The sequence below is a fragment of the Phyllobates terribilis genome, unplaced genomic scaffold (assembly GCF_046119375.1).
Source record: "Phyllobates terribilis strain yellow unplaced genomic scaffold, ASM4611937v1 Scaffold_11__3_contigs__length_659146591, whole genome shotgun sequence".
NCBI lineage: Eukaryota > Metazoa > Chordata > Amphibia > Anura > Dendrobatidae > Phyllobates > Phyllobates terribilis.
In genome coordinates this window covers 34,707,654-34,779,742 of record NW_027362771.1, presented here as the reverse complement: position 1 = coordinate 34,779,742, position 72,089 = coordinate 34,707,654, and the positions used below count along the sequence as shown (strand labels likewise).

At 44.4% G+C, this 72,089-nt stretch overlaps 1 protein-coding gene across 2 annotated transcripts; it reads left to right on the top strand.

Moving 5' to 3' along the window:
* The first annotated feature begins 40,687 nt into the window (after nucleotides 1-40,687).
* On the top strand, nucleotides 40,688-68,772 carry ITFG2 (integrin alpha FG-GAP repeat containing 2). Of its 2 annotated transcripts, XM_073651182.1 has the most exons (12): nucleotides 40,688-40,864; nucleotides 40,941-41,036; nucleotides 42,739-42,780; nucleotides 44,417-44,576; nucleotides 47,128-47,264; nucleotides 52,810-52,955; nucleotides 53,387-53,481; nucleotides 56,703-56,756; nucleotides 57,700-57,791; nucleotides 64,727-64,844; nucleotides 64,932-65,105; nucleotides 68,561-68,772. In XM_073651182.1, the coding sequence occupies exons 1-12, from the start codon at nucleotides 40,769-40,771 to the stop codon at nucleotides 68,671-68,673; spliced, it is 1,323 nt and encodes a 440-aa protein (XP_073507283.1). In that variant the 5' UTR covers nucleotides 40,688-40,768; the 3' UTR covers nucleotides 68,674-68,772. The 2 variants fall into 2 exon arrangements, with proteins under 2 accessions (XP_073507283.1, XP_073507284.1); XM_073651183.1 differs by lacking the exons at nucleotides 64,727-64,844; nucleotides 64,932-65,105; nucleotides 68,561-68,772 and adding an exon at nucleotides 58,046-58,398.
* Nucleotides 68,773-72,089: the final 3,317 nt, after the last annotated feature.

Genomic DNA, 72,089 nt, shown 5'->3' with positions numbered 1-72,089 from the left:
AGAGATGGGCGGGGCTGCCCATATACCCCACCACTGGGCGTGGTTCAGAGGGTAAAATGGAGCCTGTTTGTTTGACACATGGTCTGTGTGTGGAGCTAAGAAGGCCTCTTGTGTGTTATCTCCAGACTCAACCGGTATACTGGATGGTATCCAGCATGTGTCCTGGACTGTCTCTAAAGTGACATTGTTGGAACTGTTTACTTTGTTTTGCAGAAAGGTTGTTTATTTTCCTTTGCTTGTGGCTTGGTTTATGAAGCACCAATAAATAAGCATGGACATTTAACTGGAAACAGTTCCTGTGTTACCTCACCATGTACTCAAGTGAGTAGCATTCCCACAATTGGTGTTAGAAGTGCAGGCAGCATTCCCAGGGAACACGTGTGGCTGCTAAAGAAGTATTGCATGTCCTGTGTGAAGACGGCCATAAGCCAGCAAGCAACGTCAGACAGCATGGAGGACCAGGTTAAACACCTGGTGCAAGCCCAGCTTCAGCAGCAGCACCAACAACAGCTGGTGCAAGAGGAGACGAATAGGCAAGAGATCCAGCAGCAACACCGTCAACAGCAGCAGCAAATGCTCGCAGAGGCATTTTGTGGGACGGCGGCAGCTCCGACTCCAAGGTCAGCTGATTTTTCCATCTGGAAGATGGTAAGGAGAACCCTGCAGAAAATGACCGAGGGTGATGACATAGAAGGCTTTTTGACAGTTTTTGAAAGGGTCACAGAGAAAGAGAAACTTCCGCTAGACCAATAGACCAAAGGCATACTATGACTTAGCCTTTAAAGACGCTAAGGAATATATAAAACTGAAAATTTTGGTGTGCTTGGGGGTGACTATGACTGTCAGGGCACAATGGGTCCTCCGCTGGACGTATCACCGTGACAAACCTCCTCGCTCCCAAATGTTTGATATGCTGCACCTGGTCCAAAAATGGTTGCAGCAAGAGTCCTCTACCCCTGCGCAGATGGTAGAGTGGTAATGGACCGGTTCATGCTCTCCCTTCTGAGGGGTGATCCTCGGAACACTGATGACTTGGTCGGACTGGTCGAAAGGTATCAGGGGGTTGAAGGTTCCTTGGGGAAGCAACCCACTCAACACTAGGTGTACCAACAGGGGGTGGAGGCTCAAAAGTGGGTGGAGGTTATGCTGAAGGTCCCAACTGGCGATATTATATGCTGAAAATGTCATGGCCCAGGCCATATAGCCGCCCGTTGTCCCCTGACCTCTGAGCAGATGGACTGTAGCCTGGTTCACCACTGTTCATACTATGTGTATCCGGCCTGCAGTGTGAACTGTCCACCCAGCGAGGGGCCACACGTTTGTCCCGTAAAGGTGAATGGTCAGCAAGTGACTGGACTGCTAGACTCAGGGAGTTAGGTGACCCTCATGATGGCTACACTTCCTCTACAGCTGATCCCTGAGAAAAAGGTTGGCGTCCACGGGTATGCTATAGACTATTCAGTGGCCAGAGTGGACATTGACATGGCCCAAGGAGTCCCGTGAGGTCGGCGTGGTCCAGGACTTATTGCACCCCATTATCATATGCCGTGAGTTTTGTTTGTTTTGGGACTTATGGGGGAGGGGGACAGTGTTCAGATATGAGACGGGTCGCCCCTAAAGAAGTGTCACCACATTCAGAGTCTGAGGGGTTTCCTCAGTAAATCGTATGCTGAATCTTGCAGTCATTGAGGAATCCAAGAGTGGATGGTCTAGCCCGATTATCCTGGTTCCAAAACTCGATAGTGAATGGACGTTCTGTAATGATTATAGGAAGCTGAATGAAGTCTCCAAGTTTGAAGCATATCTGATGCTGCGTGTCGAAGAGCTGATCGAGAAACTTGGGCCAGCAATGGACATAACCACCTTGGATTTAACAAAGGGATATTGGCAAATCCCCATGTCACAAGAAGCCAAGGAGAAGACGGCTTTCTCTACGCCTGACGGAAGCTTCCAATACATCCGGATGTCGTTTGGTATGTAGGGAGCCCCGGCCACCTTCCAGCAGCCATGAACTGGATCCTTGCACCCCATAAGAATTACGCTGCAGCATACCAAGGCGATATTGTAAACTTCAGCCCAGATTGGGGAATTCATCTGCACAAGGTCCAGGCGGTGTTTGATGCTCTCGGGAAGGCCGAGTTTTCTATAAGTCTGAAAAAATGTGCCATGCAGAAAGAAGAAGCCAAATACCTAGGATATGTAGTACATAGAGGCGAGATCAAACCCCAGATCAGTACAGTGGACGCAATTCAAAACTGGCGAAGACTACTCTAAAAGAAGCAAGTTAGAGGCTTTCTGGGAATCGTGGGATACTACAGGTGTTTCCTCCCAAACTTTGCCATGATGGCAGCACCCCTGACCGACCTTCTTAAGGGGACGAAATCAGCTATGGCCAAATGGACTACAGAGGCGGAGATGGCCTTTCAAGAGCTGAAAGAAGCTCTGTGTAAGCAGCTGGTTCTGGTTGCCCTCAACTTTAAGAAGGAATTTTTACCCCAGACACCTCAGAAGTCTGTTTAGGAGCAGTCCTTTCTCAGGAGATACATGAGGAAGAGCACCCCATTCTCTACCTGAGTAGGAAGCTGTTGGCGTGTGAGAAGAATTATTCCATCGTAGAAAAGGAATGCTTGGCCATAAAGTAGGCGATGGACAAATTACGATACTAACTGTTAGGATAATAATTTAAATTAGAATCAGACCATGCCCCACTCAGATGGATCAGGGCGAAAAAGGGGGAAAATGCTCGAGTAATCCATTGGTTTCTAGCCCTGCTGGATTTCAGCTTCCATGTGGAACATAGAGCCAGGACACTACATGGTAATGCCAATGCAATCTCGAGAATCCCGTGTCTAGTAGTAGAAGGTGCCAAGCCCCACCGCCTTAGGCAGAGGGAGGAGGTATGCAAGGTGGCTCCCGGACACATAGTTTATGGGAGGTATATATATTTCAGGGGTGGTTGTCCTCTGTGATGTAAACACATGTAGCGCTGGCGTCCCTGCCCTCTGCTAGGCAGGGACGCTGCTCCCCTCACCGCTCTGCTCCGTGCCCGGCGTCCTCTCCCCGCTCTGCTGTCAGCGCGCGCTCCTTCCCGGCGTCCTCCTCCCGCTCTGCTCTCAGCGCGCGCTCCTTCCCGGCCCCTGTGCTTAGGGCGCGCGCGCGCTCCCCTCCTCTTAAAGGGGCCGCGCGCGCCGTCCTAAGGAGTCCCCAGCCAATGGCCGGAGGACTTCATCATATATAAGGCACCTCCTCCAAAATGGAGGTGCCCGAGCAATGTTGTTTGCACCTGTGTCTCACCTGTGCTTCAGCCCTCAGGTCCCGTTGCCAGTTTCCTGCCAGTTTCCTGCCAGTTTCCTGCCTGATTCCTGCCTGAATACTTGTTACCTGTCTGCCGGTCTGAGGTCCGACGGTCTGCCTTACTACTCCTGTCAGTCTGTCTAAAGGACCAGCCTGCCCGCTCACCTGGGAGCGCACATCAGCTACCTGCCTACTTTCCTGAGGTCCGACGGTCTGCCTTACAACTCCGGTCAGTCTGTCTATGGACCAGCTTGCTCGCTCACCTGGGAGCGCTTCTCCGTTACCTGCCTGCTTGCCAGCCCGGAGGCTCCGTTGTCACGTGCTGTGACCATCAGCTACTTCAGACTCTAGTCCGCTCACCTGGGAGCGCTTCTCCGTTACCTGCCTGCTTGCCAGCCCGGAGGCTCCGTTGTCACGTGCTGTGACCATCAGCTACTTCAGACTCTTGTCCGCTCACCTGGGAGCGCTTCTCCGTTACCTGCCTGCTTGCCAGCCCGGAGGCTCCGTTGTCACGTGCTGTGACCATCAGCTACTTCAGAGACTCTTGCCCGCTCACCTGGGAGCGCTTCTCCGTTACCTGCCTGCTTGCCAGCCCGGAGGTTCCGCCGTCACGTGCCGTGACCACCTGTTATTCCAGAGACTCTCGCTTGCTCACCTGGGAGCACACATCTACCATCTGCCTGCTAGCCTACCCGGAGGCTCTGCCATCACAGGTCGTACCTACCCTTTACCCAGAGACTGCCCTGATCACTTGCCGTATCTCCCTGTCCGTTCATCCAGAGACTGCCGCCCGCTCCCTTACAAGGGCCGCCCCCTTGTATAGTAGCTCAGAGGTTCCGCCTCCCAGACCCGTTACAGTTTGCTCGGGCCATGGAACCCGGTGGCACCCAAGCTCCCTCGCTCTCGGACCTCTGTCTTGAACTGTCCCGTCGGAGGTCCCAACAGGAGTCCATCCTGGGTCACCTGCGGAATGTTAATACTCGCCTGAACACTCTGTCTGATCCACCAACAACCTCCGCCAGTGCCATATCTTGCAATCCGGCAGCTCCGCTGCCCACTAATACCATGGTATCCTACCCCGGACCCCGGCTTTCTGCACCTCCTCGCTTCGGAGGCGACTCCGTCCAGGCTCGGGGCTTCTTAAATCAGTGCACCCTGCATTTTGAACTTTTGTCCTACCAGTTTAACTCCGACCGGGCCAAAATTGCCTTCATCATGTCCCATCTCACCGGGGAGGCCCTGGCCTGGCTAAATCCTCTATGGGAGAGAGGAGACCCCCTGGTGTCCAACTTGCCTGCTTTTCTCACGGCTTTCCGGAAAGTCTTCGACGAACCCGGACGGAGGACCTCATCTGCATCATCGTTGCTACGCCTCCGTCAGGGGAGTCTCACCGTGGGCCAATATGCCATACGGTTCCGTACCTTTGCCTCGGAGCTGACCTGGGATAACGACGCTCTGGTTTCCGTCTTCTGGGAGGGTCTGTCCGGCCGTATTAAAGATGAACTTGCCGGTCGGGACACTCCTACCACTCTCGATGACTTAATAACTCTTGCCACCCGGATTGACCTACGGTTCCAGGAGCGTGCCAGAGAGGTCACCCGTGAGAGGAGGTTACCACGTCTAGCTCCTACTTTTCAGAAACCCGTCACTCCTTCTGTCTCTAACCAGGTACACCCTCCTGAGCCTATGCAGGTCGACCAGACCAAGATGGTCAAGACCCGTCAGGACTTACGCCGTGCCGAGGGGACCTGCTTCTACTGTGGCAGTAAGGAGCACCAGATCCGTGCCTGCCCGGAAAGGTCGGGAAACGCCTGTGTCTAGGTTCGCTCAGAGAGGTCCACCTAGACAAGAATAAATCCTCTCCATCCCTGCTGTTGTCAGTTTCAATCGTCTACGGGGAGAACCGTTATTTCGAACTAGCCCAACTGGACTCTGGAGCAGCCGGGAATCTTATTTCACAGTCCCTGGTAGAGAAATACTGCATCCCCACCAAACCTCTGGCTGTACCCTTGTCTGTGGCTGCCGTGGATGGGGGGCTCTTACCACGCCCCATCCAACTCATCACCGAATCCATTACTCTGCAGGTGGGAATGCTGCATTCTGAGAGTATCTCCTTTCATGTTCTGCCTGGACTCTCTCACGCCCTCTTGCTAGGTCTGCCTTGGCTCCAGAGACATGCACCCGTGCTTGACTGGCAAACCGGAGAAGTCCTTCGCTGGGGACAAGACTGTCATAAGACCTGCCTGGTTCCCGTCCATCCCGTCCGTCCCTCTCCTACCCCAGCTAATCTACCTGGACTTCCAATTCCTTATTGGTCTTTTGCTGATGTCTTTAATAAAAAGGAGGCAGAGACATTACCCCCTCATAGACCATACGACTGTCCCATCGACCTGTTACCCGGTACTACTCCTCCCCGTGGGCGTATTTATCCTTTATCCGCTGCTGAGACCCGGTCGATGTCCGAATATATTGAGGAGAATCTGGCCAGGGGATTCATCCGGAAATCTACCTCCCCGGCGGGAGCAGGCTTCTTTTTCGTTAAAAAGAAGGACGGCTCTCTCCGTCCCTGTATAGACTATAGAGGCCTAAACCAGATCACGGTGAAGAATAAGTACCCCCTTCCGCTCATTCCAGAATTATTTGATCGTCTGAGGGGGGCTAGAATCTTCACCAAACTAGACCTTCGTGGGGCGTACAACCTGGTTCGTATCCGTCAAGGGGATGAATGGAAGACGGCATTCAACACCCGGGACGGCCACTATGAATACCTGGTAATGCCCTTTGGTCTCTGTAACGCTCCTGCCGTCTTTCAAGAGTTGGTCAATGACATCTTCCGGGACCTTCTCTACTCCTGCGTAGTGGTGTACCTGGACGACATCTTGGTCTTCTCTCCGGATCTCCAGACTCACCGGAGGGACGTTCGTCAGGTCCTGCTCAGGCTCAGGCAGAATCACCTCTTCGCTAAATACGAGAAGTGCCTCTTTGAGCAGACCTCGCTTCCGTTTTTGGGCTACATTATTTCTCAGACCGGCCTACGAATGGATCCAGAGAAACTGTCTGCCATCGAGAAATGGCCTCGACCGGAGGGGCTGAAGGCCATTCAGCGGTTCCTGGGCTTCGCCAACTACTACCGCCTCTTCATACCACACTTCTCTTCCCGGACTGCCCCAATTTCCGCGCTCACCCGTAAGGGTACTAATCCCAAAGAGTGGCCGCCCGAAGCAGAAGAAGCCTTTCTTTCCTTAAAACAGGCCTTCTCTTCCGCCCCGGTGCTGCATCGCCCGGACGGCAACAAGCAGTTCTTCCTGGAAGTGGACGCCTCCTCCTCTGGAGCTGGAGCGGTACTTACTCAAAAATCTTCTTCCGGGAGGATGGTAACTTGCGGCTTCTTCTCTAAACTCTTCTCCTCCTCAGAGCGCAATTATTCCATAGGAGATCGAGAGTTATTGGCCATCAAACTGGCATTGGAGGAGTGGCGTTACCTGCTTGAGGGGGCTCTTCACCCGGTAATAATTTACACTGACCACAAGAACTTGGCTTATCTCCAGCATGCCCAGAGACTTAACCCGCGCCAAGCCCGGTGGTCCTTGTTTTTTGCTCGTTTTGATTTTGTCCTTCATTTTCGCCCGGCTGACAAAAACGTCAAGGCGGACGCCTTGTCTCGATCCTTTCTGGTATCTGATCTCGAGGAAGATCCGAAACACATCATCGATCCCGCCAGAGTAATGCAGGTGGCTCCCGTGAGTCTAAATCGTCTTCCTCCCGGAAAGACGTTCGTATCAGTACCTGATCGGGAGAAGATCCTTCACTGGGGTCACTCGTCTAAACTGGCTGGCCACGCTGGTCAGAAGAAGACCCTCCAGCTTATTTCCCGGCACTACTGGTGGCCTACCCTGCACAAGGATGTAATAGACTTTGTTTCTGCCTGTGTGTCCTGCGCCCGCAACAAGGTTCCGAGACATCTGCCAGCCGGTCGCCTCCTTCCGCTCCCAGTACCTGCTGCCCCCTGGCAGCATATTGCAATGGACTTCATAACTGACCTCCCACTCTCTGCCGGTTGTACGGTCATTTGGGTGGTCGCTGACCGCTTCTCCAAGATGGCTCATTTCGTTCCCCTGCCAGGCCTCCCGTCTGCACCCGAGCTAGCTAGAGACTTTATTCGTCACATCTTCCGTTTTCATGGCCTGCCCCTCCACATCGTGTCGGATCGTGGGGTACAGTTCACCTCACGCTTCTGGAGAGCCACTTGTAAACTACTAGACGTCTCCCTGGACTTCTCTTCCGCTTACCACCCACAGTCCAATGGTCAAGTGGAGCGGATCAATCAGAACCTGACCAGTTACCTCCGGCACTTCGTTAATGCCCACCATTCTGACTGGGTGGATCTCCTACCATGGGCCGAGTTCTCTTACAATAATCACGAGAGCGAATCCTCCTCCAAATCCCCGTTTTTTGTAGTCTTTGGTCAGCATCCTCGGATTCCTTTTCCTGTCTCCACCTCGGTGGACAACCCGGCTGCGGAATCTCTCGTTAGCAAATTTTCCTCCATTTGGGAGAGTACCCGATCCGCACTCCTTCAGTCTTCCGAGCGTATGAAAAGACACGCTGACAAAAAACGTCTGGACCCTCCTCAATTCCGTCCTGGGGATAAAGTCTGGCTCTCGTCCAAATATGTCCGGCTCAAGATCCCTTCCTATAAGTTAGGGCCTCGGTTCATCGGCCCACTGGAGGTCATCAGTCAGATCAACCCGGTGGCCTATAAATTGAAACTCCCGGTCAACTTACGGATCCCTAACTCCTTCCATGTATCTCTCCTCAAACCTGTGGTACTTAACTCTTTTTCCAAGTCTACAGGTACGCCTCCTGCTCCGGTTTCTGCTGAGGACGAGTTTGAGGTAGAGAACATTCTTGCCACCAAAAGGGTAAGAGGAAAGACCTTTTTTCTGGTAGATTGGAAGGGGTTTGGTCCTGAGGAGAGAACGTGGGAGCCCCGGGAGAACATCCATGCCCCTCTCATCCTAGCTAAATTTCTGTCTGGCCTAAAAAAGGGGGGGCCTAAAGGGGGGGGTACTGTAGCGCTGGCGTCCCTGCCCTCTGCTAGGCAGGGACGCTGCTCCCCTCACCGCTCTGCTCCGTGCCCGGCGTCCTCTCCCCGCTCTGCTGTCAGCGCGCGCTCCTTCCCGGCGTCCTCCTCCCGCTCTGCTCTCAGCGCGCGCTCCTTTCCGGCCCCTGTGCTTACGGCGCGCGCGCGCTCCCCTCCTCTTAAAGGGGCCGCGCGCGCCGTCCTAAGGAGTCCCCGGCCAATGGCCGGAGGACTTCATCATATATAAGGCACCTCCTCCAAAATGGAGGTGCCCGAGCAATGTTGTTTGCACCTGTGTCTCACCTGTGCTTCAGCCCTCAGGTCCCGTTGCCAGTTTCCTGCCAGTTTCCTGCCAGTTTCCTGCCTGATTCCTGCCTGAATACTTGTTACCTGTCTGCCGGTCTGAGGTCCGACGGTCTGCCTTACTACTCCTGTCAGTCTGTCTAAAGGACCAGCCTGCCCGCTCACCTGGGAGCGCACATCAGCTACCTGCCTACTTTCCTGAGGTCCGACGGTCTGCCTTACAACTCCGGTCAGTCTGTCTATGGACCAGCTTGCTCGCTCACCTGGGAGCGCTTCTCCGTTACCTGCCTGCTTGCCAGCCCGGAGGCTCCGTTGTCACGTGCTGTGACCATCAGCTACTTCAGACTCTAGTCCGCTCACCTGGGAGCGCTTCTCCGTTACCTGCCTGCTTGCCAGCCCGGAGGCTCCGTTGTCACGTGCTGTGACCATCAGCTACTTCAGACTCTTGTCCGCTCACCTGGGAGCGCTTCTCCGTTACCTGCCTGCTTGCCAGCCCGGAGGCTCCGTTGTCACGTGCTGTGACCATCAGCTACTTCAGAGACTCTTGCCCGCTCACCTGGGAGCGCTTCTCCGTTACCTGCCTGCTTGCCAGCCCGGAGGTTCCGCCGTCACGTGCCGTGACCACCTGTTATTCCAGAGACTCTCGCTTGCTCACCTGGGAGCACACATCTACCATCTGCCTGCTAGCCTACCCGGAGGCTCTGCCATCACAGGTCGTACCTACCCTTTACCCAGAGACTGCCCTGATCACTTGCCGTATCTCCCTGTCCGTTCATCCAGAGACTGCCGCCCGCTCCCTTACAAGGGCCGCCCCCTTGTATAGTAGCTCAGAGGTTCCGCCTCCCAGACCCGTTACAACACATAGTACTGAGAAGCTTGTTTTGTGCATCTGGGTCAGATTTTAGCTTGATAGATGGGCAGGTCTGGCTGCCCACATACCCCACCCCCTAGGTGTGGTTCAGAGCGTAAAATGGAGTCTGGTTGTTTGACACATGTATGTTGTGTGTGGGGGGCTAAGAAGGCCTCGTGTGTGTTATCTCCAGACTGAGCCAGTATACTGGATGCTATCCAGCCTATGTGTCCTGGACTATCTAAAGTGACTTTGTTGGAACTGTTTACTTTGTTTTGATTGCACTGAAAGGCTGTTCATTCTCCTTTGCTTGAACCTTGGTTTATGAAGCACCAATAAACCAGCATGGACATTTAAATGGAAACGGTTCCGGTGTTACCTCACCACACACCCAAGTGAGTAGCATTCTCACACAGCACAGCAGTGAAGAAGATTAATGTATGAGGAAAAGCGATTAATACAGCTTTAAAGACGCCCTCCCTTGAAGAGTTTTTTTTAAATCTGTGTATATGTGCATGTAATTTAGTGTGTATGTGTTTATCTACTCACCTACCATCGGGATCCAGTGGCATGCTGCTCCTCTTCTCATGGACGTCACAGCTCATCAAACTAGCCAGCTAGCTCTATGCATGAGCCGGAAGTCTCTTTACGGCCTCAGGTTGGGTGCCCACGTAGCGTTTTTCAAGCGTTTATGCTGCGGAATTTCCGCAGCGGAAACGCTTGTGAAACGCTAGGTAATCCGCACCCCATGGTCCCCAAGGGGATTCCGCATGTTCTATGCACATGCTGCGGATTTTTCCGCAGCGTTTATGCTGCATAACAAAAATCCGCAGCATGTCATTTAATTTTGCGGAAGCGCAGCGGAACTCCCGCCATTGACTTGCATTGAGACGCATAGAAACCGCGACTGTACATTTGTACAAGCGGCTTCTATGCGTCTCTATGTGCGGATGGTACCCAGTTCTGGAGGAGAGGAGACTCTCATCCAGACCTGGGTACCATTGTACCTGTAAAAAAAGAATAAAATAACAAATAAAGTTTATACTCATCTTTCCGAAGGCTTCTCTCTGAATGCCGGCATCGCTGAAGGACCTGCGGTGACGTCACAGTCATGTGACCGCAGGCCCTTCACCGCTCTGTCTCGCGATATGCCGGCAGCCGGGAACCAGCCAGGAAGCAGCGCTGCAGCCACGCCGGGGCATCGGGGGTGAGTATAGCTTTATTTGTTTTAATTTTTATGGTTCACACTGTATAAATCCATGCCGTTTGCATGGATTTATACAGTGTGACCTAGTTGTCAAGCACTTTCCAAGTGATGCTATCGCCTGGAAAGCGCTTATCAATCTGCATGCGGAAACGCATGTATTCTGCAGGAAAAACGCATGCACAATCTGCATGCGTTTTTTCTGCCAGGGAGATGCAGAAATGCTGCAGAAATTTTCTGCTTCATTTCTGCATCGTGGGCACATAGCCTCATTCACACTTCCGTGTTTAAACACCTACGTGAAAAATTGGTACCAGTGTCATCAGAGTTGTGCATCAGTGTGTCCGTTTTTACCATCAGTGTGCCCATTTTTACCATCAGTGTGTCATCAGTGTTTTTTACGGATGGTAAAGAAATAAATAAATTACATATTTTCTATACTTTGCAACGTTAAACACGGACAGCACACAGATGCCATAGACTTATATTGGCCTTTGTCATCTATGCAGCTGGTAAAAAAACAGACATGTCTTTGTGTGTTTTGTACGGACATGTGAATAGCACCATGAATTATAGTGGGTACATGTTGTATTCGTGAAAAAAACCCAGATACAGTATAAAAGTGCATCATGGACGTGTGAGTGAAGCCTTACAATGTAAGCTTTAGTCAGATGTTTCTTTGGTGACTGAAGTACATTAGAAGCATTTCATACATTTTTAAAACTTTTTCTGACAAATATCAAGTTTAAGCAAAGACTCAAAAATTATACTGTTGACCATTATTTTTCAAGACTTCTGCAATTCGCCCTGTCAGCTGGAGACCAGCTTTTGGGCCAAATTCTGAAGGCAACCCATTCTTGTCTAATCAGTGCTTGCAGTTTATCACAATTCTTGTGTTTTTGTTTGTTCACCCACTTTTTGAGGATTGACCACAGTTTCTCAATGAATTTAAGATTTGGGGAGTTTCATGGCCATTGACCCGAAATTTCAATGTTTTATTCACTGAACCACTTTGTTATCACTAATGCCTTGTGACATGGTGCTCCATCATGCTGGAAAAATCATTGTTCATCAACAAATTGTTCTGGGATGATTGGAAAAAAGTTGCTCTTGGAGGATGTATAGATACCATTCTTTATTCATGACCTTGTCCTTAGACAAAATTGTGAAAGCCCACTCCCCTGAATGAAGAGCAACCCCACACACGAGTGGTGTCAGGATGTTTTACTGTTGGCATGATACAGGGCTCATGGTAGTGATCACCTTTTCTTCTCCAATCATTCTTCCAGATGTCCCAAACAGTCTGAAGGGTATTCATCAGAAAAAATAGCTTTACCCAACTCCTCTGTAGTTCAATCCCTGTACGTGCTGGTTTTCTGCACCATTTAGAGGTATGAAGTGGACTTAAATTCTGTAATATAGTAAATGTGATGTAGATAAAAACTCAATGTTCACACACATTGCAGAGCTGCGTGAATCTTATATGGCAGTGCATTAAGGCTGTATATCCTTTGTGTGCAGGCTCTATCAAATTATTTTCCATTAGAAGCTATGCCATGGAATTGAAGAGAAAAAAATCTATATGCCTCTGCCTGAAATTGGAGGAATATGTAAGTATGGTAGAGGCCTCGACGAATATTCATTAAACAGAACCATTCACTAGATTTTTTAATTGTGTGTTTGCTTTATCTCCTCTGAGGCTGGCCAATCAAAACATGGCAATGCTCACAGAGAAGTTCTGTTGCAGGATTAAAGGAGGTTAAAGGAGAAATTTGCACCTTTATCATAACTCGGAGGGCACAGAAGAAAATAAAAATTGTTCCAGAATCAATGAAGCAGCGGCAATTAGGGCAAGTATTCAGTTTGAATTAAAAAGTCCAGTGAAAGATCAAATTTCAAGACCTCATGAACCTCTCTGCTGGCCCTTTTTTAGTTCTGAACAAAACATAACCATAAAACGACCATGTGAATGAGCCCTTACATTCCTTCACTATGTATGTGTGGTCAGATGAAACAGAAAGTTTTAGCTTTTGAACCCGACCTCAGACTTTGTTTTTAACCTTTTACTATAGTTCTATTTGTTAAGGTGGGGTGTTAAACCCAGATGGACAACTGAACTTTGCATTACAAACACTAAATAATCCTAGATATTTCTATATGCCTTAACAAATAAAATGAATCTGGCACCTTTAATAACTAACCTGAAAACACATACAAGCAAGCCTTTGAATGGCAACATTTTAAAATGCAAACTTGCTTAAGTTCACACAAATATTCCCCAATTCATCTGTGATTTTTTAGTAAATAATAAGGTGGAAATATATACCGTAAGTCGCCATTATAAACATTTGTACTCCAGCAAAAAATCGCAAAGACAACAATAAAACAGGGCGATCGTGTTTGGTTAATTTACCATTGGCACAACATTGTGTGTTCGAAATGTAAAAGTCCCTAATGTGTACCTTAAAGTCTATGTACACCTTTGCACTGAATTTTTTTCATTGTTCATTTTCTTCCTAAAATTAAAATTAAGGAAATTTCCAAATACACTTCTCCACATTGCAATTGCAACACTAAGCAGGAAAAGTCGTGGTGTTTTGGAAATCACAGGATGGATAGACATGTTAATGATATGCAAATGATGAGCAAGAGGAAACAACTTTTTCAAAACATCTTGATTCATTAACCACTTTACAGCCTGTGCCGTACTAATACGGCACAGGCTGTAATCCCCCGGTTCAGTGAGGGCTCCGGCGCTGAACCCGCACTGAACCGGGCACATGTCAGCTGATTATTACAGCTGACATGTGCCCGCAACAGCCACGGGTGGAATCGCGATCCACCCGCGGCTGTTAACATGTTAAATGCCGCTGTCAATCTCTGATAGCGGCATTAAACAGCGCCGCGCGGAAGCGCATCACTTACCCCGCCCATCGGTGACCCCGTCAGGTGATCGCGGGTCACCGATGCGTGGGCATGACAACCCTGGGTCTGCAACAGACTCCGGTGATTGTCATGAGCTGGTCGCTATGAGCGCCACCTAGTGGTCGGCGCTCATAGCACAGGACCATTTCTGCTACATACAGGTGATCTGCTGATCATCTGTATGTAGCAGAGGCGATCAGACAAGTGCTGCTTCTAGTCTCCTATGGAGACTATAGAAGCAAGCAAAAGTATAAAAAAAAATAAAAGTTTAAATCACCCCCCTTTCGCCCCATTCAAAATAAAATAATAATAAAAAAAAAACACATACACATATTTGGTATCGCTGCGTTCAGAATCGCCCTATCTATCAATATAAATAAAATAATTAATCCGATTGGTAAACGGTGTAAGGAGAAAAAAATTCTAAACGCCAGAATTACGTTTTTTGGTCGCTGCAACATTGCAATAAAATGCAATAACGGGCGATCAAAACATCGGATCTACCCCAAAATGGTATCAATAAAAACTTCAGCTCGGTGCGCAAACAATAAGCCCTCACCCGGCCCCAGATCCCGAAAAATGGAGACGCTATGGGTCTTGGAAAATGGCGCCTTTTTTTTTTTTTTTTTAACCAAACTTTGGATTTTTTTTCACCACTTAAATAAAAAAGAACCTATACATGTTTGGTATCTGAGAACTCATAATGACCTGGAGAATAATAATGGCAGGTCAGTTTTAGCATTCAGTGAACGGGGTAAAAAGAATAAAAAAAAACATCTGTGGTATTGCACTTTTTTTGCAATTTCACCGCACTTGGATTTTTTTCCCGTTTTCCCGTACACAATATGGTAAAACTAGTAATGGCGTGGAAAATTACAACTCGCCCCGCAAAAAATAAGCCCTCACACGGCCATATTGACCAAAAAATAAAAACGCTATGGCTCTGGGAACAAGGGGAGCAAAAAACGAAAATGCAAAAACGGAAAATCCCAGGGTTGCGAAGGGGTTAAGTATTGAGTATGATCACCATGCACTGAAAGGCATGTACTTACATGCTTTGGCATGTTATCAATGGTTGTCTGAGGAATGTCTGGCTACGCTGAATGCACTTGGACATGCGAGTTATCAAGATCCACTGCTGGCAGCTCCGTTTGAAATTGCCAACCAATAATGTGACAAATGTGTTCGATGGGAGACGCTGCAGGCCATGGTAGCATGCCTAGTCCTGGCATGTTGTTCACAATAACATTAGCAACATGCGGCCTAGCGGTGTCGTGTTGAAGAACAGTTCCTGGCACCGTTTCACATTTCCTCATGAAGGCCTCTTCACGGCATTACCCATGTGGTCTCTGGATCAATCTCTGGCTATCATTGCGTCCCAGACAAAAAATGGACTCTTCGCTGAAGAGGATAGATTTCCATGCCAGCCTACATTGCAGTCTTGCTCTGTATCATGGTAGCCTTTGAGAATGGTGGCATGATGTCAATGGATGACCTGTAACTGGATGTCTGGCTCGTAGAACAATATAGTGCAAACACATTCTGACGGTCTTTGTAGATACTGTGTGATGCCTTAGGCTTGGTATATGACGTCTAATTTCACTTGCACTACAAACTGGATCATTAAGCGACATTCTTCAAAATTAACAAGACCACGTGGGCAATGCAATTAAGAGGCCTTCAAGAAGGAACTTAACATTGGTCTTAGTCTCAGGATTATGGTGTGGTGTAGCATGTTACGGATCCGGGTGGTGGAACCTCTGTGCTGCTGTTAGAACCCTCCTATTTGTTTTTTCCATCTTGTGTTTTGCGGTCACGTGACCAGCTGCCTTTATATTCCAGCTCCGCTCTTCTGGCTCTGCTGGACTTCAGTATTTGACTGTTTCTCTAGCCTGGTGCTTCGGTGCCTTTCTCTGTCAAGTTTGCTTGGTCCTCTGGGACCTCTAGTACATTTTGTCAGTTTGTCTTTTTATGTTCTGCAAAAACTTCTGTTTAGGAGATGTCCCATTTTTGTCCCAGTCCTTAGTTCTTTTAGGGACCCCTCCCTTAATTCTATAGGTCTTCGTTCAGACTAGCCGAGGACTAAGGCGGGTCTGTTCATTTTGAACAGGCAGCCCGCTACATCGTAGGGATTCAGCTTAGTCTTACTGTAGGGACAGCTTTCCCCTATCTTTCCTTAGGACATGTTGCAGGTTATAACAGTAAGTCCAGCCCAAAAAACTAAAAGGAAAGAAATTCGGGGATCAGTATGGTTTCCGGCCAGGATTTGGCTCAACGCCTGCAGGGATTGTCTCTGGAGGTGGCCGAGCTTCAGCAACACGTGAGTAGCTGTCCTGGAGCGCATTTTGTCGAACCCAAGGTAGGACTGCCTGATGTTTTTTATGGTAAACAACAAGATTTTTTTTCCTTTAAAAATGCTTGTTTGTTATATTTTCGTTTGAGACCAAGATCCTCTGGGAATGAATCCCCACGCATTGGTTTTATTATGTCACTTTTGCGCAATGAACCACAGGGGTGGGCCTTTTCTCTCCAGCCTAATGATTTAAGGTCTGTTGAAAATTTTTTTCTGCTATGGGACTATTATATGACAATCCTGATCGAATCTCATCTGCTGAATCAGAACTTAGACGTTTGAATCAGGGGTGAGATGATGTTGAAAATTATTGCACACACTTCAGGAGATGGGCTTCAGAAGTTAAGTGGAATGATCCTGTGCTGAGATGTTTATTTCTTGCTGGTCTGAGTGAAAGGGTTAAGGATTTGCTAATTGCATTCCCTGCACCTGAGACTCTGCAGGATGCTATGCAGTTAGCTGTTCGTATAGACAGGAGACTGAGGTGCCGGCTCAATGAGGTAAAGACTCCTGTAATGTCAGTTCCTAGTCCCCAGAAAATCTGCTCTGACGGCGGAGAACCGATGGAGGTTGGGGCGATGTCACTCCGCTCTCAGGAAAGAGACCGGAGGTTCGCCGAGGGATTGTGTCTTTATTGTGGTAAAGCTGATCATTTGATTAAGTATTGTGAGCGTCGTTTAAGTAAAGAAAAAAAAAGGTCAGTTACGCCCGTATAGCTTGTTTACGCTCTGCAGGAGTATTTCTTTCTGGGAGTACTACTCTGCAGGGAGATTTGATTGAATTTCAGGTATTTGTGGATTGTGGTTCAACACTTAATGTGATTGATAAAGGGTTTTTGGAAAACCTTAAATTGAAATCCAAACCTTTGTCATCACCTATTTCTGTGGTTGCAATTGATAACACTCCCTTGAAATGTATTACTCACAAGACTGCTGCATTTCCCCTCACTATCAATGGAGTTCACCAAGAAATTTTTGGACTTGGTTGTTTTGGATAATTTGCCCTCTCCAGTTGTTCTAGGATTGCCTTGGTTAAAACTGCACAATCCTTTATTGGAGTGGTCTACTAATGTGATTAAGTCTTGGAGTCCGAAGTGCTATGATAAATGTTGTAATGGTCGCATTGCGGCTGTGGAAAAAGGGGAATTACCGGTACCTATTCAAGATTTTTTTTGGAGGAGGAGTCACAAGTTTTACCTCCTCATAGGGATTATGATTACGCTATTGAGTTTGTTCCGGGTGCTACTCTTCCCAAAAGTCGCTTGTTTAATCTGACTATCCCTGAAAGAAAGGCCTTGGAGGAGTACATAGAGACTAGCCTGCCTGCTGGTCACATTAGACCTTCTAAGTCGCCTGTGGCAGTTGGATTCTTCTCTGTTAAAAAAAAAATGACGGCAGTTTACGTCCATGTCTGGATTTTCGTGAAATTAATAAGATTACCGTACGCAATTCCTACCCATTGCCGTTAATTCCTGACTTGTTTAACCAGTTAGTGGGAGCCAAGTGGTTCTCCAAAATTGATCTCTGGGGGGCATACAATTTGTTAAGAGTGAAGGAGGGTGATGAATGGAAAACTGCTTTTAACACTCCGGTAGGTCATTTTGAGAATCTGGTGATGCCTTTTGGTCTTACCAATGCACCTGCATTTTTTCAGAATCTTATTAATGACATTCTGAGACCTTTGATTGGTAAGAATGTGGTTGTGTATTTGGATGACATTTTGATTTATTCACCAGATCTACAGTCCCATTGGCAGAGTGTACGTGAAGTTTTGCAGTTATTGAGTGATAATTCACTCTTTGCTAAGCTGGAGAAATGTGAGTTCGCTGTGCAGAAAATTAGTTTTTTGGGCTACATTGTCTCCAGCGAGGGCTTTGAGATGGACCCTGTGAAGGTCCAGGCTGTGCAGGAATGGCCTAGGCCTATTGGTTTGAAATCTATACAGAGATTTTTGGGTTTTGCCAATTATTACAGGAAATTCATTAAGAATTTTTTCTGTAACTTTTAAACCTCTAATCGATCTCACCAGGAAAGGTGCGAATACGGCCCAGTGGACTACTGAGGCCATTGAAGCATTTGAGTATCTCAAAGAGAGGTTCAGTTCTGCCCCTATCCTTATGCAGCCTGATGAGACCAAGCCTTTTTTTGGTCGAGGTCGATGCTTCATCGGTGGGGCTCGGAGCAGTTTTGTCTCAGGAGAACAAGGGTGGAGTACATCCTTGTGCCTTCTTTTCGAAAAAGTTTTCGGAAACCGAACTGAATTATGATGTTGGAAATCGGGAGTTGCTGGCTATTAAACTTGCATTTGAACATTGGCGTCATTTTTTGGAAGGCGCTGGATTTCCTATTCAGGTTTCCACAGATCATAAGAATTTGATCTATCTGGATGCTGCCAAGCGCTTGAATGCCTGTCAAGCTAGGTGGGCACTTTTTTTTCTCGATTTCATTTTTCTGTTACCTATATCCCTGGTACTAAGAATGTTAAAGCCGATGCTTTATCTCGCAGCTTCTCTCCTACGGTCGGTGCCGAGGAGGAGGAGAGAATTTTACAGAAAGGAGTTGTGGTGGCGGCTTTGGACTCCGTTTTGGAGAATGGGATTCTGAAAGCTCAAGATGATGCTCCATCTAACACTCCCCATGGGCGGTTGTTCGTGCCTAGAGTCTTTAGGAGAGATTTGCTTGTGGAGTGTCATGAGTCTCGGTTGGCAGGTCATCCAGGAATTTCGGAGACTAAGAGACTTATCAGTCGCAGTTTTTGGTGGCCAGGATGGCAGAAGGAAGTCATCAAGTGGGTGCGTCAGTGTACTGTGTTTTCTAGGTAAAAGGCTTCACATACTTCTGCTGTGGGGTTGCTTTGCCCTCTGGAGGTTCCTAGTGCACCTTGGACGCATCTCACAATGGATTTTATTTCTGATCTTCCTGTGTCCGAGGGTTTTACTGTCATCTGGGTGGTCATGGACCGTTTTAGTAAGATGTGTCATTTGGTTTCATTCATTAAGTTGCCCTGCGCCAAGACACTCGCTATGGCGTTTGTTAAGGAGATTGTCAAGCTCCATGGCGTTCCCACGGATATTGTTTCTGATAGAGGACCTCAGTTTGCGGCTCGCTTTTGTCGTGCTTTTTGTGACAGGTTGGGAGTCCATTTGTAATTTTCGTCTGGTTATCATCTTGAGTCTAATGGACAGACTGAAAGAAAGAACCAGGATGTTGAACAGTTTTTGCGTTGTTTTGTGGCAGACAATCAACAGGTGTGGTCTGAGTTTCTGCCTCTCGCAGAATTTGCTCTTAACAATCATACATCCTCCTCTGCTGGGTGTTCTCCTTTTTTTTGTTGTACTGGGAGACATCCATCTTTTGGTTCGTTCTCCAAATTGGGGTCGGCGGTGCCGGAGGAGGAGAATTTTTCCGGTGATTTGGAGAGAGTTTGGACTAATGTACGTTGCAACCTTCAAGAGGCTAACAAGAAGTCCAAGAAGTATTTTGACAGGAAACGTAAAGAGGTTTTGTTTTCTGTGGGTGACATGGTTTGGTTGTCCTCTAAGAACCTGCGGTTGAGGATTCCCTCTAAAAAACTGGGTCCTAAGTTTGTGGGTCCATTTAAAGTGCTTCAGGTTGTTAACCCGTCTGCTGTTAGGTTGGATGTCCCTACTTCCTGGAAGATTAATCCTGTGTTTCATGTTTCCTTGTTGAAAAAGGCTGACGTATCTGATAGAGACGCCACTGTCACAGTTCCTCCTGTGGTGGAAGACGGCGAATATGAAATTTCTCGTATCTTGAATTCTAGATGGCATAGAGGGAGATTACAGTATCTTGTCTCCTGGAAGGGTTTTGGTCCCGAAGACAACTCCTGGGTAAGGATGGATGATGTTTCTGCTCCCAGGCTTGTTAAAGCTTTCCACCGGAGGTTTCCGGATAGGCCTGGGCCTGGACGATCCGGAGGATCCTTATAAAAGAGGGGGTACTGTTAGAACCCTCCTGTTTGTTTATTCTATCTTGTGTTTTGCGGTCACGTGACCATCTGCCTTTATATTCCAGCTCCGCCCTTCTGGCTGTGCTGGACTTCAGTGTTTGACTGTTTCTCTAGCCTGGTGCTTCAGTGCCTTTCTCTGTCAAGTTTGCTTGGTTCTCTGGGACCTCTAGTACATTTTGTCAGTTTGTCTTTTTGTGTTCTGCAACAACTTCTGTTTAGGAGGTGCCCCATTTTTGTCCCAGTCCTTAGTTCTTTTAGGGACCCCTCCCTTAATTCTATAGGTCTTCGTTCAGAATAGCCGAAGACTAAGGGGGGTCTGTTCACTAGGGACAGCTTTCCCCTATCTTTCCTTAATACATGTTGCAGATCATAACAGCTGCGGTGCAAGGAGTGACCAGAGGGCCGTGACTAATTATCTACTCGGCCTGACCAAGGTCGCACGGCGGCTCAGTCGACTCCGTGAACCAGGGAGGGACCAAGCAGAGGGACCAGGTGCCATTCTGGGACCGACCTTGTATGAGAGCAGGTGACTCCCACGTGTCAGAAGGCTGGAACAGACCGATACAGCGGATGAGCACGGCAGGCAGGCTGACGGGTGGTCCCGGTAGACAGGCAAGCTGATTCGGCTGATAGCCAGACGGGTGCTCTGTGTAGGGAAGCTGGCGGGCACAACAGTTAACAGGCAGGTGCTTCCGGGTAAGCAGGCAAGCGGGCACGGCAGGTAACAGGCAGGTGCTTCCAGGTAAGCAGGCTGGCGGGCACGGCAGGTAACAGGCTGGTGCTTCCAGGTAAGCAGGCAAGCGGGTACGGCAGGTAACAAGCAGGTGCTTCCAGGTAAGCAGGCTGGCGGGCACGGCAGGTAACAAGCAGGAGCTTCCAGGTAAGCAGGCGGGCAGAGCCCACTGACAGACTGGCGGCTGGACTGTAGGACAGAATGTCGGGCTGGAAAGCAGTCAGACTGGCGGACTGGACTGAAGATCAGACTGGCGGACAGGACTGACTTGCATAGGACCTGAGGGCTGAAGCAAAGTAAGTATCACAGAGCAACAACCTTGCATGGGCAACTCCATATTGGAGGAGGTGCCTCTTATAGAGAAAGTCCTCCGGCCATTTGCCGGGGACTTTTTAAGATGGCGCGCGTGGCTCCTTTAAGAGAGAGGGAGTGCGCGCCATAACCACAGAGCCCGGGAAGCTGCGTGTACCAGCAGCCACAGCAGGGAGGCCCGAAGACGCCGGAACAAGACCGTGGCGGTAAGGGGGACGGCATCTCTGCCTGGCAGGGGGCAGAGACGCCGATGCTACATAGCATAATGTCTGGTAGCCAGACCCGGCTAGACCAGTCTCCCATAAAGCAGATGTGGGACATCATCAATCAGCAATTGCATAGGAAGCTGCCAGCAGCGGATATTGATGACTTAAGTCCCCAAGTGCATTGGTTTGCATATCATAAGCATGTCTATTAATCTTGTGTTTCCACCAATCCATGACTTTTCCATCTTGGTGTAGCAATTTAAATGTTGAGGAGTGTAGTTTTCATTAACGTGACGTTGCAAGTATTTTTTTCTTATACATTTTTGTAATTGTTTTCTTATTCTCTCTCTTCTGCAGCATGGCAGTCCACTTCCTGGCCTAATTTTTTAGTCCATCTCTGTGACAGGCCTCCCCTTCTCTGCTTGTGAAGGCGTACAACTCTCAGAATGGTTCACATTAGTGGGGAAACAAATGCAAGTGCGGGGCCACTCACAAATGTCCACCTCCGGAAACCTGCTCTGTTTGCTAAATCTGATGCTAATGCACCAATCTGACAGATAGCCATGTGCGACATATCAGGGGCAGGTGAGCCACATGGGACTCCTGAGTCACAGGTTGGGGACCCCTACTTTGGAGCCTGCAAACATTGCCCTAACGCTGGCCAGATCACTGAACATCAAGCTTCAGTGTCTCTGTACTTCCCTCATGTTGCAGCGGCAGCTGCCTCTGCTTAGCTGCATAAGAGAGTGCTTAATTTGGGCCAATGGTACAACAATGCCACCAGCTCAAACTGTCGATGTTTAGGAACACACTGCCCCCCAGAAGCCAGGAGCTGGGGCGGGGAGCACGGCACTGCACACCTGAAGAAAAGATGATAAAAATCTTTTAGGCTGCGTGCCCACGTTGCGTATTACAAGCGTATATGCTGCGGAATTTCCGCAGCGTAAACGCTTGTAAAACGCATGTATATCCGCACCCCATGGTCCCCAATGGCATTCCGCAATGTCAATGCCCATGCTGCGGATTTTTCCGCAGCGTATCTGCTGCGGTCAAAAATCCGCAGCATGTTCATTAATTTTGCGTTTCCGCATGCGGATGGTACCCAAGTCTGGAGGAGAGGAGACTCTCATCCAGACCTGGGTACCAAAGAACCTGTAAAAAAAAAGAATAAAATAAAGTTTATACTTATCTTCTGATGTCTTCCCGGTGTTTTCCCGCCGTCTCGAGATGTGTGAAGGACCTGCCACGTCATTGAGTCATGTGACCCATCACATGACTTAATGACGTCACCGAAGGTCCTGCACACAACAGCGTGAGCCGCTCAAGACTCCGGACGGGGCACAGAATGCATCGGTAGGTGAGTATAAACTTTATTTTTTTATTTTTTACCATTCTGATTCTTTTTTTTTAACTATTACTTGGTCACACTATATAAATCCATGCCGGTTGCATGGATTTACATAGTGTGAACAAGTTGTCAAGCACTTTTCCAAGTGATGCTTGAATTACTTGGAGAAGTGCTTGATAACCCGCATGCGGAAATGCATACAAAGACGCTGCAAAGACGCCTCACATACGCTTCTACCTGGCAGGAAAACCGCATGTAAAATCCGCATGCGATTTTCCCGCCAGGGAGAAGCGTAAAAAATATGCTTCATTTCCGCAACGTGGGCACATAGCCTTAAAGCATTTAATTTTGCAGTTCAAGCAGACAAAAGGGAATTTTCAAAGTTACAAAAAAGGAAAATATAAACATAACCTACGTAGAAGCAGGAGAAATCAGTGCCATCTTAGGCTGTGTGCCCACTATGCGTTTTTTAAGCATTTCCGCAGCGGCAATTCCGCCGCAGAAATGCTTAAAAACACTTGGTAGAAGGTCTTCCATGTTCCCAAATGATAATCCGCATGTTCTGTGCATATGCTGCGGAAATTTCCACTGCGGATTATCATTGCGGAAAAATCCGCAGCACTACCAATTATTTTGCATAAACGCGGCGTTTTCGCCGCCATTGACTTGCATTGGAACGCATGGAATCGGCATCACTGGATCTGTACATGCGGATTACATGCATTTAAATGTGCGGATGAGACCCGGGTACCATAGAACCTGTAAAAAAAGAATAAAATAAAAAATAAATATTATACTTACCTTCTGATGGTCCCCGGAGTCCTTGTTTCGGCTTGCCAACCAACTGAACACAAACAAATTTGGTTTAAATCAAAAACATCAGGAAAAATATTTCAAATCAGACATCATGTAACCTGCCAAAATAATTATGTTACATATATACTGGAATATCCATTCAAATTACAGTATGTAGCAAGAACAGGTCCACATCTCCACAATCCTACCAATAAACACAGCTGCAACATGTTTCTCAAACAAAAAGGCCCCAATTTATCAAAGCTTTTATCCCAGAAAACTGGCATAAAAAGGCTGCAAAATGTTTGTACAACTGGGAGTTTTGCTGTTTTCGCTAGATTCGCCCACCTAGGGCAAAATATGTGGAGCTAGGGCGTGACATCACAGTTCGTCTAATTCATGACAAACTGTGGTGTCCCTTAAGCCAGAAATCTTACTCCAGTCACTGGCTGGAGTAAGATTTGTGATGAGGAGCACGCCACTCGTCAGACGCTCCTGATTCATTAAGAGGTGTTAATGAATTAGGAGCATCTGACTCCAACACACCCTCTCATCAAGACCAATGTGAAATTCGATGGTCTTGATGAGGTCAAAGTGTTTCTGAACACCTACCTGAAAGGGAACTTTTATATCCATTACAAAAGGAAGTAGCAGGTTGGATGCCCGACCACCACTCCATTCATTCTCTTTGGGGCAGCACTTGGCAGCCCCTTAGGAAATAAATTGAACAAGCATGCACACTGAAGCTCCATTCTAACAGGTGTAAAAGTTCCCTATTCTGCCGATCAGTGCTTGTCCCAGCAGTCAGAGCCCCACCAATCTATAAGTTATCACTGGACAACTCCAAGCCATGGAAATAATTTGATACGATGTATTCACTATATCTGTACCGGGTGTGTCAGGTTTGACAGACAGTCATATGGGGTCAGGCTGTAGAAGGTCGCTGGCCTTGCAAACATCTTCCTGATCCTTTCATATCCTCACCTTGTTTCTCTTTAGAACCCAGTGGTGATCCTCACCTTGTTTGTGGATTATACCTTTAGGAGCCAGATTTGATCCTCACCCTCTGCTGCTAATTAACATACCCTTGCTGTAGCCTTAAATACACTCAGTTTCTCCAGAGAGTTGCTGGTGATAGAGTGAGGGGTACAGGGTGGTAGTAGTGTCGAGGAATTGCTGTATTATTATATTCTCACTTTGACAGCCCACAAATACAAGATAATGTCCGTGTTGTATTGTGCTTTGCATGTTGCTCCTCCATCTTCTTTAGGAATCCGGCCGTTGCAGGCAATCATTGTCACACACGGTCTCTCTTTGATATAACATAACTTTACTAAACTCCTTTTGTTGCTCAGTTCTGGTCACAGATACCGTTCCTTTGCACATCACAATTACATTTGTCATCCTCTCTTCTGTCCCTTTTGGTCCAATTTTCAGAGTTAGTTTTCCCGGTACCACAGCTTCCCAGAACACGGACCTACTCTCGTCAGGTATGTCCCCGTCCGCTCTCACCTCTTTGGGAGTAGTGAAGGATGGCTCCATCAGTCCTTCTTCAGGTCGTAGACTTTGGATGTTTAAGGAATTTTCCTCAGAGTTGTCCGCTTTATCGTTCCCCAAGCTGCCTAACTCTTTCTATCATCCGTCGGTATCCTTATTGACCTTCAGCCCCCAGGGCCCCGAGCTTCTCCTCAGTTTTCCTCCAGCACAGACTTTAACCCTTTCGCAACCTTGTGTTTTGTCGTTTTTGCATTTTCGTTTTTTGCTCCCCTTGTTCCCAGAGCCATAGCGTCTTTATTTTTTGGACAATATGGCTGTGTGAGGTCTTATTTTTTGCGGGACGAGTTGTACTTTTCAACACCATTACTAGTTTTACCATATCATGTACGGGAAAACGGGAAAAAAATTCCAAGTGCGGTAAAATTGCAAAAAAAGTGCAATACCACAGTTGTTTTTTTTTTTTTTTTTTTTACCACGTTCACTGAATGCTAAAACTGACCTGCCATTCTTATTCTGCAGGTCATTACGAGTTCATAGACACCAAACATGTATAGGTTCTTTTATATTTAAGTGGTGAAAAAAAATTCCAAAATTTGGTAAAAAAAAAAAAAATAGCGCCATTTTCCGAGACCTGTAGCGTCTCCATTTTTCGTGATCTGGGGCCGGGTGAGGGCTTATTTTTTGCGCGCCGGGCTGACGTTTTTATTGATAACATTTTGGTGTAGATCCGATGTTTTGATCGCCCGTTATTGCATTTTATTGCAATTTTGCGGCGACCAAAAAACGTAATTCTGGCGTTTAGAATTTTTTCTCGTTACGCCGTTTACCGATCAGATTAATTCTTTTTTTATATTGATAGATCGGGCGATTCTGAACGCGGCGATACCAAATATGTCTATGTAGGGTTTTTTTTTTATTATTTTATTTTGAATGGGGTGAAAGGATGGTGATTTAAACTTTTATATTTTTTTTATTTTTTTAAAAACTTTTTTTTTTCACTTACTGCATGCTTCAATAGTCTCCATAGGAGACTAGAAGCAGCAGTTGTCTGATCGGCTCTGCTACATACAGGGGACGAGCAGATCCCCTGCATGCAGCAGAAATGGTCCTGTGCTATGAGCGCCGACCACTAGGTGGCGCTCATAGCGACCAGATCATGACAACCACAGGCGTCTGCTGCAGACCCTGGGTTGTCATGCACGCCCATCGGCGACCCGCGATCACGTGACGGGGTCGCCGGTGGGCGGGGCTTAGGACGCGCTTCCAGGAAGCGCGCGTTAAATGCCGCTGTCGGAGATTGACAGCGGCATTTAACAGGTTAACAGCCGCGGGTGGATCGCGCAGCAGCCCTCACTGAGCGGGCAGTACGCAAATGTGCGTACTAATACGGCATGGGCTCTAAAGGGGTTAACATTACCAACAGCAGCAACTGCTCTGACTCAACTGATCCCTGACAGGAATAACCCTTGCTCTCTTCTGGCCCAAACTCCTCCCCCTTTTTCAACTGGACCAATCATCAACTGTCTCCGTTGGTTGCTGGGCAAACTTCTCCGTTACTACCCCGACTCCTTCTACACAGAAGCTATTACTAAATATATGAACTATTTCTATCCTAAACTATTGTGCCCACCACTGCACTGTACCCAATGCCTAATCTAATATACCATCCACTCCTAACATATACTGTCCCTGTAACTAACATTAGAGAATAGACATTTACATATTCATATATAAACGCAGAGCAGAACAATACATTCCCAAAAGGGAAAGAGGCGCAGGACCGTCCCAGTCACCCTCTTACAATAGAATGTTCCTCTTCTATTCAGGCCTGAAAGTCTAGTAGTCAGCTAGAATTTCCATGGAGTTCCTTTGTGGATTGTTGTCGTGTTCTCTGCAGTGTCATCTTACAGCTAAGTGTATTCCCTTGTTTGTTTCCCTTGTGTGTACTTTAGTTTGCAGTGGGGCTGACTAGTGCTCACCTCCCCCCCCCCTACCTAGGGCCTAGCTTTAGGGTCAGCTAGGACTAAGGTATCCTGCTCGGAGATAGGTGCGGAACCTATATAGGGTCCATAGGGGAGTCAGGGTGTTGTCATTTGAGCTGTTTAGGGGTCTCCACTCCCCCTGTAGAGTACCCTCCCCTTTCCTGTCGTTATAAGCTGGGTTCTCCCCATACCCAGTGTGACATTATCACTAGCCGTTTAAAAGGAAAAAACAACTGACTTTTGTTTAGGTTTTTTTTTTTTTTTCCCCCGTGTTGTTATGGATCCCATTTAAGTGCTGGCAGTGTTAGAACTCTCCTGTTAGTTTTTTTTCTATTTTGGTCAAGTGACCTGCTGCCTATTTATTCCAGCTCCGCCCTTCTGGCTTTGCTGGACTTCAGTGTTATTTGACTCTCTATCTAGCCAGGTGCTTTTGTACCTATCTCTCTTGTTCGTTTGGTCCTTTGGACCTCTAAGTACTCTTTGTCTGTTTGTCTTTTTGCTCCGCTACAACATCTGCTAGGAGGTGTCCAATTTTGTCCCAGTCCTTAGTTCTTTCAGGGACCCATCCCTTATATCTATAGGTCAACGTTCAGGCTAGCTGAGGACTAAGGCGGGTCTGCTCACAAGGAACAGGTCGCCCGCTGCATCGTAGGGAATCAGCTTAGTCTTATTGTAGGGACAGATTCCCTTTCTTTCCTTAGTTTTTGTAGCAGATCATAACAGGCAGAGCAGCTTCAGAGTTTATCTGACCTTCAATCAGCTGTTCAGCAGCAACTGCAGGGCGGCAGACTCCTAATGTTGGGGATTCTGCGGGTAGGCCAGTCCAGCTTGAGCCCAAATTTGCCCTCCCGGACAGGTTTTCAGGGGGTAGAGAGAAGTTTTCTGTGTTTAAAGAAGTTTGTAAATTGTACTTTAAGCATCGACCCTACTCCTCTGGAGATGAGGAGCAGCGAGTGGGGTTTGTGATCTCACTGTAAGGCCACTGCCCCACTATCAGTATGTGGTCAGTATTCTGTCAGTATTTTTTCTCAGGAGTGGGTGCCAAAACCAGGTGAGGAACAATTAGAGAAAAGGTATAATAGAAACAAGTCACCAATTCTGCATTGATCACCCACTTCTGGTTTTGGCTCCCACTCCTGAGAAAAAATACTGACCAAATACTGATTGTGGGGCCGTGGCCTTACAAGGAGATCCTCAATCCTCGGCTTTCTCTTTGCCACAGGGTTCTGCTTGCCTTCGATTGGTTGAAGGGTTTTTTGGGGCTCTGGCCCTCATCTATGATGATCCTGACTGAATCTCCTTGGCTGAATCCAGGCAGCGTCACCTTCAGCAGGGGGATCGGTCAGTGGAGACTTATAGTTTCGAATTCCGTAGATGGGCAACCGATACGAAGTGGAATGACTCGGCTCTTAGAAGCCAATTTTGTTCGGTCTTTCAGAAAGGTTGAAGGATGCCTTGACAGTTTACGAAACCGCTGGGTCCTTGGAGGCTGCAATATTATTAGCTACATGCATAGAGAGACGCCTTTGGGATAGGTGGGTGAGACCGCCTGAGCCCCCTTTTCGGGGCAACGCCCCATTGCCTGGGGCGCGGTCTGGGGATGAACCCGTATTTATGGATTTAGAGGAACCCATGCAGTTAGTGGGAGCTTCTGTGTCGCATATTTCCCCTGAAATTCGCAAGAGAAAAGGGGTATTTTTTTGTGGCAAAAAGGGACATTTTATTGGGTCTGTCCCTCGGTTCCTAAGCAAAAAGGAACATCTGGAACTCAATTGACCCTTGGCAGTGTGGGGTTCTCAGTTTGTCTTGACAGCAGAGGTGATGCTAGAGAGTAGAATTGAGAAAATTTCTGTGTTTTTGGATAGTGGAGCTGGAGTTAGCATGGTTGATGCGGAGTTTGTGAGAACTCATGGGCTTACTTGCCGTACGTTAACTAAACCCATCCCTATTTATGCCTTCAACTCAGCGCCACTTGCGCAGACATGTCTGACAGAATTCTGACAGATTGTACATGATATAAGACTGAGGGTGGGGCCTTTTCATTAAGAAGTAATTCCTTGTTATGTCCTGGAGGGCCTTCCCACTCCGGTTGTACTGGGTCTACCCTGGTTGGTGAAACATAATCCAATAGTAGATTGGCAATCTAGGGAAATTGTGGAAAGTGGAGATTACTGTCATGAAAACTGCTTAAACATTTCCCTTTCTGCGGTCTCTATGGAGACCATACCTGCATTTTTGTCTGGTTTTGAGGATGTATTTTGTGAGAAGGGGTGTCAGGATTTGCCTCCTCATCATGCATATGACTATCCTATTAACCTGATTCCTGGAGCTAAACTACCCAAGTCCAGACTGTATAATCTTTCTGGCCCTGAGAGTCAAGCCATGAAGGATTTCATTGCTGAGAGTCTAGAGAAGGGACATATCAGACCCTCATCTATGCCCATGGTGGCAGGGTTCTTCTTCGTTAAGGAGAAAGATCGGGGTCTCTATCCCTGTTTAGATTTCCGGGAATGTAATCAAATTACCATCCGAGATCCTTATCCTCTTACTCTGATTCTGGATTTATTCAACCACGTTGTGGGAGCTAAAGTGTTCTCTAAGTTGGATTTAAGGGGAGCCTATAATCTGGTTAGAATCAGAGAGGGGGATGAATGCAAAACGGCTTTCAAGACCCCTGAGGGGCATTTTGAGAGTCTGGTTATGCCTTTTGTTCTCATCAATGTACCTGCGGTTTTCCAGAATTTCATAAACGATATTTTCCACCATTTAGTGGGCAGGTTTGTGGTGGTCTATCTAGATATTTTGGTTTACTCACCTGATTTAGAGACACATCAGGGTCATATTAAACAGGTACTACAGATTTTAAGAGATAAACTATATGCCAAACTAGAGAAATGTGTTTTTGCTGTCCATGAGGTGCAATTTTTGGGATACCTGTTGTCGTCAGGTTTCGGATGGATCCGGAGAAGATTCGTGCTGTACTTGATTGGGACCGTCCCGAGAACCTGAAGGCATTACAGCGCTTTCTGGGCTTTACTAATTTTTATAGGAAATTTATTTAAAATTATTCAGTAATTGTAAAACCCCTCACTGACATGACAAAAAAGGGGTAAGATTTCTCTAAATGGTCGAATGCTGCCTAGCAGGCTTTCTCCTCTTTAGAGAGATGTTTTGCCACAGCACCTATACTCAGTCAACTTGATGTTTCTCAATCTGTCATCATAGAAGATGATGCTTCAGAGGTGTGCGTTGGGGCTTTGTTGTCTCAGGGTCCGTCCCCTGGTAAATGGCTTCCATGCGCTTTCTTTTCCAAAAAGTTGTCTTCGGCCGAAACTATGATGTGGGTAACAGGGAGCTTTTGGCGATTAAATTGGCTTTCGATGAATGGCGACATTGGTAGGAGGGGCAGTCAATCCTATTGCTGTTATCACGGACCATAAGAACCTGTCATATCTTCAGTCTGCTAAACGTCTCGACCCTAGGCAGGCTAGGTGGTCTGTTTTTTTTCTAGGTTCAATTTTGTTGTCACTTTCCATCCAGAGGTTAAAAACATCAAGGCTGATGCTTTATCCCGGAGCTTCCCTGGTGGTAGTGACCATAAGAACCCTGCCCCTATTTTGCAGAAGGGGGTAGTCATTTCGGCCTTGTGCCCTGACCTGGAGGGGGAGGTGTTGGAGACTCAGGGGAACGCCCCTGTCTCTTGCCCTTCGGGGAAGTTATTTGCACCATCTAATTTGCGCCGTAAAGTAATTAGGGAACATCACAACTCTGTGTTTTCTGGTCATCCAAGTAGTAAGGCAACTGCGGACCTCCTTTCTCATCCTTTTTGGTGGCCAGGGTTGCATCAGGATGTAGTTGAACATGTGTCTGCTTGCAGTATTTGCATGCGTTCTAAAGTATTGCATACCCGTCCGTCTGGTTCTCTTCTGCCGTTGCCTAATCCTAGCAGACCATGGACACACTTGTCCATGGATTTTATTATTGACTTACCGGAATCTGCAGGCAAGACTGTGGTTCTTGTGGTTGTAGATAGGTTCAGTAAGATGGTATATTTCATCGCGTTACCGGCACTTCCGAATGCCAAGACTCTTGTTCAGGTATTCATTAATGAGATTGTGAAGCTTCACGGGGTTCCTTCCGATGTGGTGTCAGATTGGGGGACCCAGTTCGTTTCTAAATTCTGGAAAGCTTTCCGTACTTGACTGGGGGTGCAGCTGTCTTTTTCTTCTGCCTTTCATCCACAGTCGAATGGACAGACCGAGCGAATAAATCAGAATTTGGAAACTTACCTCAGGTGTTTTGTCTCCGAGAACCAGGACATCTTACTTACCGTTGGCCGAGTTTGCTATAAACAATCATCGCCTACTGGCAGGTCACCTTTCTTTGGTGCATACAGTTTTCATCCACAGTTTGGTACCTTTAATGGTAGAGGGGCTTCGGGAGTTCCTGAGGAGGTGCCTTTTGCTTCGTCATTCTCTTCTGTGTAGCGGGAGGTTCAGAGTAATATGAAAATCATGGGAGACAGGTACAAACGTATGGCAGACAGGAAACGCTCGCCAGGTCCGGACCTAAGTGTGAATGACTTTGTGTGGTTGTCTACCAGGAATATCAAGTTGAAGGTTCTTTCCTGGAAGCCTAGACCTAGATTTATTGGTCCCTATAAGATAACCGCCATCATTAACCCAGCAGCGTTTCGTCTGGATTTATCTCGGGCTCTTAGGATCCACAATGTGTTTCACAGGTCTATGCTGAAGAAGTATGTAGTACCTCTTGAGACCTCCCCCTTGCTGCACCCCCAATCATGGTTGATGGCAATTTAGAGTTCCAAATTTTGAAGATTGTGGATTCTCGTCTTCAGTGTCATTTCCTTCAGTACTTGACACACTGGAGGGGTTAAGGTCCAGAGGAAAGGATGTGGGTTTCAGCATCGGAGGTGAATGCCCCTAGGTTGGTTCGTTTATTCCATGCCTCTCATCCAGAGAAACCTGGTCCTGAGTCTCGGGAGACCACTCGTACAAGGTATGTATTCACTATATCTGTCATGGGTGTGTCAGGTTTGACAGACAGTCATACGGGGTCTCGCTGTAGAAGGTCGCTGTGTTTGATCTTGCAAACATCTTACTGATCCTTTCATTATCCCTCTCTCTAGCACCCAGCGGTGATCCTCACCTTGCTCGGGGATTATACCTTTAGGACCCAACGGTGATCCTCACCTTCTGCTGTGAATTACCCTTGCTGTATCCTTAAATACTCAGTTTCTCATATATATACACACACAAAGCAGAAAATCTGTGTGTGGTAGCCCGTTGAATACAAAACAACATTTTTCACCTAATTTAAGTGAAATTTTGCACACATTTTTCACCTAATTTGAGTGAAATTTTGCACGGTCTGTCTTTAACACCAGACTAAAAATACTGTGAACATTAAAACTCGAAATCCCCCCCTTCACGAGATTTGGCCCTCAGAATTTAGGCTCTGTAGAAATAAAGGAGAAAAGGGTGTCTGTGTGTTGAATGCAAAACCAAAGTTTTTGCCAAAAGGCCTTAAAGAATTAACGTGATAGAGCCCAATGAGTCATTCTTAAAGGGGCAGCAACCATATAGTCGCTAAGGTGGGGCAACCTGAAACATCGCTCTAATGTCTGTAATTATAGCAGCAGCTGTTGCAGAAGTAACTGGGGCCTCATTTATGAGAATTACCTCACAGTAAGATCGTTTTTGTTGCCTATAGCCACTGCAGAAGTAACTAAGGCCTCATTTAAGAGAATTTTCTCACAGTATCACCGTTCTGGCTGCCTATAGCAACCAGGGTGCAGCTTTCAGCATTGAAGCTGCTGAGGTAATGTGAAAGCTGAGCTCTGATTTGGCTGCTATGGACCTCCAGAACAGTCTGACTGTGAGGCAGTTTTCATAACGGAGATTTGAGATCCTTTAAGACAGAGGTCCCCAACCGCCGGTCCGCGGACCAGGACCGGGCCGTTGGGGTTTTTCAGCCGGTCCGCGGCGCCGCTGACAGCTAGCTCCGCGGCCCTGCGCCTGGTCAGAGCTCGCTCTGTGTGGATTTATAATGTTTTCTGCCATAGCCGTGACAGCTCGCAGCTCCCGGCAGAGAACATTATGCAGGACGGGGTGGGGCGTCGGGCGGGTCTTAGTGACGCAGCCCTCCACAGCACAGCATGGTACCTGTTGTACGTCACGGGGCGGGTCTTAGTGACGCGGCCCTCCTGCACAGCATGGTGTGTTCCTGACGGGGTGGGGCGGCAGGCTCTCCTCACTGACACGCCCCCGGCAGAACATGCTATGTGGGGCGTGCTGGGGCAGCAGACTGGCTTCAGTGACGCGGCTCCCGGTACCGGTGTTCAGTGTGTAGCGCTGCTAAGAAGCAGCGCTGTATACACTGACGCTCAATGTACAATGCTGCTACTTAGCAGCGCTGTACACCAAGGTCCCGCCAGCATCCTCCCCATACAGCTCCACCCCTCCATAACCCCACCCCCATATGACCAAAGACCCTCCCCCACCCCCACCGGGCCATGGAAAACTGGTCTTGCTTAAAGCCGGTCCCTGGTGCAAAAAAGGTTGGGGACCTCTGCTTTAAGACACACATTTTCTGCTTTATAGATATACAGTACAGACCAAAAGTTTGGACACACCTTCTCATTTAAAGATTTTTCTGTATTTTCATGACTATGAAAATTGTACATTCACACTGAAGGCATCAAAAGTATGAATTAACACATGTGGAATTATATACTTAACAAAAAAGTGTGAAACAACTGAAAATATGTCTTGTATTCTAGGTTCTTCAAAGTAGCCACCTTTTGCTTTGATGACTGCTTTGCACACTCTTGGCATTCTCTTGATGAGCTTCAAGAGGTAGTCACCGGAAATGGTTTTCACTTCACAGGTGTACCCAGTCAGGTTTAATAAGTGGGATTTCTTGCCTTATAAATGGGGTTGGGACCATCAGTTGTGTTGTGCAGAAGTCTGGTGGATACACAGCTGATAGTCCTACTGAATAGACTGTTAGAATTTGTATTATGGCAAGAAAAAAGCAGCTAAGTAAAGAAAAACGAGTGGCCATCATTACTTTAAGAAATTAAGAAATGTCAGTGCGAAAAATTGGGAAAACTTTGAAAGTGTCCCCAAGTGCAGTTGCAAAAACCATCAAGCGCTACAAAGAAACTGGCTCACATGAGGACCGCCCCAGGAAGACCAAGAGTCACCTCTACTTCTGAGGATAAGTTTATCCGAGTCACCAGCCTCAGAAATCGCAGGTTAACAGCAGCTCAGATTAGAGACCAGGTCAATGCCACACAGAGTTCTAGCAGCAGACACATCTCTTCAACAACTGTTAAGAGGAGACTTTGTGTAGCAGGCCTTCATGGTAAAATAGCTGCTAGGAAACCACTGCTAAGGACAGGCAACAAGCAGAAGAGACTTGTTGGGGCTAAAGAACACAAGGAATGGACAATAGACCAGTGGAAATCTGTGCTTTGGTCTGATGAGTCCAAATTTGAGATCTTTGGTTCCAACCACCGTGTCTTTGTGTGACGCAGAAGAGGTGAATGGATGGACTCTACATGCCTGGTTCCCACCGTGAAGCATGGAGGAGGAGGTGTGATGGTGTGGGGGTGCTTTGCTGGTGACACTGTTGGGGATTTATTCAAAATTGAAGGCATACTGAACCAGCATGGCTAACACAGCATCCTGTAGGGGCATGCCATTCCATCTGGTTTGCGTTTACTTGGACCATTATTTATTTTTCAACAGGACAATGACCCCAAACACACCTCCAGGCTGTGTAAGGGCTGTTTGACCAAGAAGGAGAGTGATGGGGTGCTACGCCAGATGACCTGGCCTCCACAGTCACCAGATCTGAACCCAATCGAGATGGTTTGGGGTGAGCTGTACCGCAGAGTGAAGGCAAAAGGGCCAAAAAGTGCTAAGCATCTCTGGGAACTCCTTCAAGATTGTTGGAAGACCATTTCCGGTGACTACCTCTTGAAGCTCATCAAGAGAATGCCAAGAGTGTGCAAAGCAGTCATCAAAGCAAAAGGTGGCTACTTTGAAGAACCTAGAATATAAGACATATTTTCAGTTGTTTCACACTTTTTTGTTAAGTATATAATTCCACATGTGTTAATTCATAGTTTTGATGCCTTCAGTGTGAATATACAATTTTCATAGTCATGAAAGTACAGAAAAATCTTTAAATGAGGTGTGTCCAAACTTTTGGTCTGTACTGTAGATTCACCTATTAGATCTCTGATCAGTGTGAGGTGATTACTAAGGGTCATAATACTAAGGAATGTTTTTTTAAAATGCTACCCAAAAAACGATCGTCTATTGGACAAGTTGATCCAAAATCTAAGAAATAAAAACCACTCAAACAGCTGAGACAAGTGAACAATGCGAGTCCCAGCTTGAAAGGAAATGGATGTGACAGGCTGAATCAAAGGCAGCTGAAACATCTAAACACCGGGAATGTCGTCTTGAGGAGAATCGGATAAGACATTCGGAATCAAGGGAAGCTGAAACAGCTGAACAAAAGGATGAACGTCGTGAAAATGACCGCATACAACATATGGCACTTATGAAAAGATGTAGGCAGGCTGACTTGAGTCTGAAAGCGTTTGTCGGCATTAATTTGGAGAGCCCTAGTTTTTGACATGGTCAACTCTACGTTGCTTGCTCTAGTGTGGGTAACCCCAAAAATCTTTTCATATATGCACCTGAAGGTAAAACGAAAAAACGTTCCTTACCAAAAAGCACTCCAATAGACAGCTGTGTATCTGTAAAGCAATCTTACTCCTTTGTCCGTTAACCACTGATAGGTTACACTGGGGGGAGGATTTGCACTATGCTGTCCCCCTCTTATTTTTTTATGTGTTTGTGAAAGAAGAGTAAATTTTAATATTTAATAAAAATTAGTTGAAAAAGTAGTTGTTCGCCTCAGTGTTATGACAAATTTGTAAAAATAAACAACTGTTACAGCCAAGCTAACCAAAAAGAAGAAGAGTTGAAGACACAATTTTAAATGCTAAGGATGTCAACTTCAGGGTGAAACTGAAAATGTAACCTTAGCAAGCGTAACCAACAATTTAACACATCATTTTCCGCAAGAAAATCCGCGGGTATTTTGCTAGTATATATAGCATGACCCCTCTGAGCTTCCATAGCGGTCAAACTCTGCAAACCAAACTTTCATTTTTCTAAGACATTTGTAATGCTATTATATAGCATTTTTTTTCTAATAATGTTATTTTATTCATTTATTTCTGTATTGGGCTTCACTAAATGAAAAAGTACACGGACATCTAAGGAAAATGTTCCCTTTCTGACCATTTCCAGCACAGAACTGTTGTTATGTGCTAAAGCGTGTGTTTTATTTCTTATATCTATTATGTGATTCCAGCATCTGTCATATTGAATTCATATTTAGACTTACATGCTACTTGTAATTTTAGTGCTTGGGGGCATGGGTGGACAAGGATGCATGAGGCCAGTTGTCCTGTAGTGATAATCTTCTGCTGATAAAACATCGATTGTATTAAAATAGCAAAACACAGCCTAAAAAGTGACATCGCTGGAATCAGAATCTCTTCCATTACATTTGCTCTGAGATTACATAGCAAATATCTGGTGACAGATTCCCACTAAAATGAATCGGTCAGAACGTTCCTAACTCCTTCCCACCCCCCTTCCCGAAAAAAACCCCAAAAAAACTGTTTATCTTTTAGAGAGGAACATGACTATATAATATCATTGATATCTTTATTGATGCAATCTATTGCTCCTTGACTGAAAAATTTATGTTTTAATATGCAAAAGAAGCTTAAAGGGAATCTGTCAGCAGGATTTCACCCCGCTTAAACTATTTATAAGCGCATGTAGCTCTTTCAAAGACAAGTACAGCAATAGCTTTACATGGTCAATCTGTTCCTCAGTTACTGGGAAATCAGCGTTTGAATTGATATGCAAATGAGGCTGAAGAGCTATGGTAGATCTGAAGCCTCAGTCACTCCAGCTCTATTCCCCGACCAGCGCCGTCTCCTCCTTGCTTGACTGCCAAACTCTATGCTGTGTGACTTCAGGGAACAAAGCCATCAGTCAAGCAAGATGAGATGACAAAGAGTGGGAAATAGAGCTGGAGTGACAGAAGATTCAGATCTACAAATTGGTTTTCAGCCTCATTTTCACATCAATTTAAATGCTGATTTCTCAGTAACAGACAGGCCATGTAAAGGTATTGCTGCTGGTATTTTCTTTGAAAGAGCTCCATGCACATGTAAATAGCTTGGGGCTGGTCTCTCCCTGCCTCTTCCCCTGCTACTGACAGCTCATTGACCTGACCACACACAGTGAGCTGTTATTCCAGCAGAGGAAGCCACGAGGGAGGGACCTTTCAACAAACTGGTGAGGTGGAAATAGAGGGAAATGGTGGGAGTGCTCTCCTCAGGAATACACCAAATGTGTTTGTTTCCATTAGGCAAATGGCTCAAAAAAATTGTCCCTTTGGGGACACTAGTAGAGATGACCTGTCCCAGTATTATGCTGCCCTTACACTGCACAGCCTCATGACAGATCCACTTAAAGGGAATCCGTCACCAGGTTTTTGCCACCTAATCTGAAAGCAGCATAATGTAGGAAGAGGTGCTGGCAGTGGAGCATCCAATGTCAGCACCGCCTGCCAGTTCATGTAGGAAGAGTTACAGCCTGACACTTGCTCCTCCTCTAGAGATATATAAGGGGCCCGTGTCCGCTGCTAGATGCTGCCCTCTCTATAAGTGCCTGGCACGGGTATGTCTTATTCATCATCATGGAGTCATTTGAAAAACTCACACTTTTCTCTTAGCAGTGTACATGTACCAAAGTGCAGGATCTGCTGTACCTCACGCCCACCACTGATTGGCAACTTTTTACCTATGCAATCAGTGATGGGGTCAGATTTATACACAGCTCATGAATATGGAGGACTACATGGCAGTAGGTCCTAGTCCTCTAGTGATAATCTCCTCCTGATAAAACTTTTATCAAAACTGCAGCAATAAGCCCAGTGAACCACACGAAGACATACCTGTTTTTTTTACCGGCAGCATGGCTCACAGGGACACATACAGATCTTTTGGTCCGTGCAAAACACCTACCGCACATGATGACATCTGTGTGCCGTCTGTGAGACTTTTAACGCAATGTAATGTATTCAAGAAATTACTGATTTTTAAGTGTTAAAGATGTGCAGATATAATAGATAGATTGTAGAGCTTTCTATTAAGCCAAATAAATAATTAAATGCAAAAATACATGTGGAGTCCCCCTATTTCTTGAAACCAGCAAAGGTAAAGCAAACTGCTGAGAGCAGATATTATCAGAGGGCAACATGACCTGGGGACTCTGATGAGCGGTAATGTTACTGACATCAGAATCGCCATGTTTCATGCAGCGTGGCCTGGAAGTGGCTGTTTACAAAGCCTATGGAACATCAGAACAAGGCTTCATAGTCTTTGTATGTTGGATTCGCTTGGTCTATGTCAGACCTGCGTGGGAACTTTTTTTTTAATAAAGTGGTGAAAAAGGGAAAATGTATTTGTTTTATTTATCTGTGTTTTATGTGTATATACTTTTCAGGTTTACATTCGCTGGACTGGACTACGGTGGACCTGCGTGGGATTTTTTCATTTTTACATAAAGTTGTGAACGAGGGAAAGTGTTGCTCAGTGTTTATTTCATTAAAGTATTTGCTTGTGTGGGTTTGTGTTTTTTTATTTTTTATTACTGGGTTAGTCATGTTGGTGTCTGAGAGACAACTCGCCAATACTAACCCCAGGGCTTGATGTCAACTGTGTTTTTAAACACTTCACAGCCGGGGCAGTGGAGTTGGAGCCCATTTTCGTGGAGTTGGAATAAAATGGACCAACTCCTAAAATATATAATAAATTGGGTACAGTAGTTCAGTGCAGTTTGTGGGGAATATTTTTTCATAAGAATTTGGGAAAGTTATGAAATGTCCTATAAATGTCTGTCCTATTCCCGATCTGAGGCTGCGTGCCCACCATGCATTTTTCAAGCATGTTTGCAGTGGAATTTCTGCAGCGAAAACGCTTAAAAAACGCTTGGTAACACTTGCCCCATGGTCCCCAATGATAATCCGCATGAGCTGTGTACATGCTGCGGAAATTTCTGCTGTGGATTATCATTGCGGAAAAATATGCAGCATGTCCATTAATTTTGCGGACACGCAGCGTAATTGCCACCATTGACTTGCATTGAATCGCTTAATATCCGCATGACTACATGTGCACATGCGGATATTAAGCGATTCAATGTGCGGATGGTATCCGGGTGTGGAGAAGAGGAGACTCTCATCCAGACCCAGGTACCATAGTACCTGTTAAAAAAAGAATTAAAAATAAAAAATATACATTATACTCACCTTCCGATATCCCCCGGTCTCCTGTATGATGCGTTCTGGCTCCCCAGCGGCTCGCGATGGTCTAAAAGGACCTTCCATGACGTCATTTAGTCATGTCAGCGGTCGCGTGACTGGTCACATGACTAAATGACGTCATGAAAGGTCCTTTTACACCACCGCCAGCCGTACAAATCACCGGACGCACCGGAGAAAAGACCGGGGACCATCAGAAGGTGAGTATAATATTTTTTTTTATTTTTTACCATTTTTATTCTTTTTTTCAACTATTAACTTGGTCACACTATATAAATCCATGCCGGTTGCATGGATTTATAAAGTGTGACCAAGTTGTCAAGCACTTTCCAAGTGATGCTAAAATCGCTTGGAAAGTGCTTGATAACCCGCATGCAAAAACGCTTCTACCTGGCGGGAAAAACGCATGTAAAATCCGCATGCGTTTTTCCTGGCAGGGAGATGCGGAAAAAACCTGCAGCATTTCTGCATCGTGGGCACTTAGCCTAAGGGTCTAGACTTTTAGCTGAGATGAATCTGTGCTACAGTAAATTTATCACTTAAACATGAGCCATGTATGCGGGAGTCGGAGTCGTGGAAATTGAGGAGTCAGAGGTTTGGCTTACTGACTCCACGGCCCTGTTCACAGCTGACATCAACCCCAAGCACTATTATTCCGATTGCCAAGGCACTAGGGCAATCAGGAAGAGGTGGGCAAAGCGCCAGAATTGGAGCATCTAATGTGAGACACTTTTGAGGTGGCTGCGGTCTGGTATTTTGGGTCCAATAACCAGGGACCTTCCCAACCTGATAATATCAACCCACAGCTGTCTGCTTTATCAGGGCTGGTTACCATAAATGTGGGGGATCCAAGTCCTTTTTTTTATTTATTTGGTTAATAGCTGTACAGTAAGTTACACAAGCCAGGCACAAATTATATATCTCACGGAGATCTATATCTTTGCATATTTAACACAAAAAAATGTGAACTTTGTATTTTGCATTCTATTGTGGTACGTGAAACACGGATGGTGCACATGTACAGCCAACAGAAAACCACATTGATTGTAAAAATGGGCGTCTTTTAAAGCAGACATGTGAAGAGGGCCTTATCCTGGCCATTCACCATGAGTGTAAAGGCATCTTATGTATGAATTAGCTGTGCCCCACCCATTGATACAGCAGATCCTGCACTTAGTTACATGAACACTGCTAAGACAAAGGCGTGAGTATTCTAAATGACTCCATGATGATGAATAAGACAGACCCGTGGCAGGCACTTCTAGAGAGGGCAGCATGCAGCAGCGGACAGGGGCCCTCTATATAGCTGTAGGGAAGGCGGAAGAGTCAGCCGGCAGGTAGTGCTGACACTGGGCGCTCCACTGCGGGCACTGCTGCCTCTCGCACGGAAACAGTTGGTCACGTGCGCCTCCTGGCGTGACGTCATCAGCAGGCGCGGCCCGGCTGTAAACATTGGAGTCGGAGATGCGGTCTCTGAGCTACGTGCAGCGCGCTGTCCTGGAGTTCAGCGGCTCGCTCTTCCCGCACGCCCTGTGTCTCGGGGATGCGGATAACGACTCGGTAATTCGGGGGCTGGACGGCTGACTGTGGGGTGACGGATCCGCGCTCCGGTCACTGTCTGCTTTTCTCTCTGCAGCTGAATGAGTTGGTCCTGGGAGACACCAGCGGGAGGCTGCACGTGTACAAGAATGAGCAGAGCAAGCCCTGGCTGAGCCGCAGCTGCACCGGCATGGTGAGCCCGCTGTCTGCCCCTGTCAGGTGGTTGTCTCTGCTTCAAGTGGCCGAGACAACCACCAAGAACAAATCTTGTAAGCATTGCGTATGCTCCGCTGTTTCGCAGCAGTGGTGGTCGGTCTCCAAGGCAATGAGCTGTGAACAAAAGAAAAGTGACAATATGTCAAGAACAGCTGAGACGTGTTAAGCAGTAAATTGTCAAATTGTTTGTATTTCAAAGCACTGTCTGACAACAATGCCCATCGGACTGGACCGAGAAGATTAGCATAACGCGCTAAAAACATTAAAAAGGTTTTTCTGGGCTATACGGGGGGCATTAGGGGGTTATACAGCGATTTAGGGAATGCAGCGCAGATGCTGAATCAGGTGATATTTTTAGCCGCTATGTCACAAAAGTGGTGACAGGTTCTCTTTAAAGAGAATGAAATGTGTTAGGGTATGTGCCCACAATCTGCAGCCCCGACTCTGCATAACAGCCGCGTGGCTTCCCGCCCTCATATGCAAATGATAGTCTGCGTGTTTTTTTTTTTTTTTTTTTTCACATGTGGGCTTTCCTCATAGAGGTTAAGTCTATGGAGAAGGTCCACATGCGGACCCGCAAGAGAAATTGATAGACACGCTGCATGTGCACATAGATGCATAGTGGACATGGGATTTCTAGAAATCCACCAACTATGCTGTAACATCTGGCCACTGCATAAACACACAGCTTCAAACCCGCAGCGGCTCCTGACCTTGGGCACATACCCTTACACATGCCTGGTATTTCTCCACCTGTTCAGGGCTGATGCACCTGGAGTACTGATGAGGGAGCGTGCTCGTTTAACCCTTTAACTGAGCATGCTCGGGTGCTTACCGAGTTTTTTTTTTTGCTTGCTCGTATATTATGTTCGAGTCCCTGCGTCTGCATGATTATGGCTGTTAGACAGCCTCAACACACGTGAGGGTTCCCTAACAAACAGGCAATCCCTGCATGTGTTGAGGCTGTCTGACAGGGGTACAATATGAATCTTCTGGTCAATATGATTACTAAAATAGAACAAAGTTACAAGGAGTACCAACCGTCTTGAAAATAGCACTGCATGAAATGAAGATAATGCACAGCAGTGTCAAAATGACACTGCTGTATACATGTTCCAACTTGTGTCACTTCTTTTAACTGCTTAAGGGTTCGGAAACAATAAAGCAGTTAAAAGTGACCTGTTCATTCTTCGTGTGGCTAGGAAGCCACCCGCTCTCTATACTTGAAAGTATAGAGTAAAAGATGTTTGTGGCCCCCGGTGTTTTCCTAAAATTGTTTTGTCTTTAAAAACATGGCAGGTGCGCTGGTGTCTAAAAGACAAAATGTCTAAAAGAAAAATAAGGTTTTAAAGACACACACATTTTGATAGGGCATCATGTGGTTTGAATTGACAGCATACTATATGTGAGGTCCTTCTTTCTCCAGAGCTGGTAACGCTTTTTTATAAAGCAAAATGAATGTGGATATTGCCCTCTAGTGGAGGAAGATTTAATTGTAAGTAACTGGCAGAATCTCTGATCTGTATTGAGGAAACAGTATATCTGCCTAATGTAACATATGACATGTTTACTTAGATCCAGAAACGAGCATACATTTATTTTTCTATCAAAAATGGGAGCTACCGTTTAGCTAGTACTTGTACACATTTTAAAACTCTACAATTTCTTTTTTTTTTCAGTTGACCTGTGTAGGTATTGGTGATGTTTGCAATAAAGGAAAGGTAGGTGGAAATATTTTTAAGTTGGTGGTTAATTAGTGGTAAGGGTATTGGAATACTGATGGTCTTTGTCATTTCCAACTGATTATTTCATTATTTTAGACATAAGTCAAGAAAAGCAATTGATATAACAATATAGTGCTCAATACACTTTTTTTTTCTAACATTACCAATGAGATTAAATTATTAGGTTAATAAATAATCAGCTATATAACATCTTAAAATGTTATATAATATATAATTACACTTTATATACCTGGTGACGTCCAGAGAAGAAGGGGAAAGTTCACACCAGTATTTTTTTTTATCTTATTTTCATGTATAGTAAGTGGCCCAAAGTATTAGAACACCCCTCTTTATTGAGTATGGGTGTTTCAGGTAGAAACTCCACAAATAAAATGCATAAAATCAAGCACATAGCCATGTAATCTTAATGACAAGCATTGGTAGAAATATGGATTTTACTGAAAAACTCAGAGACATGGCACTTTTATAGGATGTCATTTTTGCCCGAAATCTGTGTTTGAAATGTGTGATCTGCCCTGACCTTGTAACTCACAGAACATGACTGCCAAGTGGTGCAAACACCTCACCTAGTGAATCCCTCTCTATAATTGCCTCCGAAAGTGACCTCAGCCCAGGAAGTGTGCTTCAGCAGTATGCTGGTCAAGTCTAAATCACTGTATTATACAAACGAGTGCATGGCATGCTGCAGTGGACATGTTTTATAGAGTGATAAATGATGTTGCGCTCTCTGGATAAGGCTATGTGCACACGTTGAGTATCTGGTTAGTATTTTACATCAGTATTTATAAGCCAAAACTAGGAGTGGAACAATCAGGGGAGAAGTATAATAGAAACACGTCACCACTTCTGTATTATCACCCACTCCTGGTTTTGGCTTACAAATACTGATGGGAAATACTCAACGTGTGAACATGGCCTAATTGTGGGATTGGCAGATGCATGGAGAATGCTCTACAGAATTCATGTACTGTAAGATTTAGTGGTGAATAGATAATAAAATGGGGCTGTTTGTCTTGGCCCTTTATTTTCCGTAAAAGGAAATGTTAATAGTGCAGAATAGACTGACAATTGTATGCTTCCAAATGTGGTAACTGTTAGGGAGAGCCCATCCACACAAAAGAATATCTGTAAAGACGCGGTTTAAAGGGGTTGTATTTTACTATAAAACTATTTAAAATGGACCCATGTTGGTTGTAAAATTTAAAAAAAGCATGCTCTCCCAGTATACCCCATCCACTGCTTCGTACCGTGGCAATAGCTTTCTCTTGCATCAGATGACCACTGCTGGCAATCGGCGTTTGCTGACTGAAAACAGTAGCCAGGTACTGTCTGAGCTGGAAGAAACAGTCTTTCGGCTCTCTCTTCTGCCTTAGGCAGGAGTTGACCTCTCATTGGCTAATTTTAAGACAATCATGGGACCATTTAAAAATTAGTTTGTTTTTTCTTTTCTTGGTAGTAGGCAACATTTTTAACTATTTTGGTGTGAAGGATGACCTGCTCATAGATATAGTGTGAATCTCTTTCCTTAAGAATTTGGAAATAGTGTTGCAACGTTTAGCATGTAGTAAATATTTTTCTGACCTCTAAAGTACATTTTTTTTCTCATTTAAAGAACTTTGTGGTGGCAGTTAGTGCAGAGGGCTGGTTCCATCTCTTTGACCTAAGCTCTAAATTGGATGTCTCAAGTGACCTTAAAATGGGAGAAGAACAGAAAGCTACTTACACCCAGCATTTACCTGCAAATACCAAGCTTGCCCTGATAAGTGATATAGGTAAGAGCGAACTGTCTACATCACCTGCCAAGTGTTTAGTTGTATGATTTGAACACTAAGGTTGGGAGCCCACGCTGTGATTGCCACATGTGGAATCCACAGCATGGCACACCGGCCTAAGGCTCTGTTTACACGTGTCCTTGTAAATGTCTGGACAACATGAATGATCCTTATTCATTGAAAAGGGAGGGACAAATTAGCACTTATTTAGGGGTTACAATGTTCTTGTGTCCATGCCTCCCAGTTACCATGCAAGCCAAAAAAATGAGGTACTTAGTGCACACACAAAACTCATGTAAGTATATTCTATATAGCAGTAATGAAGTTTTACATTTCTCTTATTGAATATTTGCATACATCCTGGCTCATACAGTGCGCTCCTATGCTGTCTGACATGGATTTAATACAGTCACAGCAGCTTGCACCTGTTCACATTTGCTTCATATTGTTAGGAAGTGATGGTCCGTTTATTTTTTTTTTTTATTTGTAGCATACATTTAGTGATTACCTAGTTGGCTGAGCACTCCTCACATCAGTCAAAGGCTAAACTTATATGGATATTGAAGTGTTACCAACCAAGAGGAATGGACCTATTCCCTCGACATCTTTCTTTAATCATACTTGATTCTTTTTTTTTTGGGGGGGGGGGGTGAAAAGTTGCTCCTAAGCCAATAAAAAGACCCCTGGAAGTTAATGTTTTTATTCAAGGTCATCACTAAAGAGCAGATTCCCATTGATTTGTATGGCTGAGCCTGATCTGCATACATGGATCAGAGAAGGACCTCCTTTGAGTCTCATGTATTTCACACTCTGATCCATGATTTTTATAGAAGTGTTAATAGATTCATAGAATGGAATGGATCTATGTAGTATCTGAGAAATAAAAACGGACTGCACACGGATGTGTCACAAGTCCAAGGTCCATATTGTCAGATTTGACCAAGCCAAATGGCCATAATAATACAAATTGGACATTTCCATAATGTACATCAGACCTATGGCATACTGACCGTAATGCTGAGCATTTTGCAGCTCACATTCAGTACACCATAGCCCTGGCCTTAACCCTAACGTTGGTGTGAACCCTTTTCCAAACGCTGGTGGTAACTCTTAATGGCAAAGAATGAAAGAAATAAAAACTATAAAATAAACATTTAATCTAACTAAGGGGATGATCAAGCGGGTGATTAGGAGATTGGGCAAGGATTTATTGGAATTGATATAGAAATTTGATTCTTTTTCACCGACAGGACAGCACTAGAGCGTAGTATATCTCTTTTCTCCCCTTGTAGTTGTTCTGGGAGAGGAGAGGCACAGCCCAAGTGCTGTCCTGTTTTGTAAATATTTGGGGATTTTGATCACTGTGATGGGGTCTAGCACAGTAATCAAATGTCAGGAACCAATGACATTGGTTCCTGACATTGCCAAGGTGTAGTCAGGCAGATCTCAGCTGGCGCACAACGCGTGTGCCCACCGTTTTGCTTCATGAAAAGGAGGGCTGGGAGATGGCATCACCGGTATTGTGGGGAGCTTGGGGACACCATTTCTCTCTCATGTGACCTATTAGATCATGTCAAAGGAGAGAGAAATTATTTTTACATCGGATCTAACTTTCTTTTTAATTTTTTTTTACGTAATCACTGTCATTCGTTGAATAATGGCGATCACGTAAAAACCGGCCCTGATTATATTCTCCAGGGTGTTCGCTACCCTGGTAGTTGAAACCCTGGAGATTTTCTGACTCTGGGGTGTGCTATACGCTTATTCCCAACTGGCGTTTTAAAACGGCGATGAGGGGGGATAAGGCTCCTTAGTGGCTGCCGTTTTTATGCTGATCGGCGGTCACTAAGGGGTTAAAACAAACTGCAGCCGAGGAACAGAACTTTTCTGAAACCAGAAAACCCCATTAACGTAAAATGTGAACAGCCAGCGTGGTCCTCTGACTTTAGATCAGTGCAGGAAGAGAGAATTGAGCAGACTTTAAATGATAGCGCTCCCTCTAGGACACTTTTCTGTGTCTTTCTGAATAACATTGGTATGCTTGTGCTCTGATGTTTGCGGCTTTACAGAATGGTGGGCTGCAAGTTGTACTACTGGTGTAACTGAATTAAGTTATATCCATTATGTAGCAGACCCTTTCTTGTTCTCATAGCTGCCCCTGGAAAACTAGAAGAAAACATGATTTTTTTGTATTAATATTCTAAAAATAGTCATACACCTTCAAAACCAGGCAGCAGAATGTTTTGTTCAGCAGCTATTCCTCCTGCCAAATTGTGGCTGAGCACTGAATAAACGTTACATGGCTGACCAATCCTGCCGATATCAGGGGGTTCTCCCAGCACTATTCTTATGTGTATGAGATCCCTGGATAACCTGCCACTGAAGAAAGTCTGATGGCCAAAAGTCTTGCTAATCTTTATATGAGCCGCCAGAAAAAGGTCATTATTAGTAAGTTAACAGGCTGCTTACCAGTGACTCCTACCAAAATATGGTTACATCAGATATTTTTTTCTCATCCATAAAATGGATTATATTATTTCACTTTTCATAGATGGGGATGGCCGCTGCGAATTAGTATTAGGATACACAGACCGTGTTGTGCGTGCCTTTCGCTGGGAGAGTCCTCCAGAAGCTGATCTGGCCTGTGGACAGCTTGTTCCCTTAAAGAAATGGTTGCTGGAAGGACAGGTAAACTGCAATAGATAACAGGCTTCCTGGTAAGCATTTCAGCTGTTATTAGTGTATTCTTTCCTAAGTATGTATACATTCTCAACGTCGTATTGATAATCAGTGCTGTGGACCCTGCATTGCTCTTCTGTGGACAGCGGCACTTGCTGTCACCCGGCTACACAGGGAACTGCCTCCGAGCAGGTAACAGTGTGGAATGGCAGCGGCACCGGATCCTCACCGGAAATGCTAGTACAACCTGCGGCACGTACATGAGGCAGCTTATTTTGAGGACAGATCTGCTGTCACCGATGTGTTGCATGACAGCAGTTCTGACAAAAAACATTTGTGCAACTTATTTGCGATTTGCTGTCTTGTGACTATTTCAGAGCTGAAAATAAAACCGCCACGTTTCATTCGCACATGACTGGAAGTCTATGGAAAGTATGTCTCGCTTAAACAGTGACAGAGAATCGAACACATTTAAATACATTTGCGTCTCAATGCGACACCATAGGAATTCATTACATCAAATGTTGCATGGTCACGGATTTCAGTGTCTCATGTCACCATGTATCCCCAGCCTTACTTTTACCTCCTGACCCTAGTGCTGTAAGAGATCATTAACCCTTTCGCGCCAGAGCCTGTTTTCGCCTTCGTGACCAGGCCAATTTTTTCAATTCTGACCACTGTCACTTTGAGGTAATTACTCTGGAACGCTTCAATGGATCCCCCTGATTCTGAGATTTTTTTTTTTTTTTTCGTGACATATTGTACTTCATGATAGTGGTAAAATTTCTTCGATATCACTTGTGTTTATTTGTGAAAAAATCGGAAATTTGGCGAAAATTTTGACAATTTTGCAATTTTCAAACTTTGAATTTTATGCCCTTAAATCAGAGAGATATGTCACACAAAATAGTTAATAAATAACATTTCCCACATGTCTACTTTACATCAGCACAATTTTGGAACCCAAATTTTTTTTTTTTTTGTTAGGATGTTCTAAGAGTTAAGTTGACCAGCGATTTCTAATTTTTCCAACAAAATTTACAAAACCATTTTTTTAGGGACCACATCATATTTGAAGTCACTTTGAGGGGCCTTTATGACAGAAAATACCAAAAGTGACACCATTCTAAAAACTGCACCCCTCAAGGTGCTCAAAACCACATTCAAGAAGTTTATTAACCCTTCAGGTGTTTCACGGGAATTTTTGGAATGTGGAAGAAAACAATGAACATTTAACTTTTTTTCACAAAAATGTCACTTTAGACCCAATTTTTTTATTTTCACAAGGGTAACAGGAAAAAATGGACTACACAATTTGTAGTGCAATTTCTCCTGAGCACGCCGATACCCCATATGTGGGGGAAAACCACTGTTTGGGCGCACTGCAGGGTTCGGAAGGGAAGGAGCGCCATTTGACTTTTTGAATGTAAAATTTGTTCGAATAATTAGCGGGCACTATGTCGCATTTGGGGAGCCCCTGATGTGCCTAAACAGTGGAAACCCCCACAAGTGAAGCCATTTTGGAAACTAAACCCCTTAGGCAACTTATCTAGATGTGTGGTGAACACCTTGAACCCCCAGGTGCTTCACAGAAGTTTATAATATTGAGCCATAAAAATACAATTTTCACATTTTTCCCACAAAAATGTTTTTCATCCCCTAATTTTGCATTATCATAAGGGTAACAGGAGAAATTGCACCATGAAATTTTGACTTGCAATTTCTCCTAAATACGCCGATACCCCATATGTGGGGGAAAACCACTGCTTTGGTGTACGGCAGGGTTCGGAAGAGAAAGGAGCGCTATGTTGGCTGGGATAGGCAGCAGACACCATGTCACATTTGAAGAGTCACTGACATGCAGAAACCCCCACAAGTGCCCCCATTTTGTAAACTACACCTCAAGGAATTCATCTAGAGAAGTAGTGAGTATTTTTTTAATTTTTCAATTTATACCATTGGGCAGTGAAGAAAACATAATTATATTTTTACCACAAAAAATGTTTTGGCCTCAGATTTTACATTTTCACACAGGGCAATGGGTAAAAATGGTGCCGAATTGTGTCACACAATTTCTTCTAAACGTGGCAATACCCCATATGTGGCTGTACAGTACCACGTAGCCATATGGCAAGATCCGGGTGGGACGGAGCGCTATTTGACTCTTGGAGAACAAATTATTGTAGAATAGTTTGCGGGCTCCATATACACAGCCCCTAAGTGCTAGAAGAGCAGAATCCCCCCCTCAAGTGACCCCATTTACCCCTTTGGGAATTTACCTACAGGTGTAGTGACAATTTTGACTCCATGGGTCTTTTCCAGAAACAAGCAGCAGTGGATGTTGCTGAGTGAAAATTGCAAACTACCGTTGAAGTGACCAGTGCGCTGTAGTGACCAAGTACGTTGTGCCCAGCTCATGCTTCTGGAGACATGCACCTGTAAATTAGGCAAGCTCTCATCGCTACAGGAATGCCAAACATGTGAACCCTAAATGAAGTTTAGGCACATTGTGGTGCTCAGAGGGGAGGGGGGCATTTTGATTTTGGGAGCAGAAAATTTTCTAAATTTTTCTTTTGGGGGCAAGGGCCACTTTGCTTTTCCAAAGCCTTTCTGCTACCAGTAACTTGGAATTCCCTTATATTTTTAACAGATAACGGACCTGAGTGGGGACTAGCTTTTTTTGAGGACTGAGTTGAAGCTTTTATTGGGAACATTTTACATAACGTTTATCCGGCGCTCTAGGCTGAGCACTTACATCGGGGTTTCCATCTAAATTTGCAAGTGATGTAATTCAGATGAAACCCCTGCGGGATCCATTCACTACGAGGCAGCAGAGTTACTCTGGACCCGTCTGGCCTCTGTTTAGCTGTGTCCTTTTTTTCAGAAGTGCACAAAACTGTGGCCAACCGCACTTTTATGCACGCCTAAAAAAAACTGACAACGTGGGATCACAGGCCAGACTGCATCCACAGTGCCTATATCTGCCTCATTACAAGGAATCTTCCGTCAGGGGTTCTGTCTGAATCAAGTATTTCAGAGATTTACACGGAAACCCCGGTGTAGGCGCTCAGCGCAGAGCACAGGATAAATGTGAGCAGAGCCATACTGCAATCTTTGGGAGACATAATAAACAAATCAGTAGCAGGTGAAGAATTTGTTTTATTTATTTTTTACGTCGTTCCTCGTGCGGTATAAGTGATTAGACTACTTTATTCTTCGGGTCGGTGCGATTACAGCGATACCAGATTTATATCTGGTTTTTATGACTGACAGCTGTCACTCACTAAAAAAACCCGCTTTTTTTGGCAAAATCTAGTTTTTGCATCGCCATATCTTGAGAGCTATAATTTTTCCATATTTGGGCCGACAGAGTCATGTGATGGCTCGTTTTTTGCGGGACGAGTTGACGTTTTTATTGGTACCATTTTTGGGTACGTGACCTTTTTTGATCGCCTTCTATTCCGTTTTTTTGGGAGGTAAAATTAACAAAAACCAACAATTCAGGATTTTTTTTTTTTTTATGCCGTTCTGCGTGTGGTAAAATTGATAAGGCAGTGTTATTCTTCGGGTTAGTATGTTTACAGCAATACTACACTTTTTTTTTTTTATGTTTTGGCGCTTTTACGCAATAAAACCATTTTATAGAAAAAAAATATTTTTGAATCTCTTTATTCTGAGAGCTATAACTTTTTTTTATTTTTCGGCTGATGGAGCTGTATGGCGGCTTTTTTTTTTTTTTTTTTTTTTTTTTTTTTTTTAGCGGTACCATTTTTATTCCCATTTGGCTTTTAGATCGCATTTTATTCTACTTTTTGTTTGGCGATATGATGAAAAAGCATAGTTTTTTTGCACCGTTATTTATTTATTGGGTTAATATTTTATATATTTAGTGTTTTTTTTTTTTGTTTTTTTTTTACATATTTACTTAGTCCCTGTATGGGACATCAATTTTTATTTTTCTAATCACTGTTCTCATGCAATACAATAGACATGTTTTGCATTGCATGAGAGCTATGCTGACAGTGTAAAACTGTCATTATTTCCTGCTAGACTCCTGCAGGCTGAGCCTAGCAGGACACCGTACATGGCAGACCCGGAGGCGGTCATGTGACCTCTGGATGCCATGACAACGCCAGGTCCTCTCAGACATCAGGGGGACCGTTGGAGAGGTAAGTGGACGACACCCTCTCACTATCTTCGAAATGCCGCGATCGCTATAGATCGCGGCATGTAGAAGATAGCAAAGGGTTAACATCATTGGGGCCTGATCCAATCAGGTCCTGATGATGTCCCCTGTAACTGCTACTGATCTGAACCGCAGCGCCTGTGGGACCACCGACCAATTATAAACGTCGACGCTGCACAGAGCCCAGGCAGCGCCGACGTTTATATACAGTGGGCGGTCGGGAAGTGGTTAACAAGCACTCCACCTCATTTATCATGACAATGCTTGTGTTTTGTTTTTTTTCTTCGATCATTGCATGTTTCAGACACGGTATTGAAGCAGTACAGCAGGTTTAAATATTCTATACATGCGTACATAACATTTTCCAGTCTACAAGTAAAGTAGCTTCTTTTCGGCCACGGCCCCACTATCAGTATTTGGTCAGTATTTTTTCTCAGGAGTGGGAGCCAAAACCAGGAGTGGGTGATAAATGCAGAATTGGTGACTTGTTTCTATTAGACCTTTTCTCTGATTGTTCCTCACCTGGTTTTGGCTCCCACTCATGACCGAATACTGATCGAATACTGACTGAATACTGATAGTGGGGCCGTGGCCTAACAGTCAAGTATACCATACATCAGTGATATGCATCTAATAAAGCAAAGATAGTTACTACATAAATCTACATGATTTCTAACAAGGGACCCTGGAATTTGTGCACATTGGCAGAACAAACTCTGTTGGTAAAAATACCTTTTTCATTTGCTATTTACAAGTTTTTGATGAGAAGAGATTTATATGAAAAAGCCGGTGGAGGAGGGCAGTCATCTGCACAGTGGGAGAATGGCTGATGAGACACCATTTACATTTGCCATAGGTGTTTTGTATAAAAGTTGGATCACCGTAACAAATTAAGGACTAAACCCAAAATGATGAAGGCAAGTTATTAGAAAGAAAAGGCCATTCGGACAAGTTAAATGGTGTCTAAAGAGCGTTAAGCCCACGGCTTGTGTCCATATCTGCCCATCTGAAGCTGACCTGACTTACACAGACATGGGGCTGGTCTGGTCACAGTTCATTATAGTAATGCCAGTGTGACTGATCTGTACTCGGACCATCATACACTGACTTGCTGATGGCCTCCTGACCCGAACTCTGCAGTTTTATTTATGCCCATGAGGCTATTGAATTTGGTGACGAGGCGTGGCCAGTACAGACATTGTGGTTTGTATTCAGACACAGATCACCTTCTCTAACCTTGTTGCTAGTGATGGCACAGCTCTAACAGCAGATATTTATGAAATGTGGTTTTTATTCAGCCCACATGTCTCTAAAATATGATGTTTGTTTTCTTTTTTAATTATTGGCAGTTATTCTGTATCCTTGCAGGTTGACAGTCTTTCAGTGAACCCTGGTACGGATGGCACACCTGAGTTAATGGTGTCCCAGCCTGGTTGTGGATATGCAATTTTACGCTGCACCTGGGGAGAGGAGTCCATCTTTGGATCAGAGGGATCAGGAGCCTCTGAGGCTAGGTAAGGAGTCTTGAATGTTACAAGGGTCAAAGGAAATTTCTGAAGAACTAGTCTTCCAAGATGGCATTAGATATTAAAGGGAACGAGTCACTTGCCAAAAAAAAAAAAAAAGAAAGGCTATTTACCTGCATAAATTCGTGGCCAAAAGTTTTGAGACTGACACATTTTGAGAAAACCAAACTTTGTTGTTTCTGTTTTTATAATGGCATTTGCATTAACTCTAGATTGTTATGAAGGATGAACGGATAAAATGCAAAGTCATTCCTTGCCATGAAAATTAACTTAATGAAAAAACACCATTCAAATAGATTACTTAAATTGCTGTGCAGAAAATAGCTATGCCTTAAAGGGGTTAAGTATGGATACAGTTGAGAACTTTATTATAGTAAAATATTTGACATGCTCTAAACTGGACTTTTTACATTATACAGGGAGATTTCTGCTCGAGATGTCATCCTTCACCAAACTTCTGGCCGGATACATAATAAAAATGTTTCTACACACCTGATGGGAAACATCAAGCAAGGTGAGTATTATTTTGCTGAAGTGCTTGTGGTCAGTGCTTTGAAGCCTGTCTTTTTTATGTAACTGTAAAGAAGTGGTTAGCACTCAAAGGGAATCTGTCACTAGATATTTCTCATCTAATCTGAGAGCAGCATAATGTAGAGACAGAAACTCTGATTCCAGTGATATGTCACTTACTGAACTGCTTTCTGCAGATTTGATAAAATCGATGTTATCAGCAGGAGATAATCATTAGAGGACTAGTAAACCTGCTGCCAGGTAGTCGGATATCATGAGTTCTGTATAACCCCACCCACACTGATTGGCAGCTTTCTGCGTATTCACAGTGTACACAGACAGCAGTGATGTGGGAGAGGTTATACAGAGATCAGCATTCAGATAACTAGTAGATTAGTATCAGGGAAAACAATGATTTTATCAGAACTGTAGCAACCAGTAAAGAAGTAAGTGACACATCACTGGAATCAGGGTCTTTGTCTCTAAATCATGCTGTTCTCAGATGGGGTAGCAAAAATCTGGTGACAGATTCCCTTTAAAGGACACTTTAGACATGTTGTATAAAATAGAGCTGGGCGAGTAATTGAGTTAATTAGCCTTTGGAGGTTGGCAAGATTCTGACTTTTGTCTGAATCAAAAAAATGGATTTTAGGTTCGCAACCTGATCTGCCAGCTCTGTATTCTGTCATGGGTGGAGCGGTAACTATAGGAGGAAGAGGAGATCTGTTGAGCTGTGTGATGGGCCGAGCAGCTCAAACATGAGCTGGAGGTGAGCTGTGCTCTGCTGCTAGGTGGCACAGAAGCTGCCTGCATTCACCCGCTAACACCCAGCGCCCAGCTCAGACAGATGTGTAAGTGCAGGAAGAACAGCAAATAAGTAGTGTCTGTGTCTCCCTCCAACTTCTGGGAGATCAGCGATAACATGGAGCAATACCCCGCACATCCATAACATGCAGTCTTCTTACCTCCTCCATTCCCTAGTGCTGACTTGTGCGCTCATTAACTACTTTTCTTCTTTCCCTGACCCCATTCCCACTTCCCCGGAATAATAAAATGTCATATGTGTTTTTCCTCACCTGTTTGTAAGAGGGTTAACCCTTTTCTTCCCTCCTGCATCTAACTGCTGCTGTTTTTGCTGTGCAGAAGGAATGGTAACGTTTAATCCCCTTTTATATTTGCTCACCAATGGTTTCTTACCTTTTTGCTCCATGCCATCCATAAACTGCAATAAATAAAAGTTAGTTCTGATGGCTTGAAGCCACCCCACTGCTCCTTTCCCAGTCGGGTCAGTAATATAAAAAAAATAAATAGTACAACGTAAGCATGATCAGAATTCTATTCCCATAAAATACTGCTATAATTTAGGCCAATTTCTGGTATAGATTATAGTGAATTTGTTGGGCTGCCCTTGGCCACACCGTCCCTCTAAGCCGCACCCACTCTAAGCCCGATTAAACTAAAAAAATCATCCTTAAGGGTAAAGATAATTTGGCCAACCACGTTTGATTCTGCAGCCTGGAATAGACAGTGAAAAAAAGGATCTATAGGAGGCTAACAGTCCAGAAAACGTAATGAAGCCCAATTGCAAACCCAAATGGTTTTTAACACCAATTTCATGATTTCATGTATTTAAGTTCGGAAAACAATTATCCCCAAACGTGGACAATCCCTTTTTATGTTTGTAAAAAAAACAAAACAAACAAACAAAAAAAACACTTCTCCAACGTTTGAGTTTCACAACTCTAAAAGACTCATGCCTTTTGTAGACATTAAAAGGGCTGCCCACATTTTGATATAACCAAATGACAGGTTTGGATAGGCTGATAAAATCGTTCATTCCCAATCATTGGTCTGTGTAAGCATACCAGCAATGGTCGCCAAACAAGCAGAACGCTTGTTTCTCTGCTCTTAAAGATCATGGTCATTGGTAGCACACTGCCCTGTATAAATGGTTGGACTGGCGACAACATGCATATTAATGATATGGACTGAAATCCTCTCTTGCTCACCGGGTCACATTGTGTAGGGATTCACTCTATTGTCAAGGAGAATGGTAGCGGCTCAGAGAGTTCTATGAAATGGTGCTCCAGACTTGTATCATAGGGCTCTTTCACACCTCAGTGTCTCCGGTACTAGTGGTGAGTTTCCACACGTACCGGAGACACTGACACACGCAGTTTGTGGGTCTGTGTACACCTCAGTGTGTTTTTGCGGACCGTGTGTCCGTGTGCTCCACACGGAGACAAGTCCGTTTTTTTGCGGACACACTGTCCACAAAACATACCACACGGATGACATCCTTGTGACACGTACTGGCGCCTGGAAATCGCGCTGTTCCCACGCGCTGGTGCTGAACGTTGCCCTCAACATAGTTCCCTGTTGGCGCTGTGATCAGCACCAGCAGGGACCATGATGAGGGTAGTAGTACTGTACTCTGTGTCCCCACCTGTGAAATTTAAGAATAAAATAATAAAATCCTTACACTCACCTCTCCTAGGTGTTCCCCGCTGTCATCCATGCAACCGCTGCTGCAGAGAAGCCAGGGAGAATGAGCCGGAGCTTCGCTCAGTGAGTGACATGACACCGCTCCGAAGCGGCTCATTCTCCATTATTATTTTATTCTTAATTTCACAGGTGGGGACACAGAGTACACTACTACTACTACCCTCATTATGGTCCCTGCTGGTGCTGATCACAGCGCCGGCAGGGAACAATGATGGGAGCAGCGTCCAGCACCAGCGCCTGGGAACAGCGCTAACTGTAGCGCTGATTCCCAGGCACCCGTCCGTGTGATCCAGATGCGGCACACGGATGCCACATGTAAAATACACGGGGCACGGATATCTCCGGTACCGGAAATATCCGGACGTGTGAAACCGGCCTTAGGAATACAGAGAGAAGTGACATGTCAGGGAAGCTGGCAAGTTTTCTAATTTGTGGTCCCAAAGTCCCTGACCGCTATTACTACTACTACTACTACTACTACTGGTTTTAAGTAATTGTTCTGGTTTTGTTTTTTTGGCTGATATCTCTGGGTGTTGTACAGTTTCCTCTGCAAATGTAATACACTAGATTTTAAGCCAAGATAAGTGTGTTTAATGGAATATTTTAGAATTAATTACTGGAAATACATGATTTATATGACATACAAACAGGACTTAAATGTGAAAAGCCTAATATAACAGGAATATGCTTTATATGTTTCAAAGTAAATTTGTATTTTAGGACCTGATGTTGGAAGCAGAGAACCTGGACTGTTTGCACTATGCACCCTTGATGGTAAGTTTTTTCCATTACTAAAGTGGTTCTCCTGTCTGGATTACTTTTTTTTTTTTTTTATCTAAAGTAAAGGCCAAATACAAATTGGTAGTATTTCCTCACAGACTGCACTCCCCTGTCCATAAAATGGCTACTGGTGGAGAAGCATGTAACCTCACACAGGGAAGCTGCTTTACATTTGGAGGAGGCTGATGGACAGGTCTGATCTTGTGCTCTTCCACCAGCTGCCTTTATATGGGTCTATGAGAAAAACTGCACTAACAAGAGCATAAGGCAAACTTGTCAAACTTCTATAATAGTAAGTGTACACCTAGTCATGTACTCAGCACATCTGTAAAGTAAGAGAAAGTGGCCAGTCCCCTTTAAAGTAGGTCACCGGTTGAACAATCGTAATGCTGTCATACTAATTTTTGTCCATATTGCATCTTATATTCATTAAACTTTATTTTTTAGTTCCCTTATGGAACATGAACCTGTGATTGTTCGATCACATATACTATACACTGCAGTACCTGATTATTTGAGTATATAGGGTAAACTGCAGTCTCCTGTGACACTTGACCTGGGCTGGTCTTCACAGGAGTCACGAGATGGCTGCCGCTTGGGGTCTTTACCAGGTCCCTGGCTGCCACAGTAAAATGAGATTGACTTTGGCATGTAAATTGTAAACCCCGATCGTTGCTCAGCTCTGGGTGCAGCTGTTAGATGCCTGCTATGTTACATCTACCGTGTGTGGACAGAGCTGATCCCCCTGAGCCCCCTCAACGCAGTGACCCCAGCGCTGACTTACAGGTACCTCATTTTGGGCTCAACAGTTAAGTGTATTCCAAAACTCAGCGTGCTTACTCGGAGCAGTTATTTTGCTGTATATTTTTAAAACCTGATCAGTTGGGCCCATGTAACCATTTCTCCTGACCCTTTTTCCCTTCCATTGCATCGGTAGGTACCCTAAAGCTCATGCAGGGATCTGACCGGCTGTTATGGTCAGTTCAGGTTGATCATCAACTCTTTGCTTTGGAAAAGCTTGATGTGACGGTGAGACACTGCCTATTTTGCACCACCAAAATGTTCCTTACAAAATGAAATCACTTGCATCTATTCCTGTCCACAATTAGGTTCACCATCTTCACTTGTGTGTTTTTTTTAGAAAAACATACACTAAGCACAACATTTATTTGGAGTGTGGGAGAAAAGAGTATGGCACATTTTACCAGTGGTTTATTTGATCCTGATTGCTTGGGAATTGTCCTGTAAATGCAATGTCAGAAGTCTTTTTTTTTTTTTTTCAGTGTCCCCTAACTTGGAATTTGCCATTTTCTAGCACACAGTATCATAAAATGAATGATGTCATTCAAAAGTACAACTTGTCCTGCAAAAAACAAGCCATCATACGTCTATATGGACAGAAAAAATGTAAAAAAATGATGTCTTCGAACAAGGCGAGGAAAGAATGAAAAATGCAAAAACTGAAATTGGCTATGCTGTCAATAGGGTTAAACAATTGATTTTGCTTGTACTCCATCATCACCCCCACAATATTATTGTGGGATACCAAAGAGTGGCCATGGCATAGCTAAATACAGTTATTTAAAATATTAATAATTTAATATAATATACTATATAAAAAAATGTCCAAAGTAATAATAATAATAAAAAAAAACAAAAAACGTTGCATTATTTTTTTTTTTTTGTGTGTAATATTTGTAAAACATACAAAATTATGCAAACAAGGAAAATAAATACAAGTCATTAAGTTGTATGTACCCTATAGGATTGCAAAGTAAAAAAAATCTATATCTATTTCTTAATAAGCTGGGTGGAAATCAATATGGGCTATTAGGACTCATGCAGACATCTGGGGATCTCTGTCTGATGACGGATCGTAATGTATGGACTGGCCGCGGGTCTCCGGACCAGAGCATGACCGCTTTGTGTCCCTGAGGCTGTCACACTTGGGTCGGGAGGGCCGTGGCCTTTCCGTGCATTGTAGTCCGTGATCGCACAGAGATCCACAGACGTCTGCATGAGACCTTAAACTCCTCATTGCCTTTTTCTACTAGAGTGGTCCCTTAGCCCATTTTCAGGTGTGACTGAAATGACACACTTACAGATCTCTAAAAGCCATTTTGTTAGAAGACAACTAAGAGATTTGGGCCATGTCCACATGTTCAGTATTTTACCTCAGTATTTGTAAGCCAAAACCAGGAGTGGGTGATACAGAAGTGGTGACGTGTTTCTATACTTTTCCTCTGATTGTTCCACTGCTGATTTTGGCTTACAAATAACTGAGGTAAAATACTCAACGTGTGAATGTGGCCTTACAATAATGGTTATGGCTCTGGTGTGATATACGAGGGGAGGTATGTGTCACTCAGGTTGCTCTCCTGTGTGAACTGAGACCTATTGAATTTCTGCCAGCATGTTAAATGCTGGAGGTTAACTTTTTAAAGGGTGTGCTTTTATGTGATTGACCTAGAGATGGGAGGGATGTCATTCACCATACCTCCCCTCAGGGTGTGGCTGAGCATGGTTTAAATGTTCAATCGTGTTTTTTTTTTTTTCTGTGTTGTGGTCTGAACTGGGAAAGCTTCAGCTCAGGACGAGCTGAAGGCTGGTACTACAACCTGTGTGGGCGAATTCCACATACATATGGACTGTGCTATCGTTTATCTTTTGTTTTGTCTTTTTGCCAGTAAGGCCGTGTTTATTTTTGCTGGAGTTGCAGGGCTTTATGCCATATAATAAAGCCTGCAGAGAAAACCTGGTTCCTGAGTCTACTTCCGGAAGCAGCCGAGCGAGTGGTCTTACCACAACTGTTTCTAAGCGCCGGCTGCTGAACGCTGCGATCAGCGCGAGCAAGGGACAATGATGAGAGTAGTATTCTGCTCCTGCTGTGTCCTGGTGTAAAAGTAAGAATAAAATAAAAAACATCCTTATACTCGCCGGTCCGAAGATATCTCCCGCTGTAACCCATCTAACTGCTCACGCCGAGTTGCGCTCAGCAAGCTGTGTTTTATCACTCACTGAGCTCCGCACAGAGCAGGGGCCCGCTCGCTGGAGTGAGTCATTCTCCCCGGCTCCTCTGCATGAGTTGTCAGGTGGATTACAGCTGAGGACATCTTCTGACAGGTGAGTATAAGGATTTTTTTTTATTTTATTCTTATATTTACACCAGTACACAGCGGGAGCAGAAACTACTCTCATCATTGTCCCTTGCTCGCGCTGATCGCAGCGCCGGCAGGGAACAATGATGAGGGCAGTGCCCGGCGCTTGGAAACAGCGTTAACTGTACCTCTTATTCCCAGGCGCTGGTACGTGTCACATTGATGACGCACTGTTTTCATCCGTGTGGGACGTTTTGTGGCCCATGCAGCGTGGAAAAAAAAAAAAATGGACCTGTCAATGTACACACGGTCCGTGGAACCACACTGACATGTGCACACTGTTCATTTGAACGGGTCTGCATGTGTATGTGTCTCCGGTACGTATGGAAACTGTCACCACACGTACTGGAGACACTGATGTGTGAAAGAGGCCTAACTCTGCTACCTCATTATGGTGAATGGATCCCTTGGGAGTTCATCTGAATTACGTAGGAGCTTTTTATATGGAGTCTGCATACTATTCTAGGAAAATCTGCTCTTCAGGAGGCAAATAGCACGCTGACTCCCCCCACCCGAGTCTCACCGTGTGGCTAAACAGTACTGTACAGGGTATTTCTACATTCAGCTGTTCTGGCACCTTAGGGGCTCTGCCAATGTGACATGGCTCCTTCAAAACCAGCCCAGCAAAATATGAACTTCAATATGTCGCTTCTTCCCTTCTGAGGTTTGCACTGTGCCTCAAAAGTAGTTTTCGACCACATATGGGGTATCTGCATGTTCAGGAAAAATTGCACAACAAATTTTGGGATCCATTTTTTTCCTGTTACCCTTGCAAAAATAAAATAAATTTGGTCTAAAGAAACATTTTTGTGAAAAAAAAAAAAAAGTTAAATGTTCATTGTTTTCTTCCACATTTCAAAAATTTCTGTGAAGCACCTGAAGAGTTAATAAACTTCTTGAATGTGGTTTTGAGCCCCTTGAGGGGTGCAGTTTTTAGAATGGTGTCACTTTTGGGTATTCTCTTTCATAAAGTCCCCTCAGTCACTTCAAATGTGATGTGGTCTCCAAAAAAAATGGTTTTGTAAATTTTGTTGGTAAAATGACAAATTGCTGGTCAAATGTAACCCTTATAACTTCCTAACAAAAAAAAATGTTGACTCCAAAATTGTGCTGATGTAAAGTAGACATGTGGGAAATGTTATTTATTAACTGTGTTGTGTGACATATCTCTGATTTAAGGACATGAAAACTTAGAGTTCGAAAATTGCGAAACTTTCGCCAAATTTCAGATTTTTTTTTTTTCACTAATAAACGCAAGTCATATCAAATAAATTTTACCACCGTCATGAAGTACAATATGTCAAGGAAAAAAAACTATCTCAGAATCAGGGGGATCCGTTGAAGTGTTCGAGTTGTTACCCCATAAAGTGACAGTGGTCAGAATTGTAAAAATTGGCCTGATCATTAATGTGCAAACAGCCTAAGGGGGTAAAGGGGTTAAAAGACGTGACTTTTTACTTAGTCACAATGATGGTTAAAATCTGAAAAAAAAAAAGACCATTTTTGACTTTGCGAAAAAATTCATTAACCATTTTGATGATTTTGAAGGAAAAGACAATTCACGGTTTGGGCCCAAACCGTGAATTGTCTTCACCTTCAGTCATCCCGGTAGAGTTCATCCCCAGCCATGGGGCAGCAGCAACCATTATTGCTCTTTCACAGGACTTGTGCCACCACAGCTCGCTCAGGTGAGCAGATTACCTGGATCATATATATCTTTTTATGAAGATATCACCCTATAGTCTGGTGCGTTCTGTTTCCCTACAGTGTTTTATCATTTTTAATGAATTTCGCGCAATAAATATCAGCACATATCACAAGATAGAAAAGTGACTGAAACTTCGCCACACACACACATGACTCGGGGCCCTTATTCTCTTATTCTAGACTTCTAGGTTTATCAAATAAATGTTACTATGTTACTTTTTTTGTAATAAAACATAAATGATGAAAATATACAATTTTGGAATAACTATTGCATGAAATTTATTTAAAATCTTTCCTGGTCATGTTATGAAAAGGAAATAATACAAAAAGTTTATTGGAAAATTATAAAATGTTTCAGATTTAAAAAACCTAGGAGCTACACATGACTGGTGCTGGATGTGTTCTACCACTAGTACCCACCACTAGCTCTGAACACTGCTGTTCAACACCATAAATTTGATTGTGAATGACTGTAGCATTTAAGCGGGTGCTGTCCCCCTGGAAAGCCTATTCCGGTGCCCATCGTACCCCTCTTGAGTTGCCATAGCTGTCAGGGGGCCTGCTGAAAGCCCCCATTACTGGCTAACTTGGTATTCCTGTGAAATCCAGCCATAGGCATGACTTCATCATCATTTTCACTTTATAGTAGAAACTAACAATCACAGGTTCAAGTACCCTAAGGGAAATAAATAAAGTAAGGAAAAAAAAAAAAAAAAGATTTAAAAAAAAATAAGAGCTTTTATGTCCTTCCAATTTACCATTTAAAAATTAAAGACATAAAAACATATTGGGTAGTGTCGCAGTCATAAAAGTCAAATCTATTCAAATTCACCTGATTTTTAAAGGTTGTAAACAGATGGAAAAAATGAAAGCACCAGAATTGTCATTTATGCAGCAATAAGCAATGAACACATCGTATGTACCCCAAAATCACATTAGTAAAAAACGTCAGCTCATCAGCAAAATAACAAAGGTTCATCAACGGAAAAACGTAAAAATTGACCGATCTTGTCAAATGGTGACTAAATCCAAATGTTTTTATTCTAGATTTTAGAATTTTTTTTTTTTTTTTTTTTAACAACTTAAATGGTACTTGTCATGTCTCCAAACGCTATTAACCTGCAGCTGTAGGGTTAATCTGCAGGTTAATGGCATTCTAATGCTGTCCGGCCGCCTTACTGAAAGCGTGGTTTCTGGGTGGAAATTATCTTTTTTCCTCCCGGAATCCGCTGGCTTTCAGTCGTAGAGGTGTACCTGGGGCGACTACAATCACTGCTCACAGCATTATAAGCTGCAGCGGTAGGGACTGCACTAGAAGCTGTCAAAGTGCCAGGGTGTGCTAACCGCCATTGCTTGCCGTATACAAAGCGATGACTGTGGCTAAGCTGTGCATGCCTCTATGGCTTTAAGTACATTTTTCTCCTGGTATCCGCACTTTCAGTGCGGTATCCAGGCAGCATTGGAATGCTAGTAACCCGCAGGTTAATAGCGTTTGCAGACATGACGGTGGTTCCCTTTTTAAAGAGGTTTTTCCGGTGAAAAAAGTAATTGCCCCTCCACAGGATAGGTGACATGTTGATCAGTGGGGGTTCAGCTGCTTGATCCTGCACTGTATGGCCAAATGGGTAAAGTTTATACCATTAGACTGTAACGGTAATGCACATACTTGGTCGCTGCTCCATTCATTCCTTATGGAGCTCTTGAGTGCTTCGCTTGGCCTTTTCTGGTAGCCCAATAGGAAATAAATGGAACCATGTTTGACCCCCCTCCCCTTCCCCGTGCCAATTTTTATCACTGATAGAAGTTTACCTTTTGGGGATAAAAATTCCAGTATGTTTGTAGGTCCCAGCAGTCAGACACACACTGATCAACAAGTTAGGTGATTTCTTTTCACTCAACAAGTCATTAAAATTAAAAAAATAAATAAAAACTATCCATGTTTGGTATTGCTATCATCATACTGATAAGGAGAATCAGGTTTCCCTGTCCTTTTACTGCACAATGAACGCTGTAAAGACAAAACTCGAAAAACAATGGCGTAATTGCATTTTCTTCACCATTCTAATTCGTTAGGAGTCTGTTTTTTCTTTTTTCTTCCCAACATATTTTATGGTTAAATAAATGTTGTCATCCCAAACTACAAATCGTCCCACAAAAATCAATCCTACATACAGCTATGTCTACGCAATAATAAAGGCAGACAAAAATGAATGGCTGTGGTGGGAAATGGTTAAAGGGAACCCGTCATCTGATTCCTGATGGCCAAACTACAAGCAGCATGAATCAGATCCTGGCTGCACAGCTGACGCCAGGTATAGATCTCTCTAAAAATGCTGCGGCATGTCACTCAAAATATACTTGAAAGATCCGTTCAGGGACCATAGCTGGAGACCAGTGTAGTCAGACTCTGCGCCCACCCCAAGCGTGCTAGTAGAGGTGATTGATAGAGCTCTCCCTGCATGTACATAGGAGGAGACTTGTCATTCACCTACAATATCATTGACATGAACTGGCTGGAGGGGTGGATCCGGACTAGTCACATCTCCAGCTATGGTCCCTGGCCGCATCGTTAAAGTATATCTTCTATGAAACACTGAGCAGCATGAGTCAGAAGACAGGTTTTCTTTATCGAGAAATTGTCTTTGATACTTAACTAACTTACTACTGATGCAACATTAGAGTAAAACAGATCTGCTTACTGCTGTTTACATTAAGGGCACGTTCAGTATATGGTCAGTATTTTACATCAGTATTTGTAAGCTAAAACCAGGAGTGGGTGATAAATACAGAAGTGGTGATGTGTTTCTATTAGACCTTTTCCTCTGATTGTTCCTCTCCTGGTTTTCAATTACAATTACTGAGGCAAAATACGGAGTGTGTGAACGTAGTCGAAAAGTATAGTAGAAACCCTTGTGCTACTTTTGTATTTCTCCACCGCTCCTGGTTTTGGCTTACAAGTACTGAGTTAAAAAAACTCACCAAATACTCGTCGTGTGCACGTGGCCTAACCAGTGTCCTTAGGTTTTAGCGGCGTACAGACTCTACTTAAATATAGGAAAAGGGCAACTGTGAAAACCTGCACCTGCTCTGTTATTTCAGGGTAATGGACAAGAAGAAGTTGTGGCCTGTGCATGGGATGGGCAAACCTACATCATTGATCACAAACGCACAGTCCTTCGCTTCCAAGTTGACGAGAATGTCAGCGCCTTCTGTGCAGGTAAGTACACGGTGATAAACTATGGCAGAGACTTTATGGATTCTGTAGAATGTTTTTTCTTATGTCTTGTAATGATTTTCTCTCTAGGACTTTATGCCTGCAGGGGTAATCAGAATACTCCATGTTTGGTTTATGTCGGTTTTAATCAGAAAATATATGTATATTGGTCAATAACACTCGAGAGGATAGAATCTTCCAATCTTCTGCGAGTATTAGAGGGAAATGAGGAATTCACATCCCTGCTTAGTAAATTGCATATAGGTAAGTGCACCTCGTCTGATTTGTGTACATACATATTTTCTGTCGAAGTTGGCCTCCCTAACCTCTTGAAGACTCCATTTTTTTTGTGACTCTTTCAGCAGAAAATGACTTATTGTTTAAATTAGGTTTTTGTGTTTAAATATATTTCTAAAAGAGAAGCTGTCAGCAGTGTTTTGCTATTTAATCTGGGAGCTGCATAATATGGGGTACAGGAGTCTGATTATAGGGATGGGTCACCTATTAGGCCATGTTGTAATTTCAATACAATCAGTGTTTTATCAGCAGGAGATTATCACTACAGGCAGGCAGGCTGATTTTTGTAACCCAGCCCCCACCACTGATTAGCAGCTTGCTGACAATTCAGAGTACACAAGAAGCTGCCAGTCAGGAGTGTTATACAGCCCAAATGTCTTAGGATCCTTGTTTGTCTCATGTAGATGTAGCAGAGCTATGAAAACTACACAAGTAAGTGATACTTCAGTGGAATTAGGAATCCTTGTCCTATATTCTGCTGCTCTCAGATTATATAGCAAAAACTGACCACTGGGGCTTTTTTACACTCTAAGGCTGTGTGCCCACGATGCGTTTTTCAAGCGTTTACGCTGCGGAATTTCCGCAGCGGAAACGCTTGGTAAACCTTCCCCCATGGTATCCAATGCAATTCCGCACTTTCAATGCCCATGCTGTGTATTTTTCCCCAGCGTTTATGCTGCGCTCAAAAATACGCAGCAGGTCCATTAATTTTGCGGACACGCAGCGTAATAGCCGCCATTGACTTGCATTAGAACGTGCCAATTCTGCAAGACTGCATCTGTACTTGCGTAATTGGCGTGTTCTAATGTGCGGATGGTACCTGGGTCTGGAGAAGAGGAGACTCATCCAGACCCGGGTACCATAGAATCTGTGAAAAAAAGAATTTAAAATAAAAAATAGAAGTTTATACTCACCTACCGATGTCCTCCCGGTGTTTTGTCCGGTCTCTTGCAATGCTCGCGCTGTTGTGAAGAACCTGCCATGACGTCACTGAGTCATGTGACCCATCACATGACTCAATGATGTCACCGCAGGTCCTTCACAACAGCGCGAGCATTGCAAGAGACCGGACGCAGCAGAGATGACACCGGAAGGTAAGTATAATCTTTTTTTTAATTTTTACCATTCTTATTCTTTTTTTTTTTAACTATTACTTGGTCCCACTATATCAATCCATGCCGGTTGCATGGATTTATATAGTGTGACCAACTTGTCAAGCACTTTTCCAAGTGATGCTCAAAATCGCTTGGAAAACTGCTTGAAAAAACGCATGTAAAAACGCTTCGCTCTGGCAGAAAAAACGCATGTAAATCTGCATGGATTTTTTTCTGCCAGAGAGGCAAAAACGCTCTGCATCAAATCTGCTACGTGGGCACATAGCCTAACATCATGTCTTTCCAGGAAATCTCACATGTACATAACCCTCAATGGTCAGATCCCAACCTTATCTTTTTTTGTATTGAAATGTCTTATGTCTCTACAAAGGTCATAGTGAAGGAGGGGGGGCAGGGTCAGTTGTGAAAACACAGGATTCACCAATCACAAGAGATATTATCAAGCTATGTATAAAGTTGTTACCTGTCATTGTAATCCTGCCTGATAAAGAAACTGCTGAGAGTTCTTCCTGAAAGGACAAGAAGTATGAGTCTAAAAAGCCCCTGTGGCCAGTGTGAAAATTGCAACATGTCAAAATGTTTTTTGTTTGTTTTTTTGCTAATAAAAATAGTAATATGAAAAAAATATATTGCCAACATTTCAAAAAAATTCATGTAACAAACCTGATTTAAACAATCGGTCATTTTCTGATGATGGTTTTCCTTTAACCCCTTTCGGACATGTGCCGTACATGAACGGCATATGTCGGGTCTCTCCCTTTGGTGCGGGCTCCATTGCCGGAACCCGCGCCTTTCCAGGGACATGACAGTTGATCTGATCAGCTGACATGCACCCCTAACAGCTGCGGGTGGAATCGCGATCCACCCGCAGCTGTTAACATGTTAAATACTGCTGTCAATCTCTGACAGCGGCATTTAACATGGCCATGTCGGAAGGACATCATAAGTCCCGCCCATTGGAGCCCGTGTCACATGACCGCGGGTCACCAATGGGTTGCCATGATAACCTGAGGTCTACGAGAGAGCCCTGCGGTTGTCATTGCCGGGAGGCTATGAGCGCCGCCCAGCGGTCGGCACTCATAGCAAGTGAGCATTTCTGCTACACACAGACAATCTGATGGCTGCTTCTAGTCTCCCATGGAGACAATTGAAGCATGTGTAAAGTAAAAAAAATAAAGTTTTTAAATCACACCAATTTCGCCCCATTCAAAATAAAAAAAAATAAAAAAATCAAATATACACACATTTGGTATCGCCCGATCTATCAATATATAAAAAGAATTAATCTGATCGGTCAACGGCGTAGCGAGAAAAAGGATCAAAACTCCAGGATAACGTTTTTTTGGTCGCTGCACAATTGCAATAACGGGCGATCAAAACATCGTATCTACCCCATAATGGTATTGATAAAGACAAATTGGCGCACAAAAAATAAGCGTTCACCCAGCCCCAGATCCCGAAAAATGGAGACGCTACGGGTCTCGGAAAATGGCGACTTTTTTTTTTTTAAACAAAGTTGGATTTTTTTTTTCACCACTTAAATAAAAATGAACCTATACATGTTTGGTATCTACAAACTAGTAATAACCTGGAGAATCATAATGGCAGGTCAGTTTTAGCATTTAGTGAACATGGTAAAAAAAAACGATGGAATTGCCCTTTTTTTGCAATTTCACCGCACTTGGAATTTTTTTTCCTGTTTTCCAGTACACGATATGGTAAAACCAATGGTGTCGTTCAAAAGTACAACTCGTTCCGACAAAATAAGCCCTCGCCATATTGACCGAAAAATAAAAAGTTATGGCTCTGGAAAGAAAGGGAGCAAAAATCTAAAGCGCAAAAACTGAAAATGGCCCAGGGGTGAAGGGGTTAAGGACCCAGCAATTTTGTTTCTCACTAATTTTTTTCACGTCGAATTCCAAGAGCCATAACTGTTCTTGTTTTTTTTTATTTTTAGTCAAAGCAGATGTATGAGGGACAGCAATTCAACCATTGATTCGTGCGAGTTTTTTTTAATTTGCTGCTTACAGGTCGGCACAAATGGGGCGATACCAAATATGTTAATATTTTAGTTCTTTACCAAAGTAGAAAAAAAAAAAAGTTTCTGAAAAACATCACTTGTGTGGCACTTTACAACAATTAGGGATTGAAATAAAGATTATATATTTCTATCTAAAGCCTTGTTCAGCACATCACCAGGTCTCTGTATTGCCTACAAAATAATGTTACACCACCTTGCATTTCTGACAATCCATTCTTTTCGGTATTTATTTTTAGAGGCTAAGTTCTAATTGTTTTGTGTTTCAGATGTGAATGATGTCTCTGCTGTACGTGCTCTTGTCCATAAAACCTTCTATTGTTCTAATGGTAAATCTGAGGACTGTTCCAAAAAGGAGACGACCGAGACAATGGGACTTTAACTTCCAGGCCATTTTCCACAAATCACTGTGAAGTTATCATACACTTTGTGCCTGGTCTGCAGCAATACTTATATAAAAAATACTATACTGGATGGTTAAGATTTTGGATGGTTTAATTTTTTTTCCATACCATAACAATTGGACATATGGTCCTTCTGTATGCTGTACTTTTTGTATGACAAAATTAGGGCATATGAACAATATAGTGGGAGGAAGTCCCTTGTTTAATCCACTCCATGAGTCGGGAGGAAGAACCGCCTGGGCAGGTCCAAACGGACGTGCTTTACATGGACTGCAAATCATTTTAATGGCTACCATGTCATGCTACAGTCCTTCTGCAGTTACCAATAAGTAGCCTTGTCACATGTAAAGTGACCACCCCCCAACTGCATTTTTTCCCCATAGTGTAGAGTTTTGCTTTCTCTAGCTCCCAAGGCACACATCGGCTGTCTGATCACTGGGGATCGTCATGCAACAGATCTGCAACACTGTTTTTCTCTTGGGTCTCGTGCATATGACCGATAACATCAGACAAATTCTATTCCGGGTGTGGCATTCATACATTGCAGCACGGTGGCTCAGTGGTTAACACTGCAGCTTTGCAGCGCTGGGGTCCAAATCCCACCAAGGACAACATCTACAAGAACTTTGTATATTCTCCCTGTGTTTGTGTGGGTTTCTTCCCACACTCCAAACAGCTACTGATGGGGCTCACAATCTAGATTCCCTAATGGGACAGTTCTGATAGGGTCAGCAAAGCGCTGTGGAATTAATGGTGCCATATGAGTAAAATAACTAAATATGATCTTCTATGAGGTTGTGCACATGTCCGAATGTCCGTTTTTGTTTTTTTCTCTCCTTGAACCAAGTGGTCCGAAGAAAAAATCAAAGACCTGTCCGATTTTTATCCGAGTGTTGGATCAAAATCAGCAATGCAAGTTTACAGGTCTGTGAAAAACATTGGAGCACACTCTGATTACCATATTTTTCAGACTATAAGACACACTTTTTTTTTTCCTCCCAAAATTTTGGAGGAAAGTGGGGGGGCTGGGGGGTGCGTCTTATAGTCCGAACATATGTGCTGTGGGTGGTGGGAGGGCTGGGGGGGGGGGGGGAGCACAGGAGGCAGCTGCAGCCTCCGCTGTGCCCGCTACTAAAGAAAATTAATATTCCTTAATAGCCGTCACACTGTACCGCAGCACGGCTCCTGCTGCCGCTCTGCGATCTGTGTGCCCGCTATTAAAGCTCATGAATATTCCCTACAACCCCCTCCCATGGGTTGTAGTGAATATTCATGGTCTTTAATAGCAGGCACGCTGACCGCAGAGCGGCAGGAGGAGCCGTGCAGCGGTACAGTGTGCCGGCTATTGAAGAGACTGAATTGTCACTGCTCCCCACGCACAGAGTCCCGGCGTGGGGAGCAGTGACTATTCCGGCACAGCATCTCACACTGTGTGAGGGCGCATGGCAGGGACGCCATGCGCGGCTCACACATTGAGTGTCGGCAGCAGAGCGGGACAGCGCTGGAGGAGAGAGGAGGAGAGTATGATTTTTTTTTTTTGTGGGCAGCGTGACGGGGGGGCTCAAGGGGTGCCATGCATTCCAGGATGGGATGGGGGCCACGTATACCAGAAAGGAGGGGCCATACATACCAGGATGGAGGATATTAACAGAATTGGGGGACATTACCCCTATAATAGTGTCAGCAGCAGACCCCCTCCCCCTTAACAGGGCATCATGACCACATTTTTTTTCCTATTTTCCTCCTCTAAAACCTATGTGTGTCTTATAGTCCGAAAAATACGGTACATCCAAGTGCAGGCTGCTTTTCACAGACTGACAGAATGGAGAGGGTGGAGAAACCTTTTTTTCCTCTTTACCTCTGAGAAAAACTGATGTCACCATGCGTAAACTCTGATCAGAGTCTCAGAGAAAAATGGTAGTGTGCACCTTCTAAAAAGAAGCTATGACGCAGATGTCAACAGAACCCTAATGTATGAGTAGTAACGATTGAAAACTATTTTTTTTATATAACTATATTGTATACATTTATATTTTTATTATAACTGGAAAATTGCACAATATTTTTTTTTCAAAATGTTGTCACCCTATAAATAAAATCAATACACTTTACAGCTGGAGAGATATTAACTGGGTATTCCCATCTCAGTCATATATACCATATACAAAGCATATTATCAAAAATGTCTGCTAGATTTTGAGAAGCCAAAGAGTTGGACTTGTTAAACCCACAACTATCAGATGTTTAGGCCATGCTGTTCATATCTAAGATTGGACTTGCACTCTAACTACATTACACACAAGACAGGTTTGTAAATATGTAAAAAAAAAACTATGAGGAGTAACTGGTGTTAGCAGTTGTGTTTCTTTAGTTTTTTTTAACCAGCCATCCATAAATACTAGAATTAAAGACTACTTCTAAGTTCTCAACTAAACTGTATTTTCCATGGAATAACCATGCTGTCACAATTATTATTGCTAAACACAACCACTCGTCTACTTCTTTTGTCCGCTCTTATAAAAGTTATGGAGCAACCCCTTAGTATGGACCTATTCTAGGGATAAGTAGGTAATCAATATCAGATCGTTGGGGGTCCGACACCCATCACCTCAACCGATCAACTGTTCCCAGTGTCGGCAGCAGTTGAATGTTAGCAGCTGTTGTGCTGAATAGCACAACTCAGTCAACTGTGTAGTGACTGCTCTCATGCACTGCAGATCCATGCCTATTCGAATGAATACAAGAGGATCTGCAGCACCCAGTAGTGGCCACTACATAGGTGACGGAGAAGTGCTATTCAACTTGACAACATCAGGCTGCTGCCGGCACTGAGAACGGCAGATCGATGAGGGGGCTGAGTGTCAGACATCCACTGATCTGATATTCCATCATGAGGACAAGTCATGAATATAAAAATAGAGGAGTAACCCTTTAATATTCCTCTTCTCTCCGGCACTTTTAAGATAATTTAATCTGTTGGTTTATTCAGACCCGTATATTTAGCATCACGTTTTAAAGAGAACCTTCTGGCTTGAAAAAGGATTTCACAAAACAAGAAATAGCTTCATTCATTATTACATTGCTGTCTTTGACCTAATGAGGCTGGCCACTACTTTTTTTTTTTTTTTTATTGATGGCTTATCCTAGGATGGGCCAGCAATATATGATCGGTGGGGGTGCATCTGCCAATCCGATGTTACCAGCGGCCTGAAGCTCTCAGATGCAGCCATAACACAACACCTCTGTCAAAACTTCAGTGGTTGCGCACTACAGTTCCTCCCCCATTCTTTTGATTAAAGGGTGGCAGTACCCAGCTCTGACCACTATAGATATAACTGAGCTGCTGTGTTGCACAAAAATTGCCATGACAGCTGATCAGCTGATTGCCTAAGGA

What these genes read in the sequence shown, in the direction of transcription:
- ITFG2 (XM_073651182.1), top strand. Translation starts at nt 40,769, where the DNA reads ATGCGGTCTCTGAGCTACGTGCAGCGCGCTGTCCTGGAGTTCAGCGGC. An exon ending in GCCGCAGCTGCACCGGCATG is followed by an intron (nt 41,037 to 42,738) that starts GTGAGCCCGCTG and finishes TTTTTTTTTCAG; the next exon opens with TTGACCTGTGTAGGTATTGG. An exon ending in TGGAAAAGCTTGATGTGACG is followed by an intron (nt 57,792 to 64,726) that starts GTGAGACACTGC and finishes CTGTTATTTCAG; the next exon opens with GGTAATGGACAAGAAGAAGT.